Below are 53,837 nucleotides of genomic sequence, written 5' to 3' on the forward strand. Positions count from 1 at the left end.
ATTTTTGAAATCTTATCAGGAATTGAGGATCTCAAAATAAAACCACTATGAGAGGTAAAATATAACGAAAGACTTTCAAACTATTAAGTCGAAAAGGGTGAAAAAGATCAAAAGACAAACAATGACAATAGTAGTATACTGCTATAGTCATCAATCGATTTAATTGAAACAAAATCAGGTAACTAACTTTTAAACTGAGAGAAACAAAGTAAGTGGAAAATAACGGAACAACCGAAACACTAAACTGCTACAAAAACAAACACCAAGATACATAAAGAAACGGACTATTTGATAACTGTCATATTCCACAACATATGCAAAACACAACATGAACATGCAAGAGTGAGCAACACGAATATCACAAAAAAAACTGGGGTGACCGCAGACGCTTAGAAGTAGATCCTGCTCCTTTATATCAGCCATTGTGCTGCTCATGTAAGTGAAAACCAGGATAAAGGTCTACTTTGGTAAGTCACATTCGATTCGAGGAAGAGGAGAAAGTGATTATGGTTACGACGATTTGAACATATGGTAAATCTAGCTATTTTTAATTTTAACTTGTTAATCTTTATACCAATGTCAGCATGTAAGTTTGTTCCTGAAAAGTTATAAGAGTGTTTAGAATTTCTTTTAAGAGTACGCAAAATGGTAAAACAAAACATAAAAAACAACTTAAAAATGCACACAAACTATATGAGTTCAAATTCCTCACATTATTATATAATAGTTCTTGAAAAACTGGTCATTATCGTGATATATGGACTGCCCACAGAGCATTGGTATTGACTAAGATAGTGATAATGACTGAGCCGAAGGCGAGGTCATTATCACTGTCGCAGTCAATACCACTGTTCTACGGGCAGTCCATGTATCACGATAATGACCAGTTTTTTCAAGAACTATTATGTTTATTTCATTGAGAAACCATGTTTTGGAAAATTCTTATAAATTCAAAATGCCTACAGCGAACTCCAGTATTGTTGTTCGATTTCTATGGAAGAGTGAAGACCAGCCGTAGTAATACTGCCATTCATGTAAGTGCATTTTTTCAGTATATAAATACTTAATCAAGTTATCTTCAATTTTATAATTAACGAAAACATTTAATAAACAATTCAACAACTTTAATATTATATTAAAAACAGGAATGTTTTATAAAAGATACATCTCTCTACACAGAAAAACCACGCCCAATCGGTCATTAACAGAGAAATCACGCTTCAACGGTCATTATCCGACGAAAACCACGCCCCAACGGTCAATAACAGACGAAAACCACGCCCCACCTGTCATTACCAAGTAAAAGTTCGTTAACGACCGGTTTTCTGGTCCATTTTTTTCTGTTAATGACCGATGAAATTTATTACTGAAGAATAATGAATGTCATGTGACCCCTTTTAATCCAATAAGAGAATCAGGTGAGCTAAAAAAAAAAAAAAGCTTTTAATTTGAAATCCTCTCTCCTGTCAAACTGAATGAATGGCAAAAAATGGACAACAAATAAAGAATTTAGAGAACAATAGGGTGTAAAAGTATAAAGAAAAGAAGAGAATTATGTTAATGATAAAATACTGATTACACAAATGATCGATGTACAGAATAAATAAATCTACTTATTACAGAATTTTTATACAGAATGAGTATTATTTTTAAACATGAGAAAAAATGTCCTGAAGATTAAAAAAAATCAGAAAGGGTTATATTCTTTAGCTCTCAGAAAAAGTGTAACAGTTGGGTCGGAACTATGATAAAATTAATGCCAGTCTATATCAATTAGCATAGTGTTATATGATAATAAGAAATAAAACTAAATTTAAAACTCTGTATCTCAATAGTAAGTGCTATATGTTTCTTATAGGCTAGAGGCATTTTTTTTTACATTGATCGTTTTGATAACAAAAAATTAAAGTTACTCTGTTTGAGAAACAAATGCAATGTTGTAGGATTGAATGTAAGTAAATAAATATACAAAAAAAATACTATAGTGGGCCCTTAGGCATATTCAAAAAGGGGAAGTCGATCCAGATTAACTAACAAAATCAATGCTAATTTGCTACATGTTTGGCAAAACTTATTTTTTATGAATTGTTTGGTCCTCAATGCTCTATAACTTCTTACTTTATTTGGCCTTTATTTTTAGCTCACTTGGTGTCCGTCGTCCGTCGTTAACTTTTACAAAAATCTTCTCCTCTGAAACTACTGGGTCAAATTAAACCAAACTTGGCCACAATTATCATTGGGGTATCTAGTTTAAAAAAAGGTGTCCGGTTACCAAGCCAACCAACCAAGATGGCCGCCATGGCTAAAAATAGAACATAGGGGGTAAACTGCAGTTTTTGGCTTATAACTCAAAAACCAAAGCAAAATTGTTAATCAGGTGAAAATCTATCTGCTCTGAAATTTTCAGATGAATCGGACAACCCGTTGTTGGGTTGCTGTTCCTAAATTGGTAATTTTAAGGAAATTTTACTGTTTTTGGTTATTATCTTGAATGTTATTATAGATCGAGATAAACTGTAAACAGCAATAATGTTCAGCAAAGTAAGGTTTACAAATTAATCAGCATGATCGAAATGGTCAGTTGACCCCTTTAGGAGTTATTGCCCTTTATAGTCAATGTTTAACCATTTTTCGTAAATCTTAGTAATCATTTACAAAAATCTTCTCCTCTGAAACTACTGGGCCAAATTATTCCAAACTTGGCAACAATCATCTTTAAAGTAGCTAGTTTAGAAAATGTGTCCGGTGACCTGGCTTTCCAACCAAGATGGCCGCCATGGCTAAAAATAGAACATAGGAGTAAAATGTAGTTTTTGGCTTAAAACTCAACAAGAGTGCACACACTGAAATGTCTTGCCTTCTTTACTAATCCTTGATACTATCTTAATAGACCTAAATATAAAACTTTATTACAACTGTCACATGAACTCAACATTAACCAAGGAACGGAAACATTGATCAATCAACCATGAAAATAGGTCAAGGTCAGATAACCATGCCAGGCAAACATGTACAGCTAACAATTCTTCAATACAACAAATATAGTTGACTTATTGCTTATAAATAAAGAAAAACAGACCAAAACACACAAACACTTAAAACTTAGCAATGGACCGTGAAAATGAGGTCAAAGTCAAATAAAACCAGCGTAACCGACATAAAGATCATAAAATATGTCCATACACCAAATATAGTTGACCTAATGCATAAAGTATTAGAAAAATGGACCAAAACTAAAAAACTTAACTATAACCACTGAACCATGAAAATGAGGTCAAGGTCAGACGACACCTGTCAGCTAGACATGTACACCTTACAATCATTCCATACACCAATTATAGTAGACCTATTGCATATAGTATAAGAAAACAGACCAAAACACAAAAACTTAACTTTAACCACTGAACCATGAACATGAGGTCAAGGTCAGATGACACCTGCCAGTTGGACATGTACACCTTACAGTCCTTCCATACACAGAATATACTAGACCTATTGCTTATAGTATCTGAGATATGGACTTGACCACGAAAACTTAACCTTGTTCACTGATCCATGAATTGAGGTCTAGGTCAAGTGAAAACTGTCTGACAGGCATGAGGACCTTGCAAGGTACGCACATACCAAATATAGTTATCCAATTACTTATAATAAGAGAGAATTTAACATTACAAAAATCTTAACTTTTTTTTCAAGTAGTCACTGAACAATGAAAATGAGGTCAAGGACATTGGACATGTGACTGACGGAAAGTTCGTAACATGAGGCATCTAAATACAAAGTATGAAGCATCCAGGCCTTCTACCTTCTAAAATATAAAGCTTTTAAGAAGTGAGCTAACACCGCCGCCGGATCACTATCCCTATGTCGAGCTTTCTGCAACAAAAGTTGCAGGCTCGACAAAAACCAAAGAATTTAGAGCAAATCTGCTGAGGTAAAATTGTTAATCAGGTCAAGATCTATCTGATTTGAAATTTTCAGATGAATCAGACATCACGTTGTTGGGTTGCTGCCCCTGAATTGGTAATTTTAAGAAAATTTTGCTGTTTTTGGTTATTATCTTGAATATTATTATAGATAGAGATAAACTGTAAACAGAAATAATGTTCAGCAAAGTAAGATTTACAAATAAGTCAACAGGACCGAAATGGTCAATTGACCCCCTAAGGAGTTATTGTCCTTTATATAGTCAATTTTTAACAATTTTCATAAAAAAAATATTTTTTTACTAATATTTTCCACTGAAACTACTGGGCCAAGTTCATAATAGATAGAGATAGAGATATTAAGCAGCAAGAATGTTCAGAAAAGTAAGGTGTACAAACACATCACCGTCACCAAAACACAATTTTGTCATGAATCCATTTGCTTCCTTTGTTAAATATTCACATAGACTGAGGTGAACGACACAGGCTCATTAGAGCCTCTAGTTTTTTTATTCGAACGTCACTGATGAGTCTTGTAGACGAAACGCGCGTCTGTCGCAAACATAAATTTTCAATCCTGGTATATATATGATAAGTTTATATGTCACTCAAAATTTCTATATCAAATTAAGCTGGTCTCTATTGTTATGTATTAGTCACAATTCAAAAATTGAATAAGCCAATGTTACTAAACTACACATTTCAGACAGTTAAGATTGTACATAAAATATGCATGCAAGGATATGGATCTTTTGACATCTGATGAGTATCCTTTAATCTAAAAGGACCTCTGAAAGGGGGTGTCTCAAACTAGGCAACGTTGCCAATGGGACCAGTAAAAAGTATATATCTTACTATACAAATCCTTTGTGAAATTTTAAACTGTTTTTGATGAAAATTGCAGCAATTAAGGTATTAAATAACTGGTGTGTTCTTTGCAATCCTCAACACACAACACAAATTAGCAAAACAATATGATGGATATAAGAAGATGTGGTGTGAGTGCCAATGAGACAACTCTCCATCCAAATAACAATTCATAAAAGAAAGCCATTATAGGTCAATGTACGGCCTTCAACACGGAACTTGGCTCACACCGAACTTTTTTGTAGTGTTTTATGTGTAAGTAACAGCCACTATGTTCCGTCAGTTACTTTGTTCCGGCGAGAATTTTTCAACTAGTTATTTCGTTCCGATGGAACTTTCCAACTAGTTGTTTTATTCCGAGTGCAGTCGAAAATTTCCGGAAAAAAGCAGCTTGATGAAAAGTTCCGGAACAATGTAGCTAGTTGAAGAGTTCTGACTGAACAGAACAACTAGTTAGCAAAATTTAAGTTGTATTTCAAAGCTCACAAAAAAAGGAATAAGTTGCATTATCGTGCAAATTTAGTATTCATAGTACCCTCGAGAGAGGGAAAATACCCCCTCCGCATGTGGATACTTTTAAAGATATCAATTTGAGATTAATGTATAACATTAAAATTAAAACTCATTCCGTTATTTTACTTTGTATCAACTCTCCAAATGGAACTTTGTGCCAAGTTGATAATTTCTGTTGGAACTTTTGGGCTAGTTTGTTAGTTCTGGTTTTCACTAATTTGACAAAGAGGAACTTTGTGACTAGTTGATAAGTTCCATTTGACTTTTGTAATCGTGACGGTATTTTAGTTCCCCTTTGAAAGGTTCAAATATAATATGTTGCGCTTTTACTTTGCATCAATTCTCCAAATGGAACTTTGTGACTGGTTGATAAGTTCCGTTGGAACTTTTGGGCTAGTTTGTTAGTTCCGATTTTAACTAATTTGGGAAAAAGGAACTTTTTAACTAGTTGATATGTTCCGTTGGAACTTTTCAACTAGACACTTTGTTCCGGTGGAACTTTTCAACCAGAGGAAGAACACAGTAACTAGTTAATAAGTTCCTCCGGACCTTTTCGGCTAGTTAGTTTTTTCCGCCCGGAACTTTCCAACGTCGGAACAAAAGAGCATTTACACTTGTAATAAGTAGTACTTTTGTTTGTCTGTTGGTCGTTTTTTTCAAGGAATTACTATACAAATCCTTGCCATTGTATATATATATGACGTGGAAAGGTAACACATGGCCAGCGAAAGCTCTTTTTTTTGAGAGCCCAGGTGGTCGTGTGGTCTAGCGGGACGGCTGCAGTGTAGGCGACTTGGTGTCACGATATCACAGTAGCATGGGTTCGAATCCCGGCGAGGGAAGAACCAAAAATTTGCGAAAGCAAATTTACAGATCTAACATTGTTGGGTTGATATTTAGACGAGTTGTATATATATTTATATATATAGTTCGTTTATTTTAGACTTATTTGAGTTCAAAGGAATATCCCTCTGTTATCTTTCGCATCCGCCAAGCTTCACTTAAATGACCATGGCACTAAATTCGTGGATAATTGACCCATGCCAGTTAGAGCTACGATTTGTTATTAACGCATTGCCCGCAACAGAGATGCACATTGTAATGTTCATTGGATTATCTTGAATTGCAACCGTGTTTTCATTGCTTTAAAAGGGAGGCAGTACCTTTGTCGGGATTTTTTTTTTAATTCGGGACCTCGGGATTTTTTGTTCTTCAAATTCGGGACCTCGGGATTTCATGTTTTTAAGCCCGGGATTTCGGGACGAGGACCCCTCAAACCCTCATCCCCCTTTTTTACTACACATGTTTGAACAATATTATTTTTTTTTTATTTTAAACTAACATGGTTACAATGTCCTCATAGTTTTCCTATTTTATAAGTTTTCAAAAGAGATCAAGACTAACACATTTCAGTGTTCCAGGAAAACGAAAAATATTTAAATGCAGAGCTGAGACTACCCTGGGAACTGTACAGCAGACTATATCAATATACTCTGTATCTGTATGGGTACGTCGTAGCTACCAATTCTGGATTTTATACAACGGAAGTGAAGGCGCCGTCAATTTATTGATGTTTCACGAGAGCATATTTAAAGCTCTCTACACTTGTTGCGTGAACAATAGTGTCTTCTAGATGGTTCCAATTTACTATTGTGGACACAAAAAATGAATTTGAAAGTTGCGGTGTTTTACTAGTAGGAATGTCAAAACACCTATAGTATTGTTCCTCCATTATTTGTTTTTCAACAATATTTGTGGCTTGATAGTTGTCAAACTTTTTAGCTGTGATGTTTCGTCTCGGTCTTGCTGATTTTTTAGAAAATCGTCTGGATCAATAGCAGGTACCAGCCCTTCAGCCACCTTGTACAAAAACATAAGCTTTTGGCTCGTGCGTCTCAATTGTAGTTCCTGTAGCTCTAATTTTGTTAGCATGTTTGTTATCTCTAGTTTTGTAATCGCCTGTTATAAAGCGTACTGCTTGTCTTTGAATTCGTTCTAGCTTGTTTGAGTCTGCAATACTGTAGGGGTCCCATACTGTTCCATTGTATAGATCTTACTAAGAAAATGTAAGCAGTTTTCTTACATTCCTGTGGGCAGTATCGTAAATTTCTTCTGAGGAAGCTTAGGGTTGAGTTTGCCCTTTTTGGCAACGTTTGTTATATGCGTGCTCCCCTTCAGATATCTGCACTCCTAGGTATGGGTTGCTCTGAACTTGTTGGAGTATGTGGCCGTTGAGAGGATAGAATCTCAGGCTTTTGTTCTTAATCGTAGTATGCTTAGTATGCTCTGAGTTAGTATTATATCATACGTTAGCATTTCTTTGCGTTAAACGAGTTGATCGCATACCCCATTTATTTGCACAATCTTCTAGGCTAGCTAGGTCTTCTTGTAGAAGTGTGTGATCTTTCTCTGTTTTGATGGTTCTGTATAATAAACATCCATCGGCGAACAGCCGTACTAATGATTTGACAGTGTCCAGGAGGTCATTTATATGAGAAAAGTAATGGTCCTAGAACGATTCCCTGTGGAATTTGTATGTATACTTTTTGTTTTGTCAATCCAAGGATTTTTATAGTAGTCTAACTATAAAACTACTTGGTCGTGTTTTTAAGCCCTGGATTACGGGATCAGCACCCCTCATTTGTATGTATATGTAACGGTTTATTTGTCACGGTAATTTTTTTCCAGGCATGGTATTTCATAGGTAGAATTTTTCCAGAGGAGTGAAAATCTATCTGTGTTATGCGGATAGTATGTACCGGTATATCTTTGCCGTATCATATTTCACAGAACCTTGTGAAATATAGTCCCACTAACTAGTATGTAACTTACCCGCAATCAATATATACCTGACATTAATTATAAAATGTTTCACAAAGGTAAAACAAATTTGCATAATTTATCAAAGGGAGGTAATTATGAGCAATTTATATCTTAAAGATATTACAATGTAATATAATATATTCCTGAATCTTTTTCATAGTGAAATTTTTCCTTGAATCATATTTTTTATATATATTCATTTATATAACAAGATGACTTACAACATGATTTTTTAATAAGACATATAACATTTCACAGGTAAGTATACTATCCAGCTGTTAAAATTGCTTTTGTTCCAATATATTGTTATGCTATAATTTATCTGATTTCCATATAATCAACAACAACATCTTTGTCTCCAGACTATTTAAATATTAAAAATATTATCATAATCAAATTCTTCCATTACTGTTAACAGTAGTAATGCAAGATCATGCAACTATATTTCTACCTTTACGTTTTAATTTATATTTGTACTGAGATCTGAAAACAACTCACTTTTACATGTATTTCACTTACCTTATTTAATCATGATATTATTTCACAATTACAAATTAATCTTTGAAATTATTTCTGGTTTTCTTTCTTATGTTTAATGATAATTTTCTTTTTAAACGAATGATATTTACTAGATTTTTTTCAGGATTTTTTTTTCAATGATAATTGTGAAATAATTCCCATTATAATACATTTTTTTTTACAAAATAGGTTTAATTCAAATACACTATTATTATTTCATAGTATTTGTAAAGGATACGTCGTTTTTTCTAATAACTATTCAATAAGTGAACTACCCAGATAGAATTTCACGGCAAAGGAAAAAATATCCCAGGGAAATATTTTCCTCCGGTTAAAAAATAACAACAACTACTGTGACATTTTTTCCTCCGGATCAAATTTCACCCGTATATAATTTTGCTTTACATATACATGTATGATGTATAGCAGTACGTTTGGGTACAGGGGCACTTTTATTTTGTAAGCATGCGTCACCGGAAGTGAACTTTTTTGTTTACCGAAAGTACTTTGAACCGTTGTTTCAATGTGTTTATAACCAGCTTTAACGTTAATCTGATAAAGACAGTTATTACTAGTGGCCCACAGATATAAAATATGGAAAGTTTAACACCGACACAGCTGAAAAAGTTGAAAGAGCACAAGTATAGTGCCACTGGAACGTCCTTAGTGGAACCGTACATGCAGATCTTCTGGCGATGGCTCGTAGAACAAATTCCAACAACCTGGGCACCAAACACGTTGACAGTTGTTGGATTGATACTTAACATTGCCACATCTACGCTGTTGTTCATGTACAGTCCAGATGGGAAATCGGAGGTAAGTAAAATCGAAGTTATTACCAAAATTAAAAAGGGGCGGTTTCAAAATACTCAAACAAATGTAACGATAAAATCATACGAGTAACGAAAGAGATATTAAACATTTCTTTGTGTGAACTGTTTATGCCTGGGTTTTTATTTCATATTCATATTATTTCATATAACAGAAGTTGTTAATATTGCTATAATACATTGATTGTCCACCTTGAAGAAATCTTTGAGAACTGCCCCAAGTCATGTTGTCATCTGATATATGACTTCCGGTTTCACTTTCCTTTAGCAATATTTGTTGATATCTTAATTATTAATATTTGTTACATTTGTAAATGATTTATTATAATTTTCCATTCAAACACAAAACAGGAATCCAGATCAAGTTTTAAGTTAGGCTAAATAATTATGCATCTTGAAAGGTTATAATTATATTTCTTTTCTTTGTCTTTGACACATTACATCAACTGTCGCAGGAAAGCGTCAAAGCAAAAGATAAAAATAGCCTCCGAAGACATAAAAATATTTTGACTAGTATAAAGTATACTCCAATCTTTGATATTTTTTTTTTAATGAGTTATTGACCCCAGGTCAATAGACATATTTACACAGCAAATTTGTTCGACATAGGCATTACGTAAAATCTCACAAGTTCCTGTAAACTTTGACATCACAATTCAGAACATTTGAAGTCACTATTTAAGAGTGATTGTTGCTTGACGTCAGAGGGTTATTTAGAGACGATCTAAGGTTATTCAGTGGCAAAATTTAGCTAAATACCGAAAAGTTTAAATACCTTTTTTGCTTAAGGATTGATTGTTAGTTATTTAAAGTCAAGTATCAAATATTCCATGCATTTTCAGGATGAGCAATCTGTGACATAATAACACAAGCTTGTGACATACATGAAAAGTATAATCATAAAAATACTGAACTGCGAGGAAAATTCAAAACGGAAAGACTCCCTTATCAAATTGCAAAATCAAATAATAAAAAACATCAAACAAATAGACAACAACTGTCATATTCCTGACTTGGTACAGGCATTTTCAAATGTAGTAAATGGTGGATTGAACCTGGTTTTATAGCACTAAACCTCTTAACTTGTATGACAGTCCCATCAAATTCCATTATATTGACAACCATGCGTGAACAAAATGTCACAAATAGGGGTACAACAACAACACAAACCCCATGGGAAAATTTTCCACTACAAAAGTCAAATGTCGTGACACAACTTCACATGAAAAGGTTCATCATTGACTCAAAGATATATTTTTATTTTTCATGTTTTTCCTATTTCCCTGGTTTGAACGATCACTTTTTTTGCATCATAGTTTGACATCACACATGTTCCCATTAAATTTTGAGATCAAAAGATAAATGTTTTTGCACTACAATGTACTAACAAGAATGCCATCATTATATATATAATTTATTTTTGCTTCAAATACTACTACATGTATGGTAATGAAAAGTTTGACCTTAAATCATGTCAATTGGATGGCAAAACTGATAAGACTTACATTTGGACACATACACAGACCTGAAATAAAATACCCCTTCTAACGAGGCTGGACATTAAAAGAAAAAAGACCTTAAACAATGAGCAAAGCCAAAGCCAATAAAAAGCTCATGAAAGATTTCAAAGGCAAGACATAATTGAAATATTTTAACTGAATGGTCTTGTGTTTACATGTATTTTGAATTAACAACATATTTTACACAATCTTTTTACAGGCTCCAAGATTTGTTTACTTGCTTTGTGCAATAGGTTTATTTTTATACCAGTCCTTAGATGCTATTGACGGAAAGCAAGCAAGGAGAACAAACACAAGCTCACCTCTTGGTGAACTCTTTGATCATGGTTGTGACTCAGTTTCTACAGGTAAAATATTATGACAATAGACCACTCTCAATTATGTTCTTCACTTGAAAAGTTTATCAATTTATAAGTTATGAAGGCCTTTGTGATATCATTTACCAGATAGTAAAAATTGCCTATATTCCTGCACTATTTTGATAAAATTCATCAAGCCTTTTTGTGATTGTCATTTTGCAGAATAAACTAGCAATTATCTAATGAAAGTAGTGCTGATTATCAATTATAAGAATTTAAATTGCCTAATACTTCTTGCAAAGATTACATACTAGCTTAAAAATATAAAATATATAATTTGTTAAGCTCTCAGTTTTCAAGAATTCCATAAAAACTGGAACTCCATGAATAATAGTGAATCCTCAGCATACATGTATATGTTTATACAATAACAACAAAAGAAATTTGCTCTAGTCATATTTCTGTCTCTGTAATTTGGATTAAATCCTCATAGATACCTGAGGATTGATATTTTGTATGCCAGATGCTTAGGCAGATACTTTTTTTTCGGCTCCAGCGAAAGACAATCTATTTTTTAGGCGACAAGTCGAAAACAGTTTTTTTCTTTCAATTTTAGCATTACATATAGTGGCAGCTGAGGGTGAAACAAACAATTTATTTTTCTCAGGGTCAAAAACAAATTAATTTTTTTCTCCTAAAACTGGAAACAAACTTTTTTTCCCAAAAAAAATCCATAGCCCCCCCCCCCCCCCCCGAAAATCAAATGGTTGCTGCCTTATATCATCTACGTAAGACTCATTAGTGATGCTCGAATAAAAAAGTCTTAAAGGTACATTGTAAAATAAAAAATGAAGTTGAAAATATTCCTAAAAGTTTTGCAAAACACAGCTAAGGTAATCTTTTCTGTTGTAGAAAATTTAAGGTGATCTATATATTCCTGTGGTAGAAAATCCTTTAAAAGTATTTCAAAAATTCAAAGTTTTATAATTGTAAACAGTTTATTTATAATTATTACTACATCAATGGTAAATTCAGGTCAACAAAGAAGTGCTGACTTCCAGGCTGGTGACAAATTATTTCGTCCTGTTCTCTCTCATGCCATAAGTGTTTCTAACAATGTAAGCTACAAGGAATATGTTCTTTTTGTAAGAAAACCAAAATCAGCTTTTTGAAGGTCAATGCTCAAATGATATTTACAAGTCCATTTTATGTAAACAAATCAATATAAATATGATAGCTGTGTAACAGATGCTGACCTTAAATTGAAATTTGTACAAAATTGCTGAGTGATGTTATCAGGTCTTAAATGTCATTTACATCATGATTGTCATCAGTAACTACATAAACTAATGGATAAAACTTGCAAAAGGCCACACAGAATACATGCAAATTTTCGATAAGAAGGAAATAAAGTTAATATATATTAAAATGATTACTATGAAAAGAAGGGAAATTATATCATGTATATTGTGTAATTTGAAAACTGAAAATGGAGATACCGGGGTAGATAATCAACTTTATTGTACATTGTACATGTTGTATATACCTGAATATATATGAGCTGGTTAGGATAGAAATCATAGTCTCAACCAAAAATATTTGTTAAGACAAATCGCTTATCATGCTTATAAAAAGACAAATGGCTCTTGTTTTTGAAGCTGACTTTATCAGCTTGCATGCTAGCTGCGGTATCGTAGCTCTTTAGGTCCTTTTGTTATTTTTTGACTATTTGCGGACCATAGATAGTCAAAAAATAACAAAAGGACGCAAATAGTAAAAAAATAACAAAAGGACCTAAAGAGCTACGATACCGCAGCTACTTGCATGCCAGCTTAATTACCTTTATGGGATCGCTTGATATTCTTGCTGATATCAGAAAAGTCAGTATCAAAAACAACTATGCATTTATCTTATAATATATATTCCAAGCCCTAGTCATGCTAGTCCGGGTAATGTGATATTATTTCACATGAATATGATGCTATCTGAAATGATTTGGTTATAGATTCATTGTATATTAGATGTGATACTATAATTACTAGAAATAAGATGGTATCTTAAAATTTCCTGTTTACTTGGATGTGCCATGTATACAACATTTATGATATATATCATATATAAAATGCTTTACATTTTTTAAATTGATGATAAAGAATGTAGTGTTTCAGCAACATCAATTAAAGCTAAATCTAGTTTTAAATTTAAATAAGACTCAATTACTTTAATAATAATGAACAAATTCAACAAATTTAATTGACCCTTCAAATCAAAAAGTGGATTTAACACTTAAATTGATCTATATGTAATCTGATACACCTGTTGAACCCTTTTATACATGTAATATATATAGTAAAAAGGGTCAGATTTAAGTTTATTGCTTTTAATAATACATGTTAGGTAACAAGAAGTACATAGTAAATGTAATATTTTTGTCCTTTGGTGTACATAGTTTCAAGTGGACACGAGGATGTACGTAAGACAGGAAGGGACTTATTATCTATGTGTAATTGTCATAAGACTTAATGTTTACAAATAAATATGTAAGAGCCTTAGGCTATGATAAAAAAATTCCTGGTTTCACTTCCAAAATTTGTACAGATGTTTTTGAATGTCAATGTTCTATGTAATCTATAAATGATATTGAAATGAGTTATTTTCAGTTCTTCTATAAATTGCCAATATTAGAATTAAACAATTGGAAAGCTTTTGTGTGTTGATTATTAACTTGAACATATATTAAGAATAAAAAAGTGTTTGTTAGTTCTTAGTTGCTATGTTCATTATGTTGATATTACTGTTCATTCCATTTTTGAAAATTTGATGGTCAAACATGAATAAAAAACGTTTTAGAAATTCTCTCCTTTTTTTCAGACAATAAAAAGGTATATTTTAAGATTTATTTTGCACAGGCTGCATGAAGCTTAGCAAAAAGTAATAAAAAAAACCATTATGTCCATTTGTCACATAAGATATGTAACAAAAATTAACAACTGTAAATAAAATTGAGAATGGAAAATGTAAATATAAATACTGGTTTTTTTTAAAAGATGTGGTATGCATGAGACAACTCTCCATTCAATTTACAATGTATATAAAGCAAACAATCAGAAGTCAAAGTACAGCCTTTAACACAGACTTAATGGCTCACTCAAAACATTTAACTATGATAAATGACCCCTAAGTGACTAGTGTAAAACAATTCACACAGAAAAACCAATGGTCTTATATATTTAAATAAACAAGAAATTAACCACACCAACAAACTACCACTACTGAACAACAGACACCAACCTCCACCCTAACCTGAGATGGAAGTACATTTAAAAAAAAAACCACACGTCTATAAAATATCAATCGAAAAGGTGTAACTCGATCTAATAGATATTTGAACAAAAACAAGTAAACCTACACTGAATGAATAAGTTGGATCAATTACACAATATAAACGTTGATAAATACAATATTAATAAAAAAAAAAAGATGTTGTAAAGTTTCAAAAAAACAACTAACCTGTAACACTGTTACTATATTTTAAGATATATATTTTGCAATCTGCATGAAGCTATATGAATCATGATTGTATTAGTGTTACTGGTTACTTTATTGTAATGTGTTTTTTTTCTTTTTCAGTCTTTGTAGGCTTGGCAACTGTAGTGGCATTAAACATGGGAAAAGATTTAGACTGGATGATGTATGAATTATTTGCAGCTATATTTTTATTTTATATGGCCCACTGGCAGACATATGTAACAGGAACACTTAGATTTGGACAGTAAGTATGGGTATTCTGTTCTTTAATAATCCCAGGTTAAAAGTATTTTACAAATATAATGATCAAATGCTCATCCATCAAACAACTAAGATTAACATGGCATTTTTAAGATAAAGGTGAATGATACCAAAGTAACTTTCAAACTCATAAGTTGAAAATAAACTAACAACGCCATGGCAAAAAACAAAAAAGACTTGAAGACGACAAACACATACAAAACACAATAATGAAAACTGAAGACTGTTATACTAACAAATTGGTTTACCTGGGTTTATTTGAGAAAATTCATTTCTATTGTCAACAAAATTACCAGATTTAAAATCTGAGTTGGTATATTTTTAAACAGATATATCATGTTAAGGAGGGGTATTTGCAAAAAATACCAGTCGAGAAAATGTCAAATTTTGCAATGCGTAAGGTTTAAATACACAGAATATTAACTTTCAAAAACACAATGATGATCTTGACATTACAAGCAACATAACGGATAGAGTATTATTTGGCAAATACCACAACAGAGAGGGTAAAAAAGGCATATCCTTGGCGGTGTTAAAAAATGAACGATATTCATTTGATAACAGTAAATTGGTGAAAAATACACTGGCTATCAACCAATCAAAACCCAGGATTCTTACATAAGGTGTAACTATTAAAAAAAATCTTTTTTTCTAAATTTTCTTACAACTTTGAACTTTGCATTTTTTGGTTTATTTAATGATCTTTTTTCTTTGAGTGGGCTTTGATTATTATAAAATAGTTGAGTTAATCAAGATTTTAATTCAACTGATTTCAACTCATTGCAAATACATGGAACAAAGCAGATTTTAAATAGGAATGACAAAAATACTTATAGACTTAAAACATGTTTTTGAAAGATTGAGATTTGACTGTTTATATTACATAGAGTTAGAACCCTGCTTATAGCAAGGTGTTTGGACTTTGAGATTTTTATAAGTAATACTGCTAAGGTCTCCTGCTGAAGGAAGGTGGTTCTAACCAGGAAATGTTAAGTGTGAATATTTCATGATGATGCTTTTATACGATACCAACTGTCACTTGTTGCTGTCTTCTAGAACCTTTAATTCTATTTTGTGGAAAGTTGTTTTATATCAGATTCTTACTATCCAGTCTGCACCAAGTGTTTTCCAACTAATTGTTCAAACACTAATATTTTAACATTTTTTATGCGTTGTTACAAAGTTTGGCAAATATTGTCTAGTCAGAATAAAATTTTACCGTAGCTAGTTTTGAGCACAGGCATGACAGGACCAATGGCTAACTATGCCAGCAGTGTAGGCTGCTATAATTATTTTTGTTAAGCATGTTTAACTCATTTTTATTGGAAAGTTTTATTCATTTTCAGTTTTAAATTTATGAAATGTTTTTCTTTCTTTATTTCAGGTTTGATGTTACAGAATCCCAGTTAATGATTATAGCTGTTTATTTAACAAATTTTATATTTGGATCAACATTGTGGGATCTAACGGTAAGGTTGCAAATATATATAGGTTAATGGTAGTTGTTGTAAACGGCAAGAAATTTGTAATGTATTTGTAAATAATTATCAGTGTGTTTACATAAGTACATAAGCAATGGAAAAAAATCAAAAATCATCAAATACACAAATAAGATATTATGTAAAAATCCTAATGTAAATGTTTTTAAAATATTTGTTTTTTCAAATTTGTTAATTTGTTTTAATATGATGTATATATATAAGAAAAGGGTGACAGTAATTGTGTTAATTCACTGTTGCTGTAATGACATTTTGACAACAAAATGTAACCAAAATATACTAGATTATAAGGGAAACCAAAATAGACGTACCCTTATATTTTACAGTTAGGTTTTTTTGCTTGTGAGAGAGCTGTCTACTTATTCTATTATCATGATTAATGATCTATTTCTTATACTGTATTTTTCATTTTGGTCTCTTTTGTGGATAGTTGTCTCATTGGCAATTATACCACGCTGCCACGTCATCTTTTTAATAGATCTGCAAGTTGATCTGAAAAAGTGAAGCAGAAGATACTCAATGGAAATTCAAACACTTTAGTCAGAGATAGACTGACAAACTCATGAGAAAAAACCAATAGACAAACAACAGTATATAAAACATAAACCATATAACATAGAAAATCAAAACTTAGAAAAACAAACCTAACAAAAATATTCCTGGGTGATCCTGCTCCACAATTTGTACCCTTTGTGTTGTTCCTGTAAGTTTATATAAAAAAAGAAGATGTGGTATGATTGCCAATGAGACAGCTATCCACAAAAAACCAAAATGACACAAACATAAACAATTATAGGTCACCGTACGGCCTTCAACAAACCGCATAAGTCAGCTATGAAAGGTCCCGATAAGACAATCTAAAAAAAAAAAATTTATTCATACAATATAATTGCAGATAATGTTCATTTGTAAGTCTAAATCAGTCCTGAATCTGATAATCAGGCAAATGTGGTTTAGAAATTTGACAAATTTATTTTATTTTCTGTGAACTGGCTTTATTATTATTTTATTTTCTGTGAACAGGCTTTATTATTATTTTATTTTCTGTGAACAGGCTTTATTATTATTTTATTTTCTGTGAACAGGCTTTATTATTATTTTATTTTCTGTGAACAGGCTATATTATTATTTTATTTTCTGTGAACTGGCTTTATTATTTTTTATTTTCTGTGAACAGGCTTTATTATTATTTTATTTTCTGTGAACAGGCTTTATTATTATTTTATTTTCTGTGAACAGGCTATATTATTATTTTATTTTCTGTGAACAGGCTTTTTTACTATTTTATTTTCTGTGAACAGGCTTTATTATTATTTTATTTTCTGTGAACAGGTTTTATTATTATTGTCTGTGAACAGGCTTTATTATTATTGTCTGTGAACAGGATTTATTATTATTTTTTTGAGTGATGTTTGCTTGGACAGATTCTACTTGCTCCAGATAATGAAAGCTGTCAGATTTTACCGTTTAATACTGTTTTCTGTATTTTTCAGATTCCCATTATAGGAATGACATTAAGAAAAGCAGTAATTTTATTAAGTATTTTGCCACAGATTGTACAGTTCGGATCAAATTTTTCCGTCATTATGCAGGGAGGAAGTGGTAAAAATAAATCAACAATAGCTGTAAGTCAAAGTTGTATGCTGTTTTTAACGCTGTTAACATACACTGCACTCAGAAAAGGTGCTTTAAAAATGGTGAAACCACTTGTAGAATAAATTTGAGAATTTTCCTTACAATTTTATTGTACGACCTGGACTTATGTTTGACCCCCACCTTTATATGAAATTTTGAAGTATTTTCCCTATGTCCTATGTATGTTTCAACAGTTCTTTATTAACATTGATAATATTTATTTTAGAAAACATTATGAATCAAAGAAGATTGGAGTCTCAACAATGAAAAAATGTTTACCAATAACAAATCTTAAATATAATATACCGACTGTTGTTCAATGATACTCTTAAAAAAGATGAAAATAGCAGGATGAGTCAAATAAAACTTCATTATAGTGGGCACGGAAGGATTCATGACCATTTGTCGTACGCTAAGTCTACTGTATGATGGCTGGAAATGATGTTTCAATCGTCACATAATTTTCTGTCAGGTAGTCTGCAAATTTGGAACATCTAGGTTCACTTATACATAGGTAAAAAGCACAAATGTCCTATCACTTTATTACAGGTGAATTAAAACCTAAAGTGCAAATGACCTAACATTTTACAGGTAAAAAAAACAAACGTCCTGTCCCCGCATAGTCAACACCATTTCAAGTATACATGTTACAATCAGATGATTTGCTACATTGTCATGCTTCACTGAACATTTGTATGATTCCTTCTTTATTATGGTCTTTTCAAATATTTACAGATAACATTCCATTTATAACATAATAATTATACAAATCATTTTACTTTTTCAGGGAACAAGCACTATATTTCCAGGACTACCTATAGTGTTAGTTCTAGCACTAGGTGTAATAATATCACAGAAGTCAGAAACACAAATATATGAAAATCATCCATGTTTCTTTCTTCTCTGTTTTGGATTAGTAGCTGCTAAAATAACAAACAAGTTAGTCGTAAGTATACAGATTTATCGCTATTTTATGAAATATTTCTTTGATCTTACTGACTTATAATTTCCTTTTTCAGCACAGTAGAGGGATATGAAAAATTATTCCTAGAAACTATTAATGGGAGCATGTGCCATTGTCAATGAAATAAACATCTTAGGCCAAAATTAAAAATATGTTTGTTTCCCCTCCCCCCACCCGGGTCAAAAATAAGCCCCCTGGTCAAAAAGTTATTTTCCCCAAAAAAATCAAAATTATTTTTTTCCTGAAAATAATTTGTTTCCATTTTTTTAAAGTGCTTTAAAGCAGAAGGATTGATAATCTAAATAAATACACTCAAATTAAGCACAAACAACTGATAAGTGGCCTGGAATAGACAAATCAAACCATTCATGTGACCATGCAATGACAATCACATCCAGTAAAAAAAAAAAGAAAAACTGCCTTCCTGGTCTGTTTACAAAGGGTAGACCTGGGGGAGGGGAAACAGACATTCTTTAAAATGTGGCCTTAGTCATAGCTAAAATAGCAATAAACAGACTAACATTGGTCATCTCAACTCGATTGCTTTTCTGGTTCAGATGACAATCGATTATCTATAATTATCATAAGTTTCTTTGCTTACATGTCTTGGGTCAGTTGATCTGTAATTTTTCTTATCACATTTTTTAAACTCAAGGATGTTTGTGTCTCTGTTTCAAAATACGAAGTTTTTAAAGATTCTTATAAAGTATAAAAAAAAAAATTTAAAAATTTATAAGACAGAAAAAATGAATGGGCTCTGTCTTTAATTTTGAGATATAAGCCTTTTTATACGACTGCAAAAATTATTTTGGGATCGTAAAATGGTATGATGTCGACTTCTGAAGACACTTTTGGTTTCTGGACTAAACTTTTTTTTAAGTGAGTGGATCTCTATGAAATTAAATAAGATGGTTCAATACCACAAAGGGAAGGTTGGGATTGATTTTTTGGGATGATGGTTCCAACCATTTAGGAATAAGGGGCCTAAAAGGGGCCCAAAATAAGCATTTTTCTACTTTCAGGGACAAAAATTTGTGTATAAGTATTTCAATTGCTCTGAAATTAAACAACAATGTTTAATACAACAAGTAGACGGTTTTGATTCATTTTGGGGGTTATGGTGCCAACAGTTTTGGAATTAAGGACCAAATAGGGGCCAAAAACAAGTATTTTTGTAGTTTCTGGCCAATAACTTGTGTATAAGTGTATGGATCACTCTGACATTATACCACAAGATTCTAAATCACAAAAAGAAGGCTGGGATTGAGTTTGGGGTAATTGGCCAATTTATGCAGGAATAAGGGGCCCAAAAGGGCAAAAAACAAGCATTTTTCTAGTTTCCAGACACTAAATTGTTTTAGAGTATGGATCTCTCTGAAATTGTACTACAAGGTTCCATATTACAAAGGAAAGGCTGGGATTGAGTATGGGGGTAATTTCTCACAGGGGGGATTAAAAAAGTTTGGAGGGGTTCTTATTTTTGTAAGGAGTGAAACAAAATATTTTAAATTTCTAATTTTTGAAAAATTTCAAGAAGAATCTTTAATTGCACGGTATTGTGCAATATATTTGTAAGATCTTGACATTTATTTTGTGTCACAAACCCATACTATGTAAAAAAAAATGATCACAATCCAAATTCAGGCACTATCAAGCTTGAATATTGTGTCCAAATTTGCCCCAGCTGTTCAGGGTTCAACCTCTGTGGTCGTTTCAGGCTGCGCTCAGCAAAGCAATTTATTTAAAATTTGGCAGGAAATTATTCTCTTTAGATTTTTCATAACTTTAACATTGGCACCTTTTTCTTTCAAATAATCTGAACTTATCAGGCTGTATTTTGATAGAAGTTACAAGCTTAAAAAATGTCAATTTTAAGAGGAAGAATGAACAAATATGTAAAACATATAGTCATATTTTCTGTCAAATAGTAGTTATATATCTGCCACTTTACTTTACAAATGCTTTATGTCACTATGTAATTGAAGTACAATAAATAATTTTTCAGACTTGAAGATTGAGTAATTTTTGAACTTTTTTTGTAGGTAGCACAGATGACAAAAAGTGAAATGGATTTATTTGACACAGCATTATTGGGTCCTGGAATGTTGTTTCTTAATCAATATTTCAACTGCATATTAAATGAATATTTGGTTTTATGGCTTATGTTTGTGAGTATTTCTATTTTCCTTTGTGAATATAGATTAGAGGATGTGGTACAAGTGCCAATGAGACAAGTCTAATTACAAGTCACAATGTTTAAAAAGTTGACACTTATAAGTCAAAGTATGGCCTTCAACACAAAGCCTTGTCTCACACTAAAAAGAGCATTACAAATGACTAGTGTAAACAAATTCAAACAAGAAAACCAACATTCTAATCTATGAATCAGACTGGTTTGTGCAAGCATTTTATTCAACCAAATGTTTAATCAAGAATTAAAGCAAACTTTTTATTTCAAATATATATAACATGAAACAAAATTATTTTTTTGAATGTAGTTTTACAATTTGTTAAACAAGTGATTTACTAACACAAAACTTTCTGAGCAGAGAAAAGAAAATCTCAATACATAGAAATTGGTGAAAAATACCATGTCTCTCATCCAATCAAAATACAGCATTATTACATAAAGGTGGAATTATAAACAGATGTTAAGGAGGGGTATTTGTGAAAAATACCAGTCAAGAGAATATTAAATTTCACGAGCAGTAAGGCCAGGGAGATTCATTCTCAAGACTAATATTTTTCTCAAATACCCCTCAAGAACATGTTATATCTGTTTAATTACACCGAATGTTAATGTTTAAAAACGCATTGATGATTGTGATGTGACAAACGTCCATTCGGATAGAGTATTTTTTGTCAAATACCACGGCAGAGAGGGTAAAAAAGGCAAATACTTTTGGCAAATACCCCGTCGGCGTTAAAGATGGACGATATTCATTAACAGTAAATTGGTGAAAAATACACTGGCAACAACCAATCAAAATCCAGGATTCTTACATAAGGTGTAATTATAACGAAAATACATATTTATTTTTACCACACCTAGGGTATTATGTTTTCCGTTAAAAGTATAAAAACATGGTATACATACCATGTTTTTATTATACCATGTTTTATGCTTTTACATTTTAATTTTCTCACTGATACACATAGTTAAAATGGCTTCTACTAACGAAAGCTTCATTTGGAGTTAATGTGTTTAGAGACTTCTTATGTCCCTACACCTTTCCTATATTGCCTATTATGTTTTTCTGTCTCAGCATGTGTTCATTTATCCGTTCAACTTTTGTTCAGCCATCAATCCCAGGAAATGATAGTGCAAATGGGACATGCATGTACTATGGACACATTCTTGTTATTTAAATTATAGTATTAGGCACTTTCACATCTGTAAATATTAAATAATGTTTGAATAAAAAAAAACTTGATATTAATCATACATTTTTTTCTGTTTTCAGATATATGTAACACAAGATTTAATAAGATACTCCTCATCAGTGTGCCAACAGATTTGTCAATTCTTGGGAATTTATTGTTTTGATATCACTTCATCTCCAAAGAACGGAAAGGCATCATGAATTGTACCCGCTGCTTATTGCTCAACATTTTGTCTATCATATATTATTTATTTTAAGAGATGTTTTATTGGTATGAATGCTTAATCCACATTGTTTAGGAAATCAGCAATATTTTACATTCTCTCAAATTTTAGTTAGTGTTATTTGGTTAAACCAGTACATTAAGTAAAGAGTCCACAATTAATATTTTTTTATGAAAGTTGGCAAAGCATATAATTTTTGTCGTTGCAGAATGTTAGATAAAGGAATGCTAATTCAGCTGCAATGGTATTGATTGTTTATATGTCAGTTGGTAGGAAAGTCGTATAATCTATATTTAATTCAATGCATATGCTTAATGTTAAGTTTGCTATAGGTATTTTTTCTGAAAGAACCACTGTATATCAGTAACAGGTCTTCATGTCAGTCTGACGGGGATCATCTAACCTTTACCTCTTTTCGTGGTCGATAAGTGATTTATTTTGTAATAAGGTCTTTTTCATAGATACTATAGGTACAACTATATTTGGTTTATAGAATGGTTGTATATTGTTATCTTTTTCTGAGTGTTCATCTGACCTTGACATTGTTCAGATACTTTTACAAGAGGTCAATTACATTAGTTATATGAAATGATTGTAAGGTGTACATGTCATTGATGTCAATCTGACTGTTCATCTTTCCTTGACCTCATTTTTATTGATCGTTGATCAGTATTAGGTTTCGTGATGAGGTCTGGTTTAAGAGAGCTATAAGAAATAGATCAAATTTACTGTGTATGTTTGTAAGATGTATATGTCTGTTTGACATGGTCAACTGACCTCGACCTCATGTTCATGGACTGACCTCGACCTCATGTTCATGGTTGGTTGGTCATAGTTAGTTTTCATGATATTAGAAGTTATAGGTCAACTACATTTGGTGTATATAATGATTGTAAGGTGAACATTTCTGTTGGATAGGGTTTCTATGACATTGACCTATTTTTCATGGATCATTAATAATGTTTATAGGGTTTTGGGATACCTGTAGTAAACCTTGAAGACTTTCAGCATAAAATGTAATCATTAAAGCAGGTGGGCCATTTCTCTGCACTCTGCTAGAAAATCTTTCCTCCCTTCCAAATTCAGCAATGTCTTTTTAGTTTCTAAACTTTAGATGATTTTTGATTGAGACTGACAAATGTGTGTTTACAGTCTGTTAATGCTGCATACCCTTATTTTTTAAATGAAGATAAGGCGATGTTGTATGATTGCCAATGAGAGAACTATCTTTCAAAAATGAAAAAGACTAAAAGTCTGTTTTACATTAATTTTTGCAAGCACTTGCAAAATAATATCAAAGAGTCATGCTCAAACACAAGCAAACACATCCCTTATTCTTAAGTTCGTGCCAAGCATATCTGTAGAAATATTTAAAAAAAAAAAACATGGGTTAAAGATTGTGTAGTCATGACATTATTCATAAATAATCAGTTGTGTGCTTTAGGAATTCATTGTCCAAAACATGTATTAATTACTTCAGAAAAATTTAGTTGCAGAGATATTTTTATAAATATTTATGATAAACAAGATATTGCTATTCCTTTACATATGAATAATTGTAAATTATGCTATTTTTGTTTCTTTCCTTGATGGAAGTATGGCTTCATATGAAAATCCATTTCACTTTGTTATTTTGTAAAATCTTTTCATGTCAAAGACCTAGGCCATTTTACTTATGGTTAAAAATGTTTTTTTTGAAATATTTCAAGTATTCTGTCTATTTTAATTTTTCTTTATATGCAAAAAACAGGTTTTAATATTTTGTGGTTATTGTTTTAACGCAAAAGTTTTTTAATTCAAGTTTGTAAAAGTTACTTGAAAAAGAATATATACTGTAAATTCAAAAATTTTTGCCAGGTTTTTATCCTAAAAAATTAAAATCACATTGAAGTCTCAAATGACAAAATCGCAATAATAAATGCATGCAATAATTTCTGAATTTACAGTATTGCAAAGACCATGATGGTCTCACTATAAAAAAGATCATTAATAGAATATTTGAAAAAGAAAATTGTGTTGTAAGTTGCAGTATATAAGCATATAAACTGAATTTTAATAAAAAAAAAAAAAAAAAAGTGTTGCAAGATTATTATGAAAGTAAAATTTAAAAGTAAATTAGTGGATATTTAAAAACCAAACATCATTTTGAAACAACAATTTCACAGATATATTTCTTTTTAACACAATCAAAAGATGTTGTTCAGCATACCCTAATTTCCTTTTCATTTAAGAATTGCTAAGCTTGAGCCAGGTTGGTTTTGCTTGTAACTTATTGATTTACATTTTGATTAGTAGGCCATAAATTTATGCTTTTCCTTTTTCATTCCAATTTGCTAAGCTTCAGCCACATATTTTATGCTTTAACTTATTGCTACATGCTTTAAATATGTTTATTTCATGCTAAACTGCTGTACAGTTGTATATTATAATCATTTGCCCTTGTTTATGCAGTCTATATTATTTTAGAATAATAATGTGCCATAATTTTGAAGTTTGTGTGGTTACGTTACAATTATTTAAATTGATATTATTTTATTTTTTAACTTTAAATTCATTCAATTAGTATAAGACACCATTTGGATTTTTATATTGAACTCTTTGGCACTTAAAGCCTACAGTCATAAAACTTATCCAGAACTCCCACATGCTTGAAACACCAAATCCAATATTTTGATTAGTTGAATTTGTAGTTGTGAGTACAATAATCATACTTACAAATTTTTCTGACCACAAAGCCTGGTTTTAAAAACCAGTATACTTATTTGTAAAAATGTAAACAAAGTTTCATTGAACCATCATTTATATAAACAAAAACAAAAACAAGTTTTGACTCATTAACATATGTGACATGTAAATTTTAATACAAACAATAGCAGATTTTGGGGGTATTTGGTTTTCATAGTGATCATGACACATTAAGGAAATTTACAGTGAGTTAATGGTTATTTTGTTTTTGGGAAAATCTTTTCCTCCTAATGCAAAACCCAAAAACCTTATCTCCATGCCTTCATACTGACTAAATTAGATTTTAATTTGAAACAGCAAGGAATAATTTCTGAAGTGTTGAGCAACAGTAAAAGCAGAAATATTACTTTATATTATAGTTTAAAGCAGATACTTTAAAGTGTATGAATTTACAAAAAGGTTTTGTACAGATATGTATTTGAGATGCATCAATTAAAATATATTGAGAGATGCAAATGTTGCTGGGCAATTTTTATAAATGATTGCATAGAGAATCGGTAGAGGGTATAGTCTTGTGATTTGAATATTTTACATGTATCTGTGTGTTTTCTATAATATATATGGAGCATAAGCATTGTACACATGCAGCAAAGGATTGCACATAAACCATTGTTAGGGCTTGTGTTGACTTTCAGTAAGGTGTTGGCTTTTGTTCTGTGTTGAAAGTCATGCTGTGACTAGGAAAAACAATACATGTATGTAGTTTGTGTTATGAATAATAAACAATATTTCGTCTTTTCTGTGACATTTTTCTTTGAAAATATTATGTTAAAGAACTGTAAAAGGAGGAGGGTGCATTCAAAACAATGACATCAAATTTAAAGCACAAATTTTATTTTTGGGGGGAAATTTCAGATATTACAGTACACTGTACTTTGATTTGGTACATGGTCTCTTGAAAAATATTGATTAAGTTAAAATCAAAATTTTGAATATGTCTCATTAAAAATGTATGCATATATTGTGACAGCATTTTATTGTTTTTATCTAAGAGTATATATTTTGTTACCAGTCATCGTTGTTAATTTTGATGTTTTCTGTTTTTCTGTTAAATTTTGTTTCTTTTGTGATATATTTTACGATATGTAATTGAAAATTTTGTAAAACTGATGATACATGTATTTTATATCTTGATGACATCAAAATAAACTTATCCATCATGTATTCCTATTGAAAAGAACATATATTTAATCATGATTTCAGTTATTCTTGCTCGTCACTATTTTCTCAAATTTTCTTTACTTACGAAAATTTTCAGCGAGTAATATGGTTTTTTCTCAGTCGATTTTCAGCATTCTTATTTCACATATGTTGAATATAATTATCCTATTGTTTAAAGAAAAGCTCAGGTTTATACAAGCTGATCAATGCAACACATTAGGTTTTTTTTCATACATCATCATGCGTTTTAAATGATATTTAATGATATTGTCAAATGCACAATTGTGGCTCTGTCTATTTAAGCTTTATCCATAAAGTCTTAAAGGTTTTATTTTTCGCCTGAATATTTAATTATATTAGGTGTCAAAGATGCCATGCAGTGTTAAAAACAAAATATATATAAACATATATTTGCATTTTATCTACTGATTGAAAACAAATCATTTAATTTTGGATTAAACACATCTTCTAATTGGCAGAAAGCTATTTGTCTATCAGCTCACTGACATAATTTTGTCATGTGACTGTAACATCATTTATGGGTTTTTTCACAATTTACTCCTTAAAGCATTTTAAATAAATGGAATTCAAAGTTAAAACTATTATTATTTTGACAACTGTGAAAATTAATATCCTAAAAGTCTTGTTTGTTCCTTTTGTTATGCTAGTGTGATGGTAAATGGGCATCATTATGAAATGTGGCAAAAAAGTATACCTCACATCTCTATTCATGTTTGTATGATAAAACTTTTGCTTTTTGTAATTGGATGGCCATTCTGTTGCAGTAGGTGTTTGTTTCAAAGCTACTTAATACTCCATATTCTTTATGACACAGTTCCCTATTTAAATATAATTAGGGAAACAATGTGAATTGGTTTTTATTTGCATAAATTTAGTAAAATATTCATTGCTTAAATATATCACTGAGTGAGATGGTGTAAATTCATTGGGAAGCAGGTCCTTTTCCTCAATTCATCTTGCCCTCATATTGTTCACTGACAGGATTTCTTCATAAGAAGTTTCAGCTCAAAATCTACTTCAGGTTTATTTTAACAAGATATATCTTGTTGGTATATTATGTTTTTAGGTGCGAAAAGAAGATCAAGAAAGAGAAGATAAAGAAAGATCTTCTCACTAAGCTTCATACAAATACTTATTCATCTTCTTACAAGGAAGCTGTTTCAGCGAAAAGAATGATCTCATTTTGATAATTGCATGAAATTCAAATAACAAATTCATTGTCCATTGTTGTTTTAACAAAAATCTGACAAAAATTCACCTTTTCTTCCCATTTAATATGAAGTTGGAATGAAAATTGATATTTTGTTGTTAATTTTTTCCCAGTATTTTGTGATGTGTTCAGAGTTGTTTGAAATTTGACCAAAAATCACCATTCAAATTCATCCAATTAGACGTTTGGAATGAAATATATTTTTTAATTCTCATATGTTGAGAAGTTTATAGTAATATGATAATATTACATAGTTGCTAGGTTTGGGATTCTAAAATATGCACAGTGATAGTAAATTCTCTTCAAAACATGGCTTCCAAAATGGTTGATTTGTATGAAAATCCCTGGAAATTATAGTCTCGACCAGTTTTACTATTCCCTTAACCTGATATCAAACAAAGTTTGCTATTTCAAAATAATTCAGAAAAAGAAAAAAAATACAGGACAAATAAAAAATAGAGCAATACAAGAATTTTCTTCTCCTTTGAATTGAACAGGATTTTTTCTTTTTTGGATAATTTACTTTACACAAATATGATGATATTAAGCTGCAGTAGTCCATGTATGTTTTCTTCAGTGCAGTAGTTTGTTTCAATGTTTTTGATCAACTTAAGTATAATGTCAATATTAAACAAGATGCAAATATTATTTCTTCTCTTACAAGGTAATTTCAAGTTTTAGATTTCACAAGTGAAGCATTATGGAGTCTAAAACTTAGAAGAAATATGTGACTCTAAGTAAAGTATAGAGTCTTAATTCTTTACAGATATATGTTAATTACCTTTGAAATAAATTGCATTGATTTATATTTTTAATCTGTAGTTTGTATGGTATAAATACAGTATTAATCTTGTTAGACCCAGCTAGGGTGTTATGGTGTTTAGACAGATGATGTGTATATCTTATGCTAGGCAGGGTACTGATATGAGGGCCCTCATGGGGTTTTTGATTATGTGATTACTTGGCCGTTTTTTTAATGATTATTTGATTATTAAGCCAAATATTTCATGATTATTTGATTACCTAGGACTGTATTTTTAGTGTATGATTATTTGATTACTAAAGATAAGCAAATATTTAATGATTATGTGATTATATTGGCAAAAAAATTGTGATTATGTGATTACTAGGACCCCCCCCCCATGAGGGGCCTCTGATATTTGCTTTCATTTCTGTGCTCTTTTTTTTTTGTCTAGTGGATAATTGGTGTAATATTGTTTTATTTATTGTGATATTTCTTTTTGAAATTATGTCTTGATTTTAAAATAAAGAAATCATGAAATGTAAATGAATGATTATGTGTAACTGTGATTTAATATAAAAGTCATATTTACTGGTAGTTGATTTTATGAATTTTGCCATTTATATAGAAATAAGTAGATGTGGTAGGATCACCAATGAGGCAACTCTTTATCCTCAGTGTTCAAATGATTTGGATATAGACAATTATAGGTCACCACACAGCCTTCCAAAATGAGAAAAAAAACATAATTATAAAACATTTGTTGATGACCTTTACTCATGATTCTGATTCTTTTGATTTTGTTAATTTTACAAAGCTATTAGTTCCAAAGGCAAGTATGGATGAAAGTTAATGAAACTAATTGCCAAGCAACTCTTATGTTTCTCAAAATATCTTTAAATGGATATAGGAAGATGTGGTGTGACCGTGTGAGTGCCAATGAAACAACTATCCAAATAACAATTTATAAAAGTAGACCATTATAGGTCAATGTACGGCCTTCAACACAGAGCCTTGGCTTACACTGAACAACAAGCTATAACGGGCCCCAAAATAACTAGTGTAAAACCATTCAAACGGGAAAACCAACGGTCTTATCTAATTTAACTAGAGGCTCTAAAGAGCCTGTGTCGCTCACCTTGGTCTATGTGAATATTAAACAAAGGACTCAGATGGATTCATGATAAAATTGTGTTTTGGTGATGGTGATGTGTTTGTACATATTAATTTACTGAACATTCTAGCTGCTTACAATTATCTCGTATCTATAATTAATTTGGCCCAGTAGTTTCAGAGGAGAAGATTTTTGTAAAAGATTACTAAGATTTACCAAAAAATGGTTAAACATGACTATAAAGGGCAATAACTCCTAAAGGGGTCAACTGACAATTTCGGTCTGACTTATTTGTAGATCTTACTTTGCTGAACATTATTGCTGTTTACAGTTTATCTCTATCTATAATAGTATTCAAGATAACCAAAAACTGCAAAATTTCCTAAAAATTACCAATTTTAGGGCAGCAGCCCAACAACGAGTTGTCTGATTCATCTGAAAATTTCCTGGCAGATAGATTTTGACCTGATGAAAAATTTTACTTCTTGTCAGATTTGCTTTAAATGCTTTGGTTTTTGAGTTATAAGCCAAAAACTGAATTTTACCCCTATGTTCTATTTTTAGCTTTGGCAGCCATCTTGGTTGGTTGACGGGGTCCCGCCACACATTTTTTTAGACTAGATACCCAAATGATGATTGTAGCCAATTTTGGTTTAATTTGGCAACGTAGTATCAGAGGAGAAGATTTTTGTAAAAGATTTCTAAGATTTAAAAAAAAATGTTAAAAATTGACTATAAAGGTCAACAACTCCTTTTCGGTCATGTTGACTTATTTGTAGATCTTACTTTGCCAATATTTATTGTTTTTTACAGTTTATCTCTATAATAATATTCAAGATAATAACCAAAAACAGCAAAATTTCCTTAAAATTACCTGTTCAGGGGCAGCAGCCCAACAACGAGTTGTCTGATTCATCTGAAAATTTCCTGGCAGATAGATTTTGACCTGATGAAAAATTTTACTTCTTGTCAGATTTGCTTTAAATGTTTTAGTTTTTGAGTTATAAGCCAAAAACTGAATTTTACCCCTATGTTCTATTTTTAGCTTTGGCAGCCATCTTGGTTGGTTGACGGGGTCCCGCCACACATTTTTTTAGACTAGATACCCAAATGATGATTGTAGCCAATTTTGGTTTAATTTGGCAACATAGTATCAGAGGAGAAGATTTTTGTAAAAGATTTCTAAGATTTAAAAAAAAATGTTAAAAATTGACTATAAAGGTCAACAACTCCTTTTCGGTCATGTTGACTTATTTGTAAATCTTACTTTGCTGAACATTATAGCTGTTTTACAGTTTATCTCTATCTATAATAATATTCAAGATAATAACCAAAAACAGCAAAATTTCCTTAAAATTACCTGTTAAGGGGCAGCAGCCCAACAATGAGTTGTCTGATTCATCTGAAAATTTCCTGGCAGATAGATTTTGACCTGATGAAAAATTTTACTTCTTGTCAGATTTGCTTTAAATGTTTTAGTTTTTGAGTTATAAGCCAAAAACTGAATTTTACCCCTATGTTCTATTTTTAGCTTTGGTGGCCATCTTGGTTGGTTGACCGGGTCCCGCCACACATTTTTAGCTCACCTGACCTGTTGTTGGGTTGCTGCCCTAAAATTGGTAATTTTTAGGAAATTTTGCCGTTTTTGGTTATTATATTGAATACTATTATAGATAGACATAAACTGTAAACAGCAATAATGTTCAGCAAAGTAAGACCTACAAATGATTCAACATGACCAAAATTGTCAGTCAACCCCTTAAGGAGTTATTGCCCTTTATAGTCAATTTTTAACAACTTTTTGTCATTTTTTGTAACTTGTCTAAAAATCTTCTTCTCTAAAACTACTTGGCCAAATTAAACCACACTTATCCACAATTATCATTGTGGTTTATAGTTTAAAAAATGTGTCTGATGACCCCGCCTTCTAAACAAAATGGTGACATGGCTAAAATTAGAACGCATTGGTAAAATGCAGTTTTTGCTTTATATCTTTGAAACTAAGACATTTGGTGCAAATCTTTCTAGATTCAAATGTCCATCACAATAAGATCTATCCCCTCACAAATTTTCAGATGAATCTGGCAACCTGTTGTTGGGTTGCTGCCCTAAAATTGGTAATTTTTAGGAAATTTTGCAGTTTTTGGTTATCTTGAATACTATTATAGATAGAGATAAACTGTAAACAGCAATAATGTTCAGCAAAGTAAGATCTACAAATAAGTCAGCATGATTAAAATTGTTAGAGGACCCTTAAGGAGTTATTGCCCTTTATAGTCAATATTGAACAACTTTTCGTCATTTTTGTAACTTGTAAAAAAATCTTCTTTTCTTAAACTACTTGGCCACATTCATAATACTAGGGTATCTATTTGAAAAAAAGTGTCTAATGACCCAGCCTACCAACCAAGATGGCGAACATCAGTAAATACAGTAATAGGTGAGCGAAACAGGCTCTTGAGAGCCTCTAGTTGTATTTGGCTACAAAAGGCCATACATAAAAAAAATCTTTAAGCAAGTTAGTCAACATGGAAAAATTGGTATATTTCCATTTGGTATGACTCTTATAAAATGTTATTTAAGTATAAGAGATGTAGGTATACAGATCTGATTTTCGTTTTTGCCATGGTATTTGCATTGTAAATTTACTTTACTTTTAATATAAGTAATAATTTCTCCATGGTATTTTCAATTTCTTTTTAGCCTAATTGACAATACGATCATGTCATCTATTCCCCTCATTTGGTCCCTGGTTTCATCAGGGCAGATTTGAATAATGTAAATAATAGAAAATCTGAAAGGAGCAAAAAAGCTTGGAAAAACTATCTATTGCACCAAATTCATCAAATGAATTCTTCAGGAGGTATTGCTCTTAAAGGGGTATTGGCTATGAGATATATACAAAAAAATGAATATTATTTTGTTTGGTTTAAAATGTTTAATAAAAGTAAAATAATGAAATAATAATTCGCTTTTAGCTGCCAAATTTGATATATCGCTGGTGAATCATTTATTTGCAAGAGAATAATTTGACCTCATTAAATCTGTATTAATGTGACCTGTAACTTAACCCAATAGCTATAAGGATTGATTATTCAGGAATTAGTCGTGGTCAGCAATTGGAAGGAAACATTTTTACACAGGTAAAAACGAAATTTAACTTAAATATGTGTTTAACCTAAAACATGAAAGCAAACAAACCTGGAAAAATCCAATTGCATGAAATCGTTTCCTAATCATGCTTATGTTTATCCCGGATATGTGACCTTCGGCAGTCTTTGGAGGTCATCTCGATAGTTAATACGATGACATCAAGACTAAATAAAATTGAGAATGCAATGGGGGAATGAGTTAAAGCGACAACAACTTGAACATAGAGCAGACCGGAGTCCCCTTATAGGTCTTCAATGTAGCGAGAAACTCCCGCACATAATGCCGTCCTTCAGCTGGCCTCTATACAAATATGCATACTAGTTCAGAGATAATGGACGTCATACTTTTCTCAAAAATATACACACGAAAGTAAAATTTTAAATCATACCAGACTAGCAAAGGCCAGAGGCTCCTGACTTGGGACAGGTGCAAAATTGCGGCGGGGTTAAACATGTTTTTTGAGATCTCAACCCACCCCTATACCTCTAGCCAATTTAGAAAAACAAACGCACAACGATACACATAGTAAAGCTCAGTTTAAGAGAAGTCATATTCCGATGTCGGAATATGAGGCTAAAGATAATAAACAAAATGACAATACTACATAAATAACAACAGACTACTAGCAGTTACTGACATACCAGCTCCAGACCTTAATTAACTGATTGAAAGATTATGTCTACACGAAATTTTGATATATATAGTCTCGAGTACCTACATTGTTTACTGGGGTTTTTTTTCAGACTGGTTGTATTTGGATATACGTATGTTTATGTTATAATTTTAATCTAATATCAGAATTTGAGGCAAATCGATGGACATGATTTGTTTCTGCAATAGAAGCAACCAATAATAACTTTGTTTCTATGTTGGAAATAACTATTCAAAGAACTGATTATGGTCCCACATAAAAGTCACAGATTCGGTGGATATTATATTGGATCATTATGTCTTTTCTATAGATGAACAGCTTACACCAATTTAAGAGTCATCTAATATAGTAATATATGTCTGTCTGTCACGGTCACGTTGCTTTTATACTATTCAACTTACGTTAACCCAACTTGGTATGGAGTTGCATCATGGGCTTCAAGGATGTGTCATATCCAAAAGTCAGTTTATTTGTACCATAGAACTTAGGTAGACCGTCCAATTCTGTGATGCTGATACTACATGGGATTGGGGTGTATCATATACCAATTTTTGAAAGTAAGGTCACCATGACGTTGAAATTGTCGTATGACCCCCATGATAGTGAAACGTTTTCTGTTTTGTGTTTGGTGTATAATAATCTTCTGTATCCCTTATAATGACAAAACTTTGTATGCAGGAACATTATTCTGATCTTGATATTATTTTGTGAATTTTCAGTAAACAACAATGAGCTTTTGTCATCACTTGGAGTCTCTTGTTGTCTGATATCCTTTACACAAATGATCGGATTAATCTTTTCCTCTGGATGCTTAAACAAACATTTTAACAAACAAAGCAAGCAAGCCAACCAACCTTTAAACTACATGCATAAGAAAAATAGCTGTAAAATATGCTGAATCTACTCTTGTATTAAGATTTTTGACCCTGTTTAAAATCGGACCAGTCATTGGGGTCTTAAGTGTCATCATTCAAACATTGCATTGTTAAAGTTTTTTTTAGCTGCATTTTACCATGGGTAAACAAAAGGGGCCAAAGGGGCCAGAATTAACTTTGTTCATATTGTAAAAAACGTTTTTATTTAACTTCAAGTTAACCAAATTATCAGTGTTTTATAGATATGTATTCATGTAAATGCAGTAGACAATATCATGCAAATTTTTCCAAAATTAGGCAGGTTATTGGAGTGGTTAAATTTTACTGTCCATTTGCCCTTTAGGCAGCAACCATTTGATTTTCGGGGGGGGGGGGGGGGGGGGGGCTATGGTTTTTTTTTGGAAAAAAAAGTTTGTTTCAAGTTTTTGGAGAAAAAAATAATTTGTTTTGATTCTGAGAAAAAGAAATTGTTTGTTTCAACCTCAGCTGCCACTATATGTAATGCTAAAATTGAAAGAAAAAAATTGTTTTTTGACTTGTCGCGAAAAAAAATTGATTGTTTTTCGCCATAGGCGAAAACAAAAAATTGTCCAGAAAAAAAACCCATAGTCCCCCCCACCCCCGAAAATCTAATGGTTGCTGCCTTAGTGGAATGCTTTATCATCTGATCAAATTTCTGTTATATATTTCGTGAAACACCTTGTGTAAGGTTTCATTTCCTAGCCAATTACTCAAGTATGAAGTGAGTAGATTTCAAGTTAAAAGATTTTTATCTGTAGGTATGACCATGTGACTTACATGTTAGAATTTGGATTCAAATTAGTTTGATCTTTACATGGACAAAGACTTGCATTAGTTCCTAAAACATTTTGAAGACATAAAAAAGTTTAAAGTTTCATGACAAGTTTAAGGTATTTAATGTAGTAATAATTATTTTTTTAATGTATCCTGTTCTTGATTTCAAACTTTAGTTCAAGAAAAATTAGGAATTAAAGATTTCACAAATTTTTCATACATAAGGTTAGATGGAAACACAATGATAACTCAACCATTTCTTCATGTTGGTTTATTTATTTGAGAAGTGTAACATTTTTTACTTGTTTTAATATTAAATGTTCCTTTTCAGTTCTCTGATTCTAGGCACTTGGAGTCATTTTAATTGGTACTAGATGGGAAAACCAGACACTATAGCCATTATATAGATTTTCAACAATGCCAGACTCAGAGTATATACAGTCAGGACAAAAGTGAGTTCCCACTAAAAAAAAGTTATCATTTCAACTATTTAAAGTCGATATTTTCTAAAAGAAATTGTACTTTCAGTAGCTATTTAAAATGCCACAATGGTCAGTAAAATACATTTAATTATATAAACAAGGTTATAAACATCATCTCCTTGAGTTTACTACTAGTATAATTAATTTGGACCATGGTATCGATTTTGAAAGCTTATTATATGTTATTTCCTTTGGTTTTATATAAAAAAATAAAGGAAGATGTGGTTTCATTGCAAATGAGACAACTCTCCACAAGAGACCAAAATGACACACAAATTTTACCTATAGGTCCCCGTATTAGTTAATCATTTGGCAAAGTTGGCTGTGTTTACGTAACAAATGTAATTTTCATTTTCAGAATCTAAGGACTCTGGGTAAACTGAGATCACCCCTTGTTTTTTGTGGGGTTCATGTTGCTTATTCAGTTTTCTATGTTGTGTCATGTGTACTATTGTTTTTCTGTTTGTCTTTTTCATTTTAAGCCATGGCGTTGTCAGTTTATTTTAGATTTATGAGTTTGACTGTCCCTCTGGTATATTTTGTCCCTCTTTTGTACACCAAAAAAACAACAACATTACATCATTGATCAATTTCCATTTTTAAGATTTTTTTATGGTAACCAATCATAATAATGTTTTTGTGTATGATTTTGAAAATATTACAAATTGATCACAGAAAAACCATTGCCGCTGAAAAAGGCATCTATATATGTATGGAAAAGTAAATTTAATTTTGTATTTCAGAGAATTTACAAGACTATCCACAACCCTCTCATCTTGATGAATTGTTAAACCACAGAAACTTAAAGAAGACCTACAGATAACCTAGGATGTACAGTATAAAGAACACCTACAGAAACCTAGGCTGCATAGTATATACCACAATGTAAAAGGATCGGCCAGTTGCGTTCATCTATTAGGTATATATTGGTTGAATAATACATTTCCTATCTTCACTTTTCAAAAATTGAAGATTTTTTTTTTAAGTACAATATTGATTACCTTGCTTATTAAAAAGGCTTTGAAAGGCATAAACATGTTGAAAATATGTTGCACAGCCGTATGATATGAACTTTGTAAAGAAAAATAGTGCATATGAACTTTTAAAGAATCCAGGATATGATTTTTGTTGTCTCGCTTGACAGAGTAAAAAAGTGAGACTCCTTAAAAGGATTTCCTTTTGGAAATTGCATTGTCTATATTTACAGAGGTTGGACCTATAAGCTATCAAATCTGAACAGAAAGAAAAAACAAATGTGTAAACAATACTGGTATTAATAAGGTTATGTGGTATGATTGCTATTGAGACAATTTCCGTTTATCAACAGCCATTGGTCTTGAAACAATAACCATAATCAAAGTTAATGATACTTGCATGCACATTTTTTTTATCAGTTATGTTTACAGGACAATATTAATATCTTTTTGAGATAAATATAAATGTACTTTAAATTCAGAAATTGTTGCATGCAATTATTATTGCGAATTTGTCATTTTAGACTAAAATGCAATTTTATTTTTTGTGACATTGAGAAAATCCTGTAAAATAAAAACATCCCAATACTTTCTTAATTTACAGTGAATTTAAGTGAAAAATAGCAATGATTAAAGGAGATGCATCAAAGAAAACATAGGACCATGATGACTGTCTTAGATTGAACTATTTTTTAAAGAACCAGAAATAATATATTAGTTTCCACTCTTTCAAATATTATATACAAAAACGATATTTTTCAGGAACCCAAAAATTGAGCAATGACCTTAAAGAGTAAGCCATGTGTGCAGTAAGATATCCATCTTTGTAGTTACCAAAGAGTGGGGGTAAGAACCTAGTCTATCATTATACATGGTAAGTAATTTTTTGTTGGTTAAAAATTATGCATCAGGACACTATAATTTTTTTCTTTGATCCTCATTAGGAAAAAAAGGGGGATGCAGGTATACAACAATGAAGCAGCAACCCAACAAAAGTATTTTTTCATATCTCAAATCCCACCCTTAGAAATGAATTGAAGAATGCTCAAATACTTAGACCTGCTGATATTAAAACTAGTGCAATGCCTAAATCAAACATAATTTCAAGCAGAATTATTTTTTTGAACAGCTTCAAAGTTTAGATTTGCTAAACAAAACTACCAGATGCAACTTAACATTTTTTGAAAATCTATGAGAGGACACCAAGAGAAAACTTTCAATCCTGTTAATTTTTTTAAATACTTTATCATTGGGCTTTAACTTTGTTAATTTTTCAATTGCTCTGGTACTTTAATTTATTTAAATTTTTACAAGTGAATGGAAGTTGTTTTGATGAAAATCACCTTTTATAAATGGGAGGTAACTTTGATATCTTTTTCTTCTGTGTTTTTAAATGAAGCAAAATTTCATTTTTAAAAGAAACTGAATTTCTTCTCTCAGTTGTTCCTATTGGTAATGTCTTTTATATTCATAATTAATAACTGAAGAGTAAAATTACAGAAATTGGTTATAAAACAGAGGAGGTTTAGGGGTGGGCAGGTGCCCCCCCCCCCTTTTTCTGGAAAAAAATTGGTTGGTTATATAGGGAATCACTGAAGTGTGGCTGGAGTGGGCCCCCTCATAGACAGTCAATGGGCCCCCACTTATGAAAATTTCTGGATTCGCCGCTGTATAACATGATCCTTTGCCTTGCTTTAATACTTCTACACTTTTTTTCTTTATTTTCCACAAAATTAAGGCAATGATGTAGGATGCCATTCTAACAAAACATCACAGCATGGTGACCCTCATCATCACACTAACATGTCAAATATGTATCCTACTTCATAATATCATTTAATAATGTTAATATTCAAGTTTTAAAAAAGAATTTTTATTTAAAAAGAGATTTTACTTATTTCTATTCTGCAGAGACTATTTCACCAGCACTTGGACTGATGCACAGAGACTTCTGACAAATAATTACCGGTACTCAATAGAGTTTAATGCACCATTGGCGACCGGGTTTGAAGACGTGGAAAGCACTCTATCATTGTTGGTAGTTTTAAGTGCTTTGACCTCTTATATGAGGTGTCACATAGAAACTTATATTCCTATGTTTCATATAAATGTTCAGTGCTTTATAACTGTCAGACATCTGATTGACTTTGACTGAAGACTTATTTTTAGTGTCTGCAGAGTTAAAATGAGTTTGATCAAAACCCAGCTTATATATTCCAAATCTTGAAAAGATTTGATTTCAATTTCCTATTAAGTTAATGTTTTTACTTTTGATAGCAAGGCTGAGGGTTTATGTTCTAGAGTAAACTTTTTGGACAAAGAGGTTGTCACTGTTTCTCAACAAAATTCACGAACAAATTTAAAAAGCTAAGCTATTATGACACCCTGAGGAAAGAATATCTGTTTCTTTGAGGTTGAACAGGTTATAAAAAACAATTCATTATATTGTTTATTTTAGCCTGAGCTTCCACTCTTTTTTAAAGTTTGAAAAAAATATACATTTGAAATATCTATCCCTTAAAGGGTAACAGGATTTTTTTTTAACATTTACGAAAATGAAATAATGAAATAATATTAATTTGATTTAAGCAGCCACTTAAGTAAATTTTGTAAGATTGAGGTAAAAAAAACATGGCTGATATATTATTGTTTTCCAAGTAAAAAATTGAACCTCATTTTGGTCTGTATTGCAATTTGCATGCAACATTTAAATTGATCAAAAGTAGTGGATGGTTGTACATATATACAGCATGGTCAGATCTTTAAAGGAAAGAAATGTCAAAATTTAATATAAAAAAGAAGTAACCACAAAAATCAGCATCCCTTACTAATTTGGTCCCTATAAAATATTCTTTCACAGGCAAAACTAAAATTTTTATGCTTTCATTTTTCACTAGATTTCCTCCAATCACGTAGCTGCATTTAAAATTCCGCAAAACATAATGAGGCTTGTGGTCAAATAGTTTCACCAAGGATTTGTATAGTTAGACTAACTATACAAATCCTTGGTTTCACCCAGGTCCAATAGTTGGAAATATTTGACAAGTCCAATAGTTCAAAGCTTGTAATTTGAAAAATGGTGAAAATATTGTGTACTTATTTTATATAGAAAATGATAACTGAGGTATAAGAATGTATACTTATTAATTGTATAAAAATGTATACTTATTAACTGTGTATGAATGGAGAATAGTAAGTTTATTGTTCCTCATTATGCAACTATTGTCCTGAGGCGTAGCCGAGGGCAGTAGTTGTATCTGAGGGGACAATAAACTTACTTTTCCACAAATTTCCAGTCTGTAAGTGTTTTATTATATTGAAAAAGACAACAGACAACAAATGGCTGTGATAAATCAACTATTGCAATGGCAGAAACCCAACAATAACATTTACTTCATAAATATTCTGAAATTCTAAGGCTACGTCTTGCACTGATGTCAACCCTAGATACAATGGGTAAAAATTACTCCCGCTGGTATTTTCAAAATCCTCCATTATTGCTGCATCGGAAATCCAGCAAAATATGATGAAGCTTGCAGTCAAATAGTTTCAACGAGGTCCAATAGTTGGAAACTTTTGACTAGTCCAAGTGTTCAAAGCTTGTAAGTCAAAATATTGTGTACTTATTTTTATATAGAAAATGATAACTAAGGTAAAACAAATATTTCTTTTTCATTTCAGGGGGTAAAGTGACTTCAAAGAAATGAAATAAGGTTGGTTGGTCCATTTTATTTTTTGTTTTCAACATGTAATGTTTTATATGTATTTCTATTTCATTTTAAGGTTAACCACAGACGTTTAATTTATAAAGTTTCTTTTTGTTGCAGATGGAGCTAGGAGGATGTTTCAGTCACAGACCTTGGATGGACTCCGTTGTAGCAGACTAGGGAGGGTAGCGCATAGTTCTCGCAACGCTATACAATAGTAACAAGCTCATTCTACTCTGAGATTGTTAAAGGGCCTGTTTGATAGAAGTGACGCCAACGTTCTCCAAAACTACTAATTTATAAATTTTCTTTCTATTACAGATGGGGGCCAGAGGCAGATTCAGTCATAAACCTTGATTATGACTGATTAGAGATCTGCTTCAATGGAATTGACAAAAATTTCCTCTAACATATTACTAATCTTTATTATCTGTTTCCATTACAGAGTTTTTACAGAGGATATAGGTATACCGTATTTTTAATTTTTTTTGGTCCTGTTTGTAAGTTTGTCATAAAGAAGTGGTATGTGGTATTAATGTCAATGGGATAAAACACACAGATAAAAATAAGTTAAATACTTTTTTAAGTATGGATGAAGAAAGACAGACTACCCTATAACCAAAAGAAAGGACAGACAAAAGTATGCCAAACAATACACACACTAAAAAATGTACAACACCAATCAAATCAAAGACCAAGGATGAACTCAGGTGATCCAGGAAGTCGGCACCAAAAGAAAGGACAGACAAAAGTATACCAAACAATACGCAAACTAAAAAATGTACAACACCAACCCAATCAAATACCAAGGATGAACTCAGTTGATCTAGTAAGTCGGAACCAAAAGAAATGACACACAAAAGTAACTAAAAAACGTACAACACCAACCCAATCAAAGAACAAGGATGAACTCAGGTGATCGATAAAGTTGGAACCACAAGAAATGACAAGACAAAATTTAACAAAACACTAAACTGATAACTAAAAAATGTACAACACTTACACCCAACCAGAGGCCAGGGATGAACTTGGGTGACCCAGGACAGAAGTACTACAAGGATTGTTTTGTTTACAACCAGGACAGGACAGGACAGAAGTACTACAAGGATTGTTTTGTTTACTACCAGGACAGGACAGAAGTGGGTGAGTAATTGATATGTTAACAAATTTACAAATTGATAAAGTTAAGGGTGTTTTTTTGTTCATTGTTTCTTCAATTTTAAATTTTAAATGTGACAAGATAAAGATGGCACATAATTTTCAAATAAAGTTTTTGAAAAATATTTTTCTTTGTTTGTTATTTTGAAGTATCTTCATGTTTGGCAAAATTTTACTTGAAATAAATATACTCCAAAATTTATTAAATTGATAGACCTTTTTTCACGGAAAATATTGGTTATTTGACAATCATGTGAGTCAGGTTAAGACAATGATGACTCAGTCTTACTCAATGAAACACTGGTATCTTGCATTATGAGGGGCTTTAGCAAGGCATGCTACCTTGTGTAAAAGAATAAAGCTTTCAATCACTATGTTAGAAACATTACTCATTAATTCCAGAGTTCTGATCAGGATAAATCAAATTCCCACAAAAAAATAGTCCTTATACTGAAATCCCTGTGGCTTAAAAAATAATTAACCTTGCGGTCTGTAAAAAATCCTTATGCCCCTTAATCATGATGATAAAAAAAATAATAATTTCAGAGTGAAGGGGAGGTAACTCAGATAAAATGAATTTACTAATTTGAAAGAACTTAAAAACTATATGATCCAATTGGTCCGAGTACACAGTTATCGTCCTTTGATTTTCGTTGTCCACGAATATAGTCCTTAGTGTGGACAGTGTGTTACTTGCCAATGTTTGTTATACCCCTTCCAAATTTATTTCTCCATGTTTTATGCCTCGTATTGCAAGTTGGGGGGTGAAAGGTCAAAAATTAGCACTTCGGAAGCTGTCAAAAGATTTCAAGACCCCCTCAACATACAATTGTCCATATTTTGAGTTAGAGCTGATGAAGTTTTCTATAATTTTGATATAATTTGTCCCAATAGTAGTACAACACACTGTAAAAATATTATTGAGAAAGCGCAGGTGGGATTTTTTTAATTTTCATTTATTGTCTAAAAGAAATGCACTACGAAATAACTGTGTACTCGGACCTAAGAGGTGAAATCAGGAAATATAGAATCTGTACTTTGTCAACTTCCCTGAATGATTTGATGGTTTCAATTTGTCAAATAGCATAAAACTAAAGGATTTAAATTTTTATTTGATAGAATTTCTGCAAAAATTACCAATTTTAGCATTATATGGTCAAAATAAGCATTTCATAGCTTTTTCAATTTTGATGCACAAGTGGCATTCTGACTTTCTATCTGACATATTTTCATGTGTCAATTTTTGTGTTTCTATGCTTTAATCCAGTTGTATTACTCATTTGTGAACTCTGAATCTTAAGAAAAGAAGATTATCTCAGACAATATGAGCAAAATGTGTTGAATAAATGACCCTCGTCTAACGCCCTGTTTGGATCAAGTTAAATGTTAGGAGTATAGCACATAAAAGTTGAAGTCCATAATAAAGACCTCACTAAATTTGTATAAAAAGCACTAAACAATGTCTTTTGTACCTGTTTTATTTCACATAATATATCTCTTTACTTCTGTAGGATAGCATGTGGTTCAAATATAAGCCTGTTGAGACTAAAATTGCATGCAATTTTTCACTAAAAAGTGAAAAATCTTTGTATCAGACCATACTGTCTGCTAAAAAAGTTGAATGTAAGAGCCTTTTTGTGCTCAGATTTATTGTATCATGTCACTTGAGTGTAGAAATGATAGAAAAGACACAAATTTTTATTTCCTATAGCTTCAATATGCATTTTTAAATGTAAATATGTGCTACAGCCTAAATTGACACTAAATTAGTTTTAGTCTTGGTCTAAGACCCTTTTAAACTTATATGATATGTTATTTGTAAGTTTTCTTTCCATTTAAAGTGTGTGTAAGGATTATTTATAATCAAAAAGCTTCACAAATTTAAAATTGCTGGAAAATATTACATCTTCATGTAAGGCCCCCTTCATTAAAAAACCTCCATTTTCAGGCACAGGCTCATATAAATTTGACTTTTTAAAAAATTATGCTAAGTCTGATATATCAAATGAGTATTCTATTGCTTTAAATACATAATATATTATATATTAAGGCATTTTAAAAGTATTTTTTTGCAATATTTCAATTTTATAAGCCCCAAATGTTGATAGTTGAAATTTCTCAATTTTAACGTCTAAATTTAACACGCAAAGTTGAATATAGAATTAATCATATTGTCTTTAATATATATCCTATTGCTATGAAACTTTGTTAGCAGTCTTATTATATATTAAGCTTAAGTCATACCAAGTTTTATTAAGATTGGTCAACTTTTTCTATCCTATTAGGTCCGAGTACACAGTTATCGTCCTTTGATTTTCGTTGTCCACGAATATAGTCCTTAGTGTGGACAGTGTGTTACTTGCCAATGTTTGTTATACCCCTTCCAAATTTATTTCTCCATGTTTTATGCCTCATATTGCAAGTTGGGGGGTGAAATGACACTGTAAAAAAATTGGGGTCATAAATATTAATGTAAAGTAGTGATTAGGTCCAGCTGAAAAAAGGTCAAAAATTAGCACTTCGGAAGCTGTCAAAAGATTTCAAGACCCCCTCAACATACAATTGTCCATATTTTGAGTTAGAGCTGATGAAGTTTTCTATAATTTTGATATAATTTGTCCCAATAGTAGTACAACACACTGTAAAAATATTATTGAGAAAGCGCAGGTGGGATTTTTTTAATTTTCATTTATTGTCTAAAAGAAATGCACTACGAAATAACTGTGTACTCGGACCAATTGAGCTATACATTTGTAAAGTAAGACCCAGGGACCATGCTCAGAGAAGTCATTTGTATACATATTATTTTACATTAGGGAAGTTGAGTCCGTACAATGTGTGGTACACCCAAGTTAAAAATACTTTCTGAATTAGTCTTCTTTAATATTAGTTATAAATATTCACCATTAAAATTTCTAATATTTCTGCAGGGTTATGATGAGCAATTTTTAATTGTGAATGTTTTCATATTATTTATTACAACAGTGGCCAACCCAATAATCATTTGCAGGCGCGGATCCAGCCATTTTAAAAAGGGGGGTTCCCAACCCAGAGTAAAAGGGGAGGGGGGTCCAACTGTATGCTCCCTTTCAAATGCATTGACTGTCCAAAAAAAGGGGGGTTCCAACCCCTGGAATCGCCCCCCTGGATCGGCCACTGATCCATGATAGCCAAGCACCTGTACTCAAAACATGTCTAACTTTTCTGTATGATTGCACTAAAAGATTTGTCCATAATTTTCAATAGTTAAATCTATTGATGTGCAACAACATAAGAAGCAAAATATAGAAGTTGGAGATTAACCCAGGGTATAACCCCTTCTTTATATTTTGGGTGTTAATTTAATATTAAAAGTTATCAATACAGAGATGATGATAGTTGTAATAACTTGAGATGAGGTTCAATATCCTGGTAATGATTATTTTCTCTGTATTTTCACCACTACAAACTGTCATTTGATCCAACGACTAAAAAGGTTTTTTTACATTGTCTTAAACTTAAAGGTCTATCAGTACTTTTTTGTGGGGAAAAAAAAGTAAACTCACAAAAAAAAAACTAAACGCTGAGGGAAAGTCAAAACGGGAAGTCCCTAATCAAATGGCAAAATCAAAAGATAATGGGTTTTATAAAGTAAATGCATTTTTTTTTGTCCTTGTTTAAAAAAAAGAATGTCATTTAAATGAAAATTTCAGATTTATAAAGAAATAACTTTCCTGAGATATTAAAATTAAAATTTAAGATTTATAGTAAAATAATAATTTTCCTAAAATTTTTACATTTTCAATGCATTGTAGTTGTCAGATTATAGAATGACATTATTACTTGAAATTGATTTAAACTCATAGTCTAGTACATTCAAAGTTCAGAAGCAAAACATTTTTTTCTTCAGAGTTTTGGCGTAGACTTAACAAATATCAAATGATCATTTCAGAAATACATTATGCTTGGAGCGCTGCGTGTCTTTACTAACATATAACAAAGTTGCTTATTGGTGTTTAAGGAGTATGGTTGGTTATGTCTTCTGTTTGTTTCAGTTGGTCTTTGGATTGTTCTTTGGATTGTTCTTTGGTTTTGAGGTATTTAGGATGGTGTGTTTACCTTTCAACGGAATCTATATATGTAATTCTGAAATGAAAAATATTTGATATTTCTAGTCATAAAAAAAATAATTTAATGTTTGAGAATAAAGCTGATTGAACTTTGCATCTGTACAATTTTCATACTTTCTTTAATTTCTGATTTTCAAAATTTAGAAAAAATGAATATCTTCAATCAAAATCTAAATTGTATTTGACATACTATGATGTATTGGAAATGGAAAACTAGAATAACATATTCTCGTAAATTAATGGAAAATGATCCCAAAAGTTTTTTTAAATAAACTTAATCTTCTTCAAAAAAATTTCTGGTTATCTTCATCTTAAAAACTTTAAAGCACTGATCACTATCAAGATAATAAAGAAGTAAAAATACATTTTTATAACAGCCAAGCCATAGCGAAAATTCGGCCATACAAAAAAGAATTTGGATGTTTAATCAACACTTATTATAGAGCTATAAACATAATCGCAGGGGTAATTAATTCTTAAAAAAAGGAAAGCTTGGACAAGTCTTAATATTTTGTGAACAATAATAAATTTCTATGATATATAGATTATTATCATAATTTTACTGAATTACTGATAATTTCCTTTCTCAGCTTAGTAGAAAGATATGGAAAGTATCTCTAGAAACTAAGGCTGCACTTGCCATTGTCAATGTAAATTTCAAAGTCATCATAAGCAAAATAGCAATAAACAGGTTATCATGGGTCATCTCAACTTGATAGTTTTTCTCACTTTTGCGGTACCAGCTCAAGGGAGATAATCAATCTCGTTGAGATGACCAACAAAATTTATGATGAATTTATTTTGAGTTATCTGAAAGTATCATCATCTCAAAGTGAAGAGTCATTTCCTATATCTTACAGTAGTTAATTCCCTTTGCTTCAAGCTTCTCAACCTTGGGTTAATTTTCATCTCTCACCTTCAACACTTAGTTTTCATCCACAGATTCCAGATATTTAGTGATAACTTCATTATTATGAGACCATAATTGACAACTGGTATCAATGTTTTAATTTTACTTGTTAGTCCCGTTTAACAATTGCTCATCGTAATTTGTAAAATTAAATTGTCTTGAGTTTAAGCATTTCTTTGTCCAGACAAAGAGTAATAGTGAGAGCTTTACTCTCTAACTGGGATCCAACTTGCCTCATTAGTTCAAAAGAGTTTTCCATTAGTCCATAATTGTTGCAAGCTATACTTTATTGTAGTTTTAACATGGGTAGGCATTATATATGTGATTATTTTTGCCTAAGCGACAGCATACAATCATTTCTGTTAACCAAGCAGTTTTAGATTTATATAAGACCCTGTTTCAGACTTTGGGGATTTAATCACTAAAAGTTAAAGATAATCAGACTACTTTAGATTTAACTAGTAATCTGTTTTCTTTTAATCCCAGTAGCACAAAAGAGCTGATTCCTGTAAGTCTGTTTATTGCCTGCTTCTGGTTTTTATCCATTTAAGGAACCACAGGGGCAGATCCAGCCATTACATTATAATGCATTAAGGAACCAGCGATTCCGTAGGTGCAGTAACCTTGCCTCAGTCCATTATTGTTAAGATATCAGTGTTTTTTCTTTTTCTCTCACAAAAGTCATTGGAAGTAATCAAAATTACACTCATAAATAATCCTAGAACAAAAAATAATACTCTTCAATTGTAAATTTTGCTACTATTTTTCTTTCAAGTATAAAACTTAAATAAAAAGTAAAAATCTATTTTATTGAAGTATATTACGTGCCATTTGAATTTTGAAATTAATTTTAATAAATTATAAAGTATTAATTAATTTGAATTATAAAGTATTGAAATTAATTTTTATTATAAAGAATCAGTATTTATATCATTTTTTTTAGTTCTAAATTCTTTCTTTCTAATATTTTTATTAGATGTAAAGTTTTCATACTTGATGCATGTAATATCATTTTACATCATATTTGTATTTTTTCATTTCAGCTTCTTTTTCTTGTACCACTGAAACTTCACAGAATAATTGCGTCTATTTTGAAGTTGTGTACCTGCTTATATGGAATTGTTTGAGGAATTTCCCCCCATTTTTCCTTTAATTCTGATCTTGAAAACTGTTTTCCGAAATTTTTAAATATGGTACTGATTTTGTGTAGTCAACTGCTGCAGTTTTCAATCTCTTTTTTTTTAACTTCACACAATGATTGTTCAAATATTTTAAAAGTTGTCCACTTTTTTTCCCCGACTTGGGAACTAAGTAATTTTCTTCAAAGGTAAAATAAATAATTTTTAACCAATACCTTTTGGAATTCACATCGAGTTTGCAAATTTATAGAGGCTTTTACAAATTTTGGCTACTATGTAAATGAGTTAAGTAAACCTTAAAATGAGATATTATTGATTAAATATGCTTCAAATTCAAAATATTATAAAAATGTAGATTCAATGTGTTTGCTATTTTACTACACTGTACTTTTTTTCCTACATTTGTATAAATATTACTACACTGTACTTTTTTTCTGACATTTGTATAAATATTACTACAATGTACTTTTTTTCTTACATTTGTATAAATATTACTGCACTGTACTTTTTTTCTGACATTTGTATAAAAATTCCTACACTGTACTTTTTTTCTGACATTTGTATAAAATTTAAAAAAAAAATGCATGTCTGGTACTTTTTAAATGAATTTCATAAATAATTTGTATTTTAAATTGAGAATTTCTCCTGTTTCCACCATTGTAAAAATAATGTGAGATGCCTTGGAACATTCTGGTGACTAATAATGATGAACAATGGAAATGACATTTCATTACTTAGATAAAATGGATTCAGTGGACTGATTAGCATAAATAACTATGATGGAAAACCTTTGAAGGCAGGCAGGATAGCAGCTCTTGAAGGAAGATGGTCAAATAAATCTTCAACCAAGTCTGAGGCTTTACCAAGAAATTAAGAAGGTAAGTTTATTTAAGCCAAATATTTGTATACATTTTCTGGTAACATTTGACAAGAAGTGCATATTTAGACAACATGACAGCACCAGTCTGATCTTCTGCACGCAGAACACCATTGATGTATTAATTTTAACAAGTTTTATAATTTGAATTGCCATTTTCTTGAACAAGATTTTCGATCAATATTTAAAATTTCTAGGGGAGACAAGTACAATAAACAGCAAGATTTGTTCATTCAATAGATAATTAACTGTTTAATTTGCACATCACTTTTGTGAAGTTAAATTCCAAACAAAAAACTATGACTTGTTTTATTTTTTTTATGTCAAGTTATCTGCTTTATTGTCGAGCCTTCGACTTTAGTCGAAAAAGCGAGATTAAGCGATCCTACATTTCGGTGTCGGCGGCGGCGGCGGCGTCCACAAATATTCACTCTGTGGTTAAAGTTTTTGAAAATTTAATAACTTTCTTAAACTATACTGGATTTCTACCAAACTTGGACAGAAGCTTGTTTATGATGATAAGATAGTATCCAGAAGTAAATTTTGTAAAAATAAAATTCCATTTTTTCTGTATTATATTTATAAATGGACTTAGTTTTTTCTGCGGGGAAACATTACATTCACTCTGTGGTTAAAGTTTTTAAAATTTGAATATCTTTCTTAAACTATACTGGATTTCTACCAAACTTGGACAGAAGCTTGTTTATGATCATAAGATAGTATCAAGAAGTAAATTTTGTAAAAATGAAATTCCATTTTTTCTGTATTTTATTTATAAATGGATTTATAATTAGTTTTTTCTGCTGGGAAACATTACATTCACTCTGTGGTTAAAGTTTTTAAAATTTGAATATCTTTCTTAAACTATACTGGATTTCTACCAAACTTGGACAGAAGCTTGTTTATGATCATGAGATAGTATCCAGAAGTAAAGTTTGCAAAAATAAAATTCCATTTTTTCTGTTTTTTACTTATAAATGGACTTAGTTTTTCTGCTGGGAAACATTACATTCACTTTGTGGTTAAAGTTTTTAAAATTTTAATAATTTTCTTTAACTATCCTGGGTTTGTACCAAACTTGAACAGAAGCTTGTTTATGGTCATAAGATCTTGATAGAATCCAGTAGTAAATTTTATAAAAAAATAAATTCGTTTTTTCCGTATTATACTTTTAAATGGACTTAGGTTTTCTGCCAGGAAACAAAACATTCACTCTGTGGTTAAATTTAAAAAAAAATAATGACTTTCTTTGACAATTTTAAATTTGTACCAAACTTCGACAGAAGCTTTTTTATGATCAAAAGCTAGTATCTAGAAAGGAAATTTTGTTAATATTTGGTACCTGTGTATCTGTATTTTACTTATACATGGACTTAGTTTTTCTTCCAGTTACATTTATGCAGTCTGGAGTTTTACTAAACTTGGATAGAAGCTTCTTACAATCAAAAGATAGTATCAAGAGGAATATTTTTATTGATTGTTTTCCCCATTTTTTGTTGAGCCTGGGAGTTACAGCAAAGTAGGCGAGACACTGGGTTCCATGGAACCCTTACGAATTTTTCATAGAGAACAATGACATTTTGTATTTATCTGGGTTACTAACAAATTATTGATTTAATTAGCAATGTTGCTAATCATCAGCTTTTTTCATTTTCCACTGCTAGGCGAGACATCTCTGTCAACAGTTTATCTTACAAGGTTGTGTTGATATTTATAATTTTGTACATTTTGTAAGAAATCATAAAGTCTTTTTAATTCTTTTTAGGTTCTTCTGTGATATGTGTTCATTGTGTGGGAATAAGACTTGGTAGTCTGATACAACTAATATGAAGGTATGAACTAGTATTTTAGTCCTGTTTTTAAAAAAGAAAAAGTATTATAAAATGTATTTGAGCATATGCTCCAAGCATGAAGGTGTGTCAGAGTTTGGTTAGAATCTTTGCTTTCTTTAATTGCCTTTTTTAAAAGGAGTAAATTTAAATATCTGATTTGATTATGTAAACGTTTGTTGGGATGCTGGTTTGCTGTTTCCAACTTCTATTACATTTTTATGCCCCACCTACGATAGTAGAGGGGCATTATGTTTTCTGGTCTGTGCCTCCGTTCGTATGTCCGTTCGTCCGTTTGTTTGTCCCACTCTAGGTTAAAGTTTTTGGTCGAGGTAGTTTTTGATGAAGCTGAAGTCCAATCAATTTGAAACTTAGTACACTTGTTGCTTATGATATGATCTTTCTAATTTTAAAGCCAAATTGGACATTTGACCCCAATTTCACGGTCCACTGAACATAGAAAATGAAAGTGCGAGTTTCAGGTTAAAGTTTTTGGTCAAGGTAGTTTTTGATGAAGTTGAAGACCTAACAACTTGAAACTTAGTACACATGTTCCATACGGTATTATCTTTCTAATTTTGATGCCAAATTAGATTTTTTACCCAATTTCACGGTCCATTGAACATGGAAAATGATAGTGCGAGTGGGGCATCCGTGTACTTAGAACACATTCTTGTTATAGACTTAATTTAATTTGCCACTGGAAATTTATCAACCAAAAATCAAATGAATCAATCATTCAAAATATGGAATATACATACAGTATACCAAAAATTATCCTTTTAAACAATCTTGAATGACTAATTATTTTATTTTTCAGGTAAGCATCACAGCTTGTCTGTAAGGATTGAAGCTGGGAGTGGGCATTAGAGCTGACTTTTATGGTAAGAACCAATACAAATATAACAAAATGCAAAATAAGAAATATGTTAGACATAAATCATTGACTTGTTTTTCATCCTTTTCTGCTAATAAAGACTGGAATTTAAATATTTCAGCAAATCACTTTAAGGCTGCTCGCGGGTCTAAATCAACTTTTTTTCTTATATAGGATTTTGCTATTTCTTCTATGATTAAACTTTATCTTATACCTAATATAAATATAAAATAAAAATATGGGGTCACCATTCATTTAAGCTCACAACCTGCCTCCGTAAGAAGCATACATTTTTGTTAATGTCCTTTTAGTTCTGTTGAACTAAGAAATATTGGTAATATCGAAATAAAAAAAGAACTAAATTACAGAAATCGCTTAAATTTTACAATTATTTAGTTTATGTACAGCTTGTTTGAAAACAATAATAAAAATAAAGGTCACCGATGAGTTAGATATTAAAGATATTTTAATTTAAACATAAAAAAATGACATTTTTGCACCAAAGGGAGATAATTTGGAGCTTTGTCAATGAAGTTAACATTTTTAAAGTCATCTGTGGCCAAACAAAATTTATTTTTCTGGGTGATTTTTGTACCAAACTATAAAGTAATAACTAATAGTATAATAAATAAAAAATTTAATGAAAAAAATGTTTAATTTTTGCTGAATTTTTTATACCCGCAAGCCTCCTTAAACAAAGTAAGAAATGTTTTATGAATCATGATTTTAATGACCAGTTATTTATTATTTTACATTTGATATTGTTTCAATTTTTAGATATTACGATTAATTCTGTATATTTCTTTTTCAGGTAACTGTGACTGCATAAAAGGGCTATGTGATTTTACTGTAACAGAATAGAATGTTATTCAGACTATTTTTTGTATTTTTGAGAAAATGTATATAATTTTTACCATATAAAGAAAAAAAAATATGTACAGGTTCTCCATTTTCAAAAAGATTGGAAGTTGTTGGTTGATAAATCTTTGAAATTTAAAAAAATACTATTTTTTGTTCATACTCATATCTGGAGAAAACACAAGTAGTTTAAGAATGGAGAATTTTAAAAAAAAAAAGAAAAAATGTTCAATTATTGAAAGGTTTTTGTTCAGCCTTCGACTTTAGTCGAAAAAGAGAGACATAGGGATCCTACATTCTGTTATTGGCTTGGTATGCCGGCGTCCACATAGGAGGGGTCCTGATCCCGAAACCCATGATGCTTAAAAACATGGTCCTGAGGTCCCAAAATTGGAAAAAATTATTCTTGGATGCTGAAAGGGTCAATCCCGAAATCCTTAGCTTAAAAACACCCGATCCCGTAGTCCTGATAAAGATTCTATCCCCCCTCAAATATATTTAGTAATTTACTTGCATAAGCTTGACTTAAGCTTTTTCCTCATTTTTGTTGAGTCTGCATTTAACAGCAAAAGTAGGAGAGACACTGGGTTCCGTGGAACCCTAACAAATTTATCAAGATTCAAAATATTTAAATATTTTTTTTCTGGTGTAATTTGAAAAGTCCCTCCTTCCCCTGGACAACCAATTATTTATTGCTTAAATTATTTGGAGGAATTTACTTTAAAAGGTTAAAAAAAAATTGATAGTAGTTAAAACTGTATGCAGAGTGTGTGATATATTTTTCTGGTTCGTCAAGGTCTATAAATGCATTTTTTTTCAATTTTCAGATCCCACAAACATAAGCTAAAGGAACCTGCAAAATAAGATTTTTCTTTGTTTGATTTGTAATAATATATTAAAGAGGAAAATGTGCCCATCTTTGTCTTCCATCCAAAACTCCAATTACATATAGTAATCTGTAAAGTGGATCCAGGGATCAGGTATGCAGGGTAGGGTTTCGATAAAACACAGAATTAAATGTTTTATAAGAACAAGACTTTAGGGATTGCTACAGTGATTTAATAAGACATATTTTGGTTTGTACGGCACCTTCATCAGGATTGAAAATACAGGAGAGTACAGAATTCTGTAGTGATCATTTATATTTCACAATGTCACCACCAGAACAAATTATAAATAGGGTGTGAAGGTAGTTGTGAAAATTAACTAATCAAGAATGTTAAATAAAATATGTTTTTGTAAATTTGGACGACATTTGACTTGCAATTATGTACTATTTACTACACTGGATGTAGTACAGACTTGCTTAACGTACCATTTCAATACTGGGAAAAGTATGTTTGTCTGAGCGAAGCCAATTGGAAGCATGTACCTCTTAGTGAAGCTAATTGGGAGTACATACCCTCTGTCTTGTTGCGAAGCTGATTGGAAGCAGTACATATACACCTCTGTCTGCTTAACCTAATTAGAAGCAGTACCCTTGGCAGAGTGGTCCCAATTAGAGGCAGTAACTCTGAGCGAAGCCAATTGGAAGCATGTACCTCTGCAAAATTTGATCAAATACTAATCAACAAATTTTATTTAACATTCTTTTAAAGTTTACTTTCATATTTTTATTTATTATTATTCCCCCTGTTGACATTCATTATTAAGTGCAA

General features: G+C 31.2%; 1 protein-coding gene and 1 long non-coding RNA gene across 2 annotated transcripts; both read left to right on the forward strand.

Moving 5' to 3' along the window:
• The first annotated feature begins 9,122 nt into the window (after positions 1 to 9,122).
• LOC134683138 (cholinephosphotransferase 1-like) lies at positions 9,123 to 26,700 on the forward strand. Its single transcript, XM_063542253.1, has 8 exons — positions 9,123 to 9,464; positions 11,198 to 11,345; positions 14,928 to 15,069; positions 16,471 to 16,555; positions 18,079 to 18,210; positions 19,008 to 19,166; positions 21,227 to 21,352; positions 22,649 to 26,700. Exons 1-8 carry the CDS (start codon positions 9,243 to 9,245, stop codon positions 22,766 to 22,768), a joined length of 1,134 nt encoding a protein of 377 aa, XP_063398323.1. The 5' UTR covers positions 9,123 to 9,242; the 3' UTR covers positions 22,769 to 26,700.
• An 8,593-nt stretch (positions 26,701 to 35,293) lies between these two features.
• Positions 35,294 to 47,791, forward strand: LOC134683139 (uncharacterized). Its single transcript, XR_010100959.1, has 6 exons — positions 35,294 to 35,375; positions 35,591 to 35,711; positions 36,485 to 36,660; positions 37,478 to 37,589; positions 40,868 to 41,565; positions 47,643 to 47,791. It is a non-coding gene; the product is annotated as an uncharacterized LOC134683139 (long non-coding RNA).
• Positions 47,792 to 53,837: the final 6,046 nt, after the last annotated feature.

The sequence above is a fragment of the Mytilus trossulus genome, chromosome 9, assembly GCF_036588685.1.
Source record: "Mytilus trossulus isolate FHL-02 chromosome 9, PNRI_Mtr1.1.1.hap1, whole genome shotgun sequence".
Taxonomy (NCBI): domain Eukaryota; kingdom Metazoa; phylum Mollusca; class Bivalvia; order Mytilida; family Mytilidae; genus Mytilus; species Mytilus trossulus.

Excerpts from the sequence above, each read along its gene's own strand:
- LOC134683138 (XM_063542253.1), top strand. The coding sequence starts at position 9,243 with ATGGAAAGTTTAACACCGACACAGCTGAAAAAGTTGAAAGAGCACAAG. Across the intron at positions 9,465-11,197 it reads GTCCAGATGGGAAATCGGAG|GCTCCAAGATTTGTTTACTT; the intron begins GTAAGTAAAATC and ends ATCTTTTTACAG. Across the intron at positions 21,353-22,648 it reads TGGTTTTATGGCTTATGTTT|ATATATGTAACACAAGATTT; the intron begins GTGAGTATTTCT and ends TTCTGTTTTCAG.